At 41.7% G+C, this 72,089-nt stretch overlaps 1 protein-coding gene across 1 annotated transcript; it reads left to right on the top strand.

Moving 5' to 3' along the window:
• Positions 1-40,615: 40,615 nt before the first annotated feature.
• Positions 40,616-65,831, top strand: LOC124007466 (protein CutA homolog). Its single transcript, XM_046318066.1, has 7 exons — positions 40,616-40,775; positions 40,929-41,093; positions 46,426-46,574; positions 56,978-57,037; positions 64,973-65,018; positions 65,127-65,176; positions 65,336-65,831. The coding sequence occupies exons 2-7, from the start codon at positions 41,013-41,015 to the stop codon at positions 65,436-65,438; spliced, it is 489 nt and encodes a 162-aa protein (XP_046174022.1). The 5' UTR covers positions 40,616-40,775; positions 40,929-41,012; the 3' UTR covers positions 65,439-65,831.
• Positions 65,832-72,089: the final 6,258 nt, after the last annotated feature.

The raw sequence follows: 72,089 nt of genomic DNA, 5'->3' as shown, positions 1-72,089 counted from the left end.
CCAAAAATTCTGAAATTTTAATTCCAAACTACAACATTTTCAGACAAGATAGAACTGCCAAAGTGGGCGGTGTTGCAATCTACTGCAAAGATAGCCTGCAGAGTTCTGTCCTACTATCCAGGTCTGTACCCAAACAATTTGAACTTCTACTTTTAAAAATCCACCTCTCTAAAAACAAGTCACTCACCGTTGCCGCCTGCTATAGACCACCCTCTCTGCCCCCAGCTGTGCTCTGGACACCATATGTGAACTGATTGCCCTCCATCTATCTTCAGAGCTCGTGCTGCTAGGCGACCTAAACTGGAACATGCTTAACACCCCAGCTATCCTACAATCAAAACTTGACGCCCTCAATCTCACACAAATGATCAATGAACCTACCAGGTACCTCCCCAAAGCCTTAAACACGGGCACCCTCATAGATATCATCCTAACCAACTTGCGCTCTAAATACACCTCTGCTGTCTTCAACCAAGATCTCAGCGATCACTGCCTCATTGCCTGCATCCGTAATGGGTCAGCGGTCAAACGACCTCCACTCATCACTGTAAAACGCTCCCTGAAACACTTCAGCGAGCAGGCCTTTCTAATCGACCTGGCCGGGGGTATCCTGTAAGGATATTGATTTCATCCCGTCAGTAGAGGATGCCTGGATATTTTTTTTAAATGCCTTCCTAACCATCTTAAATCAACATGCCCCATTCAAGAAATTTAGAACCAGGAACAGATATAGCCCTTGATTCTCCCCAGAACTGACTGCCCTTAACCAACACCATAACATCCTATGGCGTTCTGCATGAGTATCGAATAGCCCCCGTGATATGCAGCTGTTCAGGGAAGCTAGAAACCATTATACACAGGCAGTTAGAAAAGCCAAGGCTAGCTTTTTCAAGCAGAAATGTGCTTCCTGCAACACTAACTCAAAAACGTTCTGGGACACTGTAAAGTCCATGGAGAATAAGAACACCTCCTCCCAGCTGCCCACTGCACTGAAGATAGGAAACACTGTCACCACTGGTAAATCCACCATAATTGAGAATTTCAATAAGCATTTTTCTACGGCTGGCCATGCTTTCCACCTGGCTACTCCTACCCCGGGTCAACAGCACCCCCCCCCCCACAGCAACTCGCCCAAGCCTTCCCCATTTCTCCTTCTCCCAAATCCGTTCAGCTGATGTTCTAAAAGAGCTGCAAAATCTGGACCCCTACAAATCATCCGGGCTAGACAATCTGGACCCTTTCTTTCTAAAATTATCTGCCGAAATTGTTGCCACCCCTATTACTAGCCTGTTCAACCTCTCTTTCGTGTCGTCTGAGATTCCCAAAGATTGGAAAGCAGCTGCGATCATCCCCCTCTTCAAAGGGGGACACACTCTTGACCCAAACTGCTACAGATCTATATCTATCCTACCATGCCTTTCTAAGGTCTTCGAAAGCCAAGTCAACAAACAGATTACCGACCATTTCAAATCTCACCATACCTTCTCTGCTATGCAATCTAGTTTCAGAGCTGGTCATGGGTGCACCTCAGCCACGCTCAACGTCCTAAACGATATCTTAACCGCCATCGATAAGAAACATTACTGTGCAGCCGTATTCATTGATCGGGCCAAGGCTTTTGACTCTGTCAATGACCACATCCTCATCGGCAGACTCGACAGCCTTGGTTTCTCAAATGATTGCCTCACCTGGTTCACCAACTACTTCTCTGATAGAGTTTAGTGTGTCAAATCGGAGGGTCTGCTGTCCGGACCTCTGGCAGTCTCTATGGGGTGCCACAGGGTTCAATTCTTGGACCTACTCTCTAATCTGTATACATCAATGAGGTCGCTCTTGCTGCTGGTGAGTCTCTGATCCACCTCTACGCAGACGACACCATTCTGTATAGTTCTGGCCCTTCTTTGGACACTGTGTTAACAACCCTCCAGGCAAGCTACAATGCCATACAACTCTCCTTCCGTGGCCTCCAATTGCTCTTAAATACAAGTAAAACTAAATGCATGCTCTTCAACCCATCGCTACCTGCACCTACCCGCCTGTCCAACATCACTACTCTGGACGGCTCTGACTTAGAATACGTGGACAACTACAAATACTTAGGTTTCTGGTTAGACTGTAAACTCTCCTTCCAGACCCATATCAAACATCTCCAATCCAAAGTTAAATCTAGAATTGGCTTCCTATTTCGCAACAAAGCATCCTTCACTCATGCTGCCAAACATACCCTTGTAAAACTGACCATCCTACCAATCCTCGACTTTGGCGATGTCATTTACAAAATAGCCTCCAATACCCTACTCAACAAATTGGATGCAGTCTATCATGGTGAAATCCGTTTTGTCACCAAAGCCCCATATGCTACCCACCATTGCGACCTGTACGCTCTCGTTGGCTGGCCCTCGCTTCATACTCATCGCCAAACCCACTGGCTCCATGTCATCTACAAGACCCTGCTAGGTAAAGTCCCCCCTTATCTCAGTTCGCTGGTCACCATAGCATCTCCCACCTGTAGCACACGCTCCAGCAGGTATATCTCTCTAGTCACCCCCAAAACCAATTCTTTCTTTGGCTGCCTCTCCTTCCAGGTCTCTGCTGCCAATGACTGGAACGAACTACAAAAATCTCTGAAACTGGAAACACTTTACTGCACCTGTACATAGCCCACCTATAATTTAGGCCAAACAACTACCTCTTTCCCTACTGTATTTAGTTAATTTTGCTCCTTTGCACCCCATTATTTTTATTTCTACTTTGTACATTCTTCCAATGCAAATCTACCATTCCAGTGTTTTACTTGCTATATTGTATTTACTTTGCCACCATGGCCTTTTTTTGCCTTTACTTCTCTTATCTCCCCTTATTTGCTCACATCATATATAGACTTGTTTATATTGTATTATTGACTGTATGTTTGTTTTACTCCATGTGTAACTCTGTGTCGTTGTATGGGTCGAACTGCTTTGCTTTATCTTGGCCAGGTCACAATTGTAAATGAGAACTTGTTCTCAACTCGCCTACCTGGTTAAATAAAGGTGAAAGAAATCAAAATATTCCTAAAATGCATGTGTTGACTGAATGTAAGCAAATGATGTCTGCTAAATAATCAAGTTGATGACGCGGTCATCAATCTGAGTGACTCACTCATTCATGGCTTTGGATCAAAGTAAATAAGTGCCAACATTCTTTCTGATAGTCTTTAATAAAGAAATATTTTGGTTATCCTGACCTGGACACCCTGTATTATAATAGCCCATTATGGACTATTAGCAGGACAATAGACTCTTGACAACACCTCTAAGTAGTTTGATTCTTTATGCAAGACAATTTATCAGCATTAAAAACGCTGTGGATGGGGCCTCCCGAGTGGCGCAGCAGTCTAAGACACTGCATTGACGAGGAGACCCATGTGGCAATGCACAATTGGCCAGTGTCGTCCGGGTTAGGGGAGGGTTTGGTCGGCTGGGATGTCCTTAGGCACGGTGAGATTTTGGCTTCTCGTCCTCCAAAAACAGAAATATTTTAGCCTTTAGAAATATTATTTGGACCTTTAATTCAGATTACAATCCCTCACTTTCGCATGGTTCCACAGAATACCAACTGGGATGGATCACGAGGCAAATGTGACTTCTTCATCAACATCTTTATGCTTTCGTTAATAAAATAATAATACAAATACTCTCGCCAGCTTTGATCCGTGCCTGACCTGCAGGATGCACATTTCTTTGTTTGTCAGAAGAATCACTGGGTCGAAACTAAAGAACAATACAAAACAAGAGAGCAGACATGGTAATGGTAAACAGAATGGCGCAGTGGTCTTAGGCACTGCATCTCAGTGCAAGTGGCATCACTATAGTCCCCGATTTGAATCCTGGCTGTATCACATCCGGCCGTGATTGGGAGTCCGATAGGGCGGCGCACAATTGGCCCAGCGTCATCTGGGTTTTGCTGGGGTAGGCAGTCATTGTAAATAAGAATTTGTTCTTAACTGATTTGCCTAATTGAATATAGGTTCAGTCATTTTTCGTTGCAAGTTTGTAATGTGTTTTGTTTGTAAATTGTTTTGTAAATATTAATTTACATTTGTGGTGCCACTAAATAAACAATGAAGACATTAACTTAACTTTTTGGTTTCTACTTGATCAGAACAAGCTGGAACTTAACTGTAGCATATTACTTACTAAAACTGTTGTAATAGTAAGGTTTTCTAAGAGAAAGTAAAATGACCTAGATGCCATGCACAGTATTATAGTCTCTAAAAGGAAAACTATTTCCATCGTCTCTTCTGCACGTCCTTCTCCTTTCATAATACATCCTTTCTTAAAGCGATAATTATTATTAGACATTCTCACAGTGCACAATTGTAAATCCCAAACTCTACATGTAATTGGAAAGGTAAATACAAAATTATTTGTGACATTGTGGTTACAATAAAGAATGTCAACAAGATGCTGTTTTTTTTCTGTACAGTAGTGATGTACAGCTGGAGGCATTTTGAAAACAGGTTTTCACTAGTATTGTAGCAGGTGTAGCCCATCATGAAAACATTTTTTCCTATTAGCAGGACAATAGACTCTTCATAGCCCGGCTACTGTATGTGTGAAAATCCTCAAGATCTCATGCTACCAACCGCAAAATGTCGGAGAGCCATATAGATTGCAAAATAGTTGGGAAGAAATTCCATAGCACATGGTTTATGAATTGACACGCAACTGTCCATTGCCCAGCTGGTGTAGGTGTGAAAATCCCCCAGTTTCGTTTGGGAGAAGATTTGTTTTTATTTAGCCTAAAAGCTAACATTAGGTACAATAGTAGAAATATGTAAATAGGCCTAAACATATCAAACTATTGCTATAATACTACCTTGAAAGAAATGATGTGGTCCCATAATCATCTCTCTGGCATAGAGTCCAGCATATCGCTTGATGATTTCCATGATACCTGAATATAAATAAGTGCCAACGTTCTTTCTGATATTCTTTAATAAAGAAATTGTTCGAAAGTGCAGCCATGATACCTGAAAAAAGGAGGCAACAGTGAATTATTGTGGAACACATAGCTGTCCGTGAGATGTAGGCTACAATATTTTATGTGCCTTTTGCTTTGTAAATAGCTAAACTTACCACCAAAAATAAAATATGGGCCTAGTCACTGGCAAAAAAAATTCCCCTCAAACATGGAGATTGAGGGGATGCTTGGGACTCTGCTTACTTGATCTTCTTACTTTTTTCTGTAGCAATTTTGATAGCCTTTGCCGTGCGCATCTTCATCCATTAGTGAGTCAATCGCTTGAATAGTCTTGCTGGAAATGGAATACAATGTCAAATGTGTAGCGTACAGTAAATACCAGCAGTCGATATATTTCAGTATTGTTATTAGCAGTGTTAGGCCTACTTTACAGTATTGTAGCCTACTGTAGCTGTTCATTTTCCAGGGTTTTTGCATTCGACGTAACATAGAATGTCAACTAATAACTTAAAGTGACCTTATTCATCTCTTTCCCTACGTAAGTCAGGTTTGTAGGCCTCTTTGCTCGCACATGCTTTTTGAGTTCTGCCCACACATTTTCATGGGATTGAGGTCAGGGCTTTGTAATAGCCACTCCATTTTGCCACAACTTTGGAAGAATGCTTGGGGTCATTGTCCATTTGGAAGAACCATTTGCGACCAAGCTTTAACTTCCAGACTGATGTCTTAAGATGTTGTTTCAATATATCCACATACTTTTCCTTCCTCCTAACGCCATCTTTTTTGTTAAGTACACCAGTCCATCCTGCAGCAAAGCCCCGACACAACATGATGCTGCCACACCCGTGCTTCATGGTTGGGATGGTGTTCTTCTGTTTGCAGGCCTCCCCTTTGTCCTCCAAACATAACAATGGTCATTATGGACAAACAATTATATTTTTGTTTCATCAGACCAGAGGACATTTCTCCAAAAAGTACGATCTTTGTCCCCATGTGAAGTTGCAAACCATAGTCTGGCTTTTTATGGCAGTTTTTGAGTAGTGGCTGCTGAGCTGCCTTTCAGGTTATGTCGATATAGGACTTCTTTTACTGTGGATATAGACACTTTCATACCTGTTTCCTCCAGCATATTCACAAGGTCCTTTGCTGTTGTTCTGGGATTGATTTGCACTTTTTGCACCAAAGTAGGTTCATCTCTAGGAGACAGAACTCGTCTCCTTCCTGAGCAGTATGACGGCTGCGTGGTTCCATGGTGTTTATACTTGCGTACTATTGTTTGTACAGATGAACGTGGTACCTTCAGGCATTTGTAAATTGCTCCCAAGGATGAACCAGACTTGTGGAGGTCTACAATTGTTTTTTTGAGGTCTTGGCTAATTTCTTTTAGATTTACCCATGATGTCAAGCAAAGAGGCACTGAGTTTGAAGGTAGGCCTTGAAATACATCCACAGGTACACCTTCAATTAACTCGAATAATGTCAATTAGCCTATCAGAAGCTTCTATAGCAATGACATTTTCTGGAATTTTCCAAGCTGTTTAAAGGCACAGTCAACTTAGTGTTGACTAACTGGAATTGTGATGCAGTGCATTATAAGTGAAATAGTCTGTTTGTTAACAATTGTTGGAAAACTTACTTGTGTCCTAACCGACTTGCCAAAACTATAGTTGGTTGACAATACATTTGTGGAGTGGTTGAAAAACAAGTTTTAAATCAAATCAAATTGTATTTGTCACATGGTTAGCAGATGTGCAAGTGTAGCGAAATGCTTGTGCTTCTAGTTCTGACCATGCAGTAATATCTAACAAGTAATCTAACCTAACAATTTCACAACAACTACCTTAACTACCACACACACGTGTAAAGGAATGAATTAGAATCTGTACATAAAAATACATGAATGAGCAATGGCCGAACGGCATAGGCAAGATGCAGTAGATGGTATAGAGTACAGTATGTACGTATGAGATGAGTAATGTAGGGTATGTAAACATTATATAAAGTGGAATTATTTAAAGTGGCTAGTGATACATTTAGTACATCAATTTTGTCATTATTAAAGTGGCTAGAGATGAGTCAGTATGTTGGCAGCAGCCACTCAATATTAGTGATGGCCTTGAGATAGAAGCTGTTTTTTTTAATGACTCCAACATAATTGTATGTAAACTTCCGACTTCAACTGTATATTTAAAGGTGTGACATTTCATACAGACCAGGCAGGGAGGCTCTCTAGGCCCAAATAACCATCACTCAAATCTCTTTTGCTCAAACAAAACATAAGCAAACACATATCACAAACCTGTAGCCTATTCACAGAATATTCCAAAGCCACCACAACAAGGGCGAAAGAGAAATGGGAGATGGATCTTGGGACCCAGATCACATAAAATCAATGGATTCAAATTAATGAGCAATCCCAGCGATGTTACATTAATACGAGATACAAAGTTTGTCAGTTCAAATTAATTTATAGAGCACGTTGGAGCATTTGAATTTCTATCACCTGAAAGAATGAGCGTCTTTAAGAAAAGACTCATCTCCACACTGCCCCCACGGTAAAACAGAGATTGGAACCCTATTACACATGGCATGGGCCTGCCCTAAACTTGTACAATGGTGGCTGGAGATTGAAAGTATTTTAGACAAGGTCCTTCATAGAGAAGTACATTTGCCTCCCATAATGACAATCCTTGGGGATCTGGCCCATCTGCAACTCTTTTCTCAGAGAATTAATCATTTCTTTGGCTTAGCTGTGACTGCATCCAAAGATATCACTTGGGGTCCCTGATTAGAATACGTAGATTTGTTATCGACATTGAATCGTAGATACAGTATGTGTGTAGTATGTGATCTGAGGTAACATCTAGGACATATAGAATTGTGTATATAGGGGTTATTTTATGGTACAGTACAGTGCCGATTTTAGCATGTAAATCTTGGTGGGGTAAACTACATAAAAGCTATCACAACAGCAAAGTTTTATTTTCAGCAGCATTGAGTGAATCCTTAGCACTGCTACACCTGGCTATCAGCGGAGCCTTGTCTGGCAGCAAAACAGTTCATTCAGCCTCTTTTACTGCCTTTTAAAAACAGCTGATATGGCTGACTTGCTTAAACAAATGTGCTTTCTACAGACAATTGAGATATACAAACTATGGCATAAGGGGACGACAAGCAAATAAGAGGCAATCCATAATTTCGATTAAGACATTCATAAGCGAGCGACGATGGACTCTGTCAATATAACTATTTCTTCAGCACTTTTGAAATGTACATCGACAGAATTCAGAAGATGGGATGTTCTTACAGTATTCTCCCTGTCAAACCCATAGGATCAATAAAGGGGCAATATCAGCAGACAATGATAGCTCTTACAATATTTGATGATTGCATTTCTCTAAAACAGGCAATAGCTTACATGTGCACCATGAGGGGGAAAGGGACCAAATTATTAGGGTGAGGCACATTAGGGTGAAACACATTTTCTGCTGTCTGCCCCACCACCACAGAAAGCACTGAACTAGGCTGAAAAAACCTGCATTTTGGAGTTGCCTAACTGTCACGCCTTGGTCTTAGTATTTTGTGTTTTCTTTATTTATTTGGTCAGGCCAGGGTGTGACAGGGGTTATTGTGGTGTGTTTTTGTATTAGGGGTTTTGTGGGGTGTCTACGTAGTCTATGGCTGCCTGAGGCGGTTCTCAATCAGAGTCAGGTGATTATCGTTGTCTCTGATTGGGAACCATATTTAGGCAGCCATATTCTGTGAGTGTTTCGTGGGTGATTGTCCCCATCGTTGTGTTTGCACCAGATAGGGCTGTTTCGGTTTTCGTTATTTCATTTAGTTATTTTTGTAGTTTCTGTATGTTTAGTTTTTCCTTCATTGAAATATCATGAATCACCATCACGCTGCATTTTGGTCCGATCCTTGTTCTACCTCTTCGTCAGAGGAGGAGATAGAAGAGAGCCGTAACAGAATCACCCACCCCACCCGGACCAAGTGGCGTGGTAACAAGCAACAGCGGCAGCAGGAGCAGCGCGACAAGAATTTCTGGACTTGGGAGGAAATCCTCGACAGGAGAGGACCCTGGGCTAAACCAGAGGAGTGTAGCCGCACCAAGGTGCAGCGAGAGAGGGACTGGACATGGGAGGACGAACTGGACGGTGAAGGACCTTGGGGTCCAGCCTGGAGAATATCGCCGCTCCAAGGAAGAACTGGAGGCTGAAAAAGCGGAGAGGCGCTGGTATGAGGAGGCAGTACGGCGACGCGGATGGAAGCCTGAGAGTCAGCCCCAAAAATGTATTGGGTGGGGCTCACAGGGAGTATGGCTATGCCAGGTAGGAGACCTGCGCAAACTCCCTGTGCTTAAGTAATGTTTCCAACAATTGTTTACAGACAGATTATTTCACTTAAAATTCACTGTATCACAATTCCAGTGGGTCAGAAGTTGGTACATTCCAGTGGGTACATACACTAACTTGACTGTGCCTTGAAACGGCTTGGAAAATTCCAGAAAATGATTTCATGGCTTTATAAGGTTCTGGTAGGCTAAATTACATCATTTGAGTCAATTGGAGGTGTACCTGTAGATTTATTTCAAGGCCTACCTTCAAACTCAGTGCCTCTTAGCTTGACATCATGGGAAAATCAAAGGAAGTGTATAGGTGAAATAATTATAAGTGAAATAATTGCTGGAAAAATGACTTGTGTCATACATAAAGTAGATGTCCTAACCGACTTGTCAAAACTATTGTTCATTTACAAGAAATGTTTGGAGTGGTTGAAAAACAAGTTTTAATGACTCCAACCTAAGTGTATGTAAACTTCGGACTTCAACTGTATATTATGCGTGGGAATTATTTGGAACCGAATCCCAAAATTATAATCACTTGGAGCTGATTTGCTGGTGTTTTTATAATCTTTTATTACCAACAATAATTACAAAAATATACAAATTTTGCTCAGAAACTTAAAATCTCCCGTGGGCCGCCAGTTGGGGCACCCTTCTGTATAACCGATTGGACTGGCATTCAATGGTACCAGGCCAGAAAATGAAGGCCAATTAAGTTGAATTGGAGTGTGTGAGTTGCTGACGTCAAAACTGTGTACAGGTCTCTGTGTCTCAGCGTGTGATGCAAGTGACTTGGTGTTGAGGATGGTGTTGTGTCCGCTGTCTTTGTCTCTCTACCAGACCATCTGCTTGGTCTATTCCCCTCTCTGCATTCGGATTACTAATACAACAGGCCGCATACGCCTGGCTGTCAATGAGTGTTGCTACCGATTGCAGGGTTATTCTTGGAGACTGTTAGTATAAGTGTGAGACAGTGAGATAATGAGTCCGTATGATGGGGCTGCATGTATTGAATTGTATAACACACTTAACTAACATATCGACCTGACCCTGACCTGTTGTGGTCTTTTTCAATAAGGTTCAGACCCATTATTTCAATTTCTGCCTAAAATTACATACCCAAATCTAACTGACTCCAACTCAGGACGTGTAGCAAGGATTTGCATATTCTTGATACAATTTGAAAGGAAACACTTTGAAGTTTGTGTAAATGTAGGATATGTGTAGGAGAACATAACACATTGCATCTTGTAAAATAGAATACAAATTAAAAAATGTGTGTATATATGTGTGTGTGTGTGTGTGTGTGTGTGTGTGTGTGTGTGTGTGTGTGTGTGTGTGTGTGTGTGTGTGTGTGTGTGTGTGTGTGTGTGTGTGTGTGTGTGTGTGTGTGTGTGTGTGTGTGTGTGTGTATATATGTGTATGTGTATATATGCATTTGTGTATTTGTATATATGCATATGTGTATGTGTATATATGTATGTGTATGTGTATATATGTATGTGTATGTGTATATATGTATGTGTATGTGTATATATGTATGTGTGTGTGTGTGTGTATATATGTGTGTGTGTGTGTGTGTGTGTGTGTATGTGTGTGTGTGTGTGTATATATGTGTATGTGTGTGTGTGTGTGTATATATGTGTGTGTGTGTGTGTGTATATATATATATATGTGTATATGTGTATATATATATATATATGTGTATATGTGTATATGTGTATATATATATATATGTGTATATGTGTATATATATATATATGTGTATATATATATATATATATATACTACTACTACTACTACTACATATATTTTATATCCAGAATCGGAGGCGTTAAAAATCAAACAAAAACAGGGGCCAGGGAGTGGCAGGTCTTCCACAGCTGACAGTGTTGATAGTGGTATTTGATAGTGTTCAGGCAGTTAATAGCAGAGGGATGGTACAGGGAGTGGGATGTGTCAGTCAGATAGACAGGCCCGGGGGCTATTCATTAGGCACCTCGCCGAAACCTCCTCCGTAGTAGGGATGGATCATCAACTGCCGAAAGTGCAGCACCCACCCGGTGCTAGTAACGCCTCCAAATGTACTGTAGGCTATATGACACTTAACAAACTACCATGTTGCTCTAACCTGTTGTGGTCTTGTGTAACATGTTGTTTCCAAATGCATAAGCACAGTTTCCCGGCAAGGTCCGAGTTGTGATTGTCCTGTATAGCCTACCTGAGCCTGCATGAGCCTCCCAATTTGGAGAGTAAAGTGTAGTGTGTTGCATAAAACCAGTCTGTTAATACCAAATAACACACTCCCCCCACCCTCAAAACACTAGCTTACTAATGACTGTTTCATTATGCAGTGTAGCCTACCATCTATAGATATATATACCGTATTTAGCTGGTATTCATCATCTTTCAAATAACATATTAAATAGCTTAACAATTAAGGAAAAAGTAGTTTATATTAGAGCAGAACTTCATACACATTTTATTTTTGCACTCAGTGGGTTGTCTGGCTAATTGCCTACATAAATGAGCTGTTCACTCTCTGAGGCTATAGAATGCGACTGTGTCACCTTGCATTTTGGTGTGCAAGTGTTTTCATCCTGGCCAGGTTGCAGAACCAACTGTTTTTTTTTGTTTGACCCAGACTGTCCTGAGACATTGTTCTTCTTTAACCTGTCTCCTCCCCTTCATCTACACTGATTTCAGCTGGATTCACCTGGTCAATCTGTCATGGTGTTGTTAATGTTTGGTATACTGTTTTGCTATGGGCAGGGTTCTTAGATTTTTTTTATTGGGCACAGGGGAGGGTAGTGCATTTTTTTTCCCTAGTTTACATTCTACAGTTTGCAGGTTTTACTCTTGAATTTCTTCAATAGAGCAAAATGTCCTCATCTGCTTCTATAAGCATCCCCTTGGTACTTCCCTTATTCAATACACTTTTTGTCGCACTTACTATAGAGTGAACTCTATCCTGCCCTCTAGCCATAGTAATAATAGTGGTAGGTGGATTGAACCCACAGGAACATAGAAGAATAGCTGATAGACAGCAGAGAGGCCAGATGCGTCATTGGGTCGAGACAGTTATGACACGAGACACGCACTCCAATTCATCTTGTTTAGGCCATACCAATGCCCTGCTCCACAAACTTTAGACTTACCTAACGTCACTGTTACGATTTAAAATGACAAGTTATCAAACCAGTTCACAGGGTTGGTTAACTCTGGAGATTCCTTTGGTGTTTATAGAGAACGAGGTAAATCAGCTTTTCATTTCCTTGCACCCGACTTGTGGAATGATCTACAATACACTTTACAATTGGAGGAATTGGTACTTGTAGAGAATTTCAGACAGAAGTGTCTGTTCTTTATGATTGTATTTGATGTTTATTCTGGTGCTATACAAGATTCATCTGAAAAATAGACCCTGGTCTCAGTAGTGACTCTGACAGAATAAAAGTTAACTAAAGTAAATGCTTCTAAATGTAAGATATATTGCCTGTCAGCTCTATAGAAATTACAAAAATACAGTAGAATAGAATGCAGTATATAGATATGAGATGAGTAAAGCAGAATGTAAGCATTAAGCAGTGACTAGTGTTCCATTACTAAAGTGGCCAGTGATTCCATGTCAGCAGTCTCTAATGTGCAAGGTTGAGTAACCGGGTGGTAACTGGCTAGTGATGGCTTTTTAACAGTCTGATGGCCTTGAGATAGAAGCTATTTTTCAATCTCTCTGTCCCAGGTTTGATGCACCTGTACTGATCTCACCTTCTGGATGATAACTGGGTAAACAGGCTGTGGCTCAGGTGGTTGATGTCCTTGATGATCTTTTTGGCCTTCCTATGACATCGGGTGCTGTAGGTGTCCTGGGAGACAGGCAGTGTGCCCCCGGTGATGTGTTGGGAACACCGCAACACCCTCTAGAGAGCCCGGGCGGTGCAGTTGCCATACGAGGGCATTAATACAGCCCGGTAGGATACTCTCAATTGTGCATCTGTAAACGTTTGGGAGGGTCTTAGGGGCCAAGCCGAATTTCATCAGCCTCCTGAGGTTGAAGAGTCGCTGTTGGACCTTCTTCACCACACTGTCTGTGTGGGTGGACCATTGAAAATGATCGGTTATGTGTAAGCCGAGGCATGCTCCCTCTGCTGTTTCCTGAAGTCCACGATCAGCTCCTTCGCTTTGTTAATGTTGAGGGAGAGGATATTTTCCTGGTACCTTTGCTTTCTTAGGTACAGGAACAACGGTGGACATCTTGAAGCAAGTGGGGACAGCAGATAGGGAGAGATTGAATCATGTTTGTAAATACTCCAGCCAGCTGGTCTCTGCATGTTCTGTGCATGCTCTGAGGACGCGGCTAGGGATCCTGTCTGGTCCAGCGTCTTGCGAGGGTTAACACGCTTAAATGTCTTACTCATGTTGGCCACGGAGAAGGAGAGCCCACAGTCGTTGGGAGCAGAACACGTCGGTGGTACTGTGTTATCCTGAAAGCGGGCGAAGAAGGTGTTTAGCTTGTCTGGGAGTTCAACAGCTCAAACACGACATGTATCTGGCAGAGTCTACAGACAATCACAGATTACATAAAACCACACAACCATCCCCGAAGCAAAGATTTTTTTGTCAACCCTCCCCTATTTCAGACCACACGCTCCATCCGAGTCCTACCTGATTCACCTAACCTTTTAAAACTTGATAGTGCAAACGGATCACTTTGCCCGAAACACCCTAACACAGGCAGGACGCGCAAAAGGAACAGACCAGAGGCAGTGATTGGGATTCCTTTACTTGAGATTGTTTACTAAACGGGTCTTCTTTGCCCAACAAAATAACTACAGTATAGGATAACATCCAACTCTGAAAAACCAGCGTAACAAATAAACAAAGAACGTGGCCAAAAATGGAAATCAAAACAACTACTTCTGTCCTTAGACTATTTTTATACAACCTTTATTTAACTAGGCTAGTCAGTTAAGAACAATTTCTTATTTACAATGACAGCCTAGAAACAGTGGGTTAACTGCCTTGTTCAGGGGCATAATGATAGATATTGACCTTGTCCACTCTGGGATTCAATCCAGCAACCGTTTGGTTACTGGCCCAACGCTCTAACCACTAGGCTATCTACACATAATAATTACAGGAGGCAGGCTTCTCTCTACCTAAAGCCTGCCTTGGTTTAACTTCTTAGCGTCCCACCTGGCCAACATCTGGTGAAATTGCAGAGAGCAAAATACAAACTACAGTATTATAAATATTTAACTTTCTTGTTAATCCAGATTTCAAGAATCGTTATTGTCTTTACCGGAGAAAAATATCAAAGAAAGCGCTCTCTTCCAAGCGCTTGGAAACACTACAGCCAAAATGGGAGCCACCTAGAAAAACTACAATTTCTGCCTAATTAAAAAAAAACAGCCTGAAACTCTTTCTAAAGACGGTTGACATCTAGTGGAAGCCCTAGGAAATGCAATCTAGGCCTTATAATTAAAGTGATAGCCATTGAAAAATGAGGTAGGCCGAAAAACATTTTTTTGGGGGGGTGGTTTGTCCTCTGGGTTTCGCCTGCCATATCAACTCTGTTATACTCACAGACATATATGCATATCCTAGCTTCTGGGCCTGAATAACAGGCACGCTTTTCATCTGCACGTCAAAATACTGCCCCCTACCCAAGAGAGGTTAACCCAGAGTGGCGCACACTGGAATTGTCTTGCAGTTCTCCAGTTGTATCCAATGAAAGTGTGCAATGTTCAAGGCACGAGGGCAGGGGGCACGGGATGGGCCACAGAGCTGCACACGGAAGATAGAACTAGCCCATGAGTAAGGGAGAAGGAGGAAGGGGTAGGGATGGGGGTTGGACCCACAGGGTGGATCCCCACCCCGCCACACTGAGTAGCACAGAGCAACACTTTAAAAGTGGTGTAGATCATATTGAAGTTAGAAGCAATAGGATTTGAAGCAACAGGCTTCAACTATTTTAGCACAGTTTTGTGCTGCTCTGAGACAAGCATGGGGAATGGTCTTGATAAATCAATGACATTTTTTATTTTGACTGAATCTCCATTTGGGTATTGGTTAGACGACAATTATACAATTAGGGTGTAGAAAAGTTATGCTCTTAGTGTAACCTTTATTTAACTAGGCAAGTCAGTTGAGAATACATTCTTATTTGCAAGGACAGCCTACTCCTTCCTCCCCTTCCGGGGAATTGAACTCCAGTCGTCTCCCACGTGCCCACACATTCTTTAGCTAAATAGTACAAATACTGTAGCCTACTCCCGACCATCACGTTGCACAGCTCCTTATTTTCCATCACATCCTAACGGAAACCCAGAGGGTTTTCAGTTTGCCTTGGTATAGAAACACCATAATATTAATCAAAAGAATTAAGCAACATTTCTTAAAATCAGTCCCATATACTATGCTCTTAGTATATATATTCTCTAGTACAGCCACTATTGAAGGCTATCAAATGCTTCTCAAAGATGGTGGTCAAACTAGCACTAACTAGCTTTAATGGTACCAGCGGTTGGCACTTATATAACGTACCATAGAAGTCTGTGGCACCATGCAAGCTTTGGCACCATGCAAGCTGTGCAGCAGTATGCTGCGAATTTTAAAGGACAAACCACTGTAGGCGTGAAATGATGGGGCATGGGCCAGCAGAGCTGGTGGGCCTCTCTCTCTGAATCTCTCATTTAAGAGTACTTTGTATCTCACTACATTCTGTCTTCAGTAAGAACAGCAGCAGGTCAATGTTATTTTGATTCAATTTGCTTTGAACTTGTCGTGTTTGTTCTGAAAGTGTTTTAGGTTGACTACTGTCTAGCCTCTGAGATTTTCCCCAATAACAGCTAACAGCTAATAACCCAATAACCCATCTGCTTTCCCATTAAAGCCTGGAAGCATTTAGAGATCTGATCTACCTCTTCAGATCTTAAAGTGGAGCCGAGGAGAGAAGAGGGAGGCAGAGAGACTAATCAGGGGGAGCTCTCTGTGGTAGTGATGCTGGTCGTGAGGGTTTGGGGAGGTGGGTGAGAGGGGTTACCTGAAGGAGAACCCTCTGAGTAGTGAAGGAGAATGAATGGTAGGGTTGAGGGTCCTGAGAAGTACTACCATGGGAAGAGAGTGGTGCTGAAAACAGAAAATCTGAAGTGTGAAGTAGTCTGCTCTGGGGACAGCCTGTCAACTTGTCCACATGTTGACTGATTGTTGCTTTGAAAAAGGTACCGGAAAAATGTTGTCTTAAGTTTGTGTGCGCACGCGAGTGTGTGTGTGAGAAGGCCTAACTGTTTGTGTGTGTGTACATGCACATGTATGTATTCGGGAGGGGTTGATAGCTAGCTACAATGATCACTCTAAATATTTCAAAGGACCACGAGTGAAAACAAAGGAAAGAAGGGATATGGGAATCTAGAGCACTTCTCCTGGAAGAACTAGAGAAAGAGTGGCCCATTCTTCCCAAAACAACAGAAATAAAAAAAACTGTTTGATCACAACCACTCTCCTCTTTCAACCGTTCCCTGTCTTTTCCATCCTTTTGTTTAATCACTCATGCCGGTGCTGGGGAGCGTCGCAGCCAGGCAGCGGCTCGTGCCACATCAAGGACAACAGACAAGAGAAAAACATATGTATTCAGCAAACCCGCAAAATGGTGGATATCTTCCCACAGGAGATCCGTTCACACAGACAACACTTTGTTTGTAGCCATTTTCTCTCACACCTTCCCACCGCAATTAGCGTCATCACAGCAGAAAACAGCCCCTCGTAACGGCTCATTTAAAACTTTTCATGATCATCATTCTAATCGGACCAGACTACATTATGTTGTTACAATAGGGATCTAAAACCAAAGTCGCTCTGGATTAAATCGCCACTAAAATGACTATGACGTAAATTTAAATGTACATTTGGAAAGGGGAGAGTCGATATTTATTTCTCTTAGTATGTGAATGGGCCCCAATAATAGCTGGGTGTGCACCTCAATAGAGTCATTTGGATGCAGGGCATATGAGAGAGCTGAAAGAGCCACCTCTGGATTGAAATCTACATCGATACAACACAAGGCTGTTTCATCACCAAAAAATACATTGGCATGTTAACCAGATTGACTGAGTCTCTGAATAGAATCCATACCCATCTGCCCATAAGGCTATGGCTGCGTAGGTAGAAGTAGTTTAAATAATTGATCTGCACTTGATTAATCTTGCTTTGGCTGGCATAATGGGACCAAAGAAATAGTCCCATAAATGCAAACCTGCCCATCTGGCATTCCATGCGGGCACTTGCAAGTGTTTGAAAAAACAAAATACTACTGTATTAAAACCAGGTCTGCTGCTTAGTGAGTGTGTTGATACCACTTTACCATAAGGAAGTAAGAAGGCCTTTTCACCAGTCTACTGCTGCTTGGAGTCACATCTTCTCCTGCTCCTCCCCTCCGGCATATGACATCACCAGAATACTAACTACCGGTCCTGGGATTCACACCTGGACTTCATTACCTCCATCATTTCCTCCCCTTTATATGTCACTCCCTTGTGTTTGCTCACCAGTTGGTTGTGTTCTTGTTTACCAGCTTGTAGCCTTATGGAATTGTCTCGTTACTACTTTTGTTGTTTTATTAAACGTTTCACCTGCACCTGCTTCCCGACTCACAGCTCGGTTATTACACTTGGTTTATAATCAAAACCTTCCCATCCTAAAAGCCTTTTCTTAAATTGTGACCAAACCTTAAAACCTGTCTAGGACACAGGTTGAAAAGGCAGCGTGAGAAATTCCAAAATATTTTTTTGAAATATTGAACTTTCACACATTAACAAGTCCAATACAGCAAATAGAAGATAAGCATCTTGTTAAGATAAACATCTTGTTAATTAAAACCTCTTAAGGTTACCCCTTACTTTTTTGAACATTCTGTTAAAAATGGCGCAACATTTCAGCGTCCTGCTACTCATGCCAGGAATATAGTATATGCATATGATTAGTATGTGTGGATAGACAACACTCTGACGTTTCTAAAACTGGTTAAATCACGGCTGTGACTATAACAGAGCGTGTGTTTCATCGAAAAGCTCAAGAAAAACTGATCACCGAAAACTGGGAAAAATATCCATGCGCCACTTACATGTATTGTCTATGGGAAAGCAAATTACATGGGGCTGAGATTACAAGTCCTACAGCTTCCACACGATGTCGCCAGTTTTGTCAATTGCCTGGGCTTTGTTTTTTGGTCAAATGAGAGAGCTCATTCCTTCCGGTCTCCGACAGGATGTTTTGGAGGAGAAATTTTCGACCATGATTTCAAAACGTGGAGCTATTGAATACACATCGCCCCGTGATCAATTTGATAGATTATTAACGTTTACTAATACCTACAGTTGGATTACAAAAGTATTTCGAAGTGTTATGTGAAAGTTTATCGTCGACTTTTTTAATTTTAAAAAATGACGTTGCATTTTAAAACTGTTTTTTCATGGATCACACACTTTTCATAGATCGATATTTAGGGTATATATGGACCAATTTAATCTAAAAAAGACCCAATAGTGATGTTTATGGGACATCTAGGAGTGCCAACAAAGAAGCTTGTCAAAGGTAATGAAGGTTTTATATTTTATTTCTGCGTTTTGTGTAGCGCTGGCTATGCTAATTATTTTGTTTACGTCCCCTTCAGGTATTTCGGGGTGTTGCATGCTATCAGATAATAGCTTCTCATGCTTTCGCCGAAAAGCATTTTAAAAATCTGACTTGTTGGCTGGATTCACAACGAGTGTAGCTTTAATTCAGTACCCTGCATGTGTGTTTTAATGAACATTTGAGTTTTAACGAGTGCTATTAGCATTTAGCATAGCGCATTTGCATTTCCAGATGGCTAGATGGGGCGCCTGCGTGTCGGGTGGGCTTAAGAGGTTAATCTACCCATCGTGTCCGATTTTAAAAATGTTTTACAGCGAAAGCACAACATATATTTATGTTAGATCACCACCAAATCCAAAAAACACAGCCATTTTTCCCAGCCAAAGATAGTCACAAAAGCAGAAATAGAGATAAAATGAATCACTAACCTTTGATAATCTTCACCAGATGACACTCATATGACATCATGTTTCACAATACATTTATGTTTTGTTCGATAATATGCATATTTATATCGACAAATCTTGGTTTACCTTGGCGCCATGTTCAGAAATGCCTCCAAATTATCCGGAGTAATTACAGAGAGCTACGTCAGATAACAGAAATACTAATCATTTGACAAAAGATACATGTTTTACATATAATTAAAGATGCACTGGTTCTTAATGCAACCGCTGTGTCAGATTTAAAAAAGACATTACTAAAAAGCATACCATGCGCTCAGACGTAAATATATTTCTCCGCCATGTTGGAATCAACAGAAATACGAAATTACATCAAAAATAGTTGAATGTTGAAAAGCTGCCGCTGGTCCAGGTGAAATCGGACGAAAACTTCAAAAAGTTCTATTCCAGGTCGAATAAACTGATCAAACTAAGTAGAGAATCAATCTTCAGGGGGTTATTAACATATATATCCAATAATGTTCCAACTGGAGCATTCGTTTTTGTCTACAGAGTAATGGAACGCAAGGCATATAATGACTACTGCGCGTAACCAGGAACTGGCATTCTGCCAGACCCGTGACTCAAATAGCTGCCATCCGGTCCCACATCACACTAGAGGCTTCATTCCACGTTCTACTAGCTGTTGCCAGGTTAATGCGCCTAGATAGCAGACACACTGATGTTGCTCTGTCCCAGTGTCACGTTGTCTATTCTCTGTTCTTGCCTTATCAGTAACCATGCTGAAGTCCTTTCTCTCACACACACACACCCAAACTCACACACACACCCAAATTCCCACACATCAGGCCACATGAACAGGCCACATAAACATTCCCACTCATTAGCATTTATTTATCTTTGAATAACCATCCCTCCTCTCTCTCACTGCTCTCTCTCTCTATTTCCACTCTATCTTTTCTCTATATCTCTTTATCTCTTCCTCTGTCTCTGCCTTCTCTTTTGCCTATGTCTCCCCTTTTTTCTCCCTCTCCCTCCCCTCACTTTTCTGAAGTGATTTTTCATTCTGAGTGGTAGGTGTGTTTAATTGTGCACAGCGGTAGAGGTCTGCCTCCCAAATGACACCCTATAATATAGTGCACTACTTTTAACCAGGGCACATAGGGCTCTGGTAAAAAGTAGTGCAATATACAGGGAATAGGGTACCATTTTGAACACAGTAGTAGAGGTTATCAGTTCCCTGACAGAGAGAGGCTACATAAATATCCAACAGCACAGGTGCCACTTAGGGGACAGGGCACTTGTTTGTTTGGGAATAGGGGTGAGGGGTGAGGGAGAGGGGACGAAGGGTGATGGATATAAGAGGTGTTGGTCGCTATGTGTTTAGGTGAATACAATATATGATAGGCAATAGGTAATAGGTTGTTGCTCACGTAGATAGGGTTTGGCCTCAGGTAAGCCTGAGGCCCCTGGTTTTAATGCTACTCATTTACATCACGTCATTCTCTGACACCTCCAGGGGATGCACACATGCTCGTACACACACACACACACACACATAAATGTAACTGTGTTAGTTAGCGTTGCGCGCTAGTAGTGTTTCAACTGGTGACGTCACTTGGCTTTTGTGGAGCAATAAGAACCCTTGTGGCTCAGTTGGTAGAACATGGTGCTTGCAACGCAAGTGTTGTGGGTGCGATTCCCACGGGGACCAGTATGAAGATGTATGCACTAACTACTGTAAGTCCCTCTGGATACGAGCATCTGATAAATGACTAAAATGTAAATGTAATGATACTTTGTTGTTGTGTTCAGAGAGTCCCTGTTTTGAGACGAGGAGAGGGAAGGAATGAAGGAACACTGTGCTACATTGCTGCTGTTGACCCGGATCACTCAGTTGGGCTCTGCCCGGTTGCTGCGGAGAAAGAGGAGGTCAAAGAGGCCCTCCTATGTTGGCCCCTATGTTGAACATAATAAACGGCTCTCTATCCACCGGATGTGTACCAAACTCACTAAAAGTGGCAGTAATAAAGCCTCTCTTGAAAAAGCCAAACATTGACCCAGAAAATATTTTAAAAACTATCAGCCTATATCGAATCTTCCATTCCTCTCAAAAATGTTAGAAAAGGTTGTTGCGCAGCAACTCGCTGCCTTCCTGAAGACAAACAATGTATACGAAATGCTTCAGTCTGGTTTTCGACCCCATCATAGCACTGAGACTGCACTTGTGAAAGTGGTAAATTACCTTTTAATGGCACCAAACCGAGGCCTTGCATCTGTCCTCGTGCTCCTAGACCTTAGTGCTGCTTTTGATACCATCGATCACCACATTTTTTTTGGAGAGATTGGAAACCCAAATTGGTATACACGGACAAGTTCTGGCCTGTTTAGATCTTATCTGTCGGAAAGATATCAGTTTGTCTCTGTGAATGGTTTGTCCTCTGACAAACCAACTGTACATTTCGGTGTTCCTCAAGGTTCCGTTTTAGGACCACTATTATTTTCACTATATATTTTACATTTACATTACATTACATTTAAGTCATTTAGCAGACCCTCTTATCCACAGCGACTTACAAATTGGTGCATTCACCTTATGACATCCAGTGGAACAGCCACTTTACAATAGTGCATCTAAATCTTTTAAGGGGGGGGGGTGAGAAGGATTACTTTATCCTATCCTAGGTATTCCTTAAAGAGGTGGGGTTTCAGGTGTCTCCGGAAGGTGGTGATTGACTCCGCTGTCCTGGCGTTGTGAGGGAGTTTGTTCCACCATTGGGGGGCCAGAGCAGCGAACAGTTTTGACTGGGCTGAGCGGGAACTGTACTTCCTCAGTGGTAGGGAGGCGAGCAGGCCAGAGGTGGATGAACGCAGTGCCCTTGTTTGGGTGCCCTTGTTTGGGTGTACTCAGCCTTGTCTCAGGATGGTAAGTTGGTGGTTTAAGATATCCCTCTAGTGTTGTGGGGGCTATGCTTTGGCAAAATGGGTGGGGTTATATCCTTCCTCTTTGGCCCTGTCCGGGGGTATCATCGGATGGGGCCACATTGTCTCCTGACCCCTCCTGTCTCAGCCTCCAGTATCTATGCTGCAGTAGTTCATGTGTCGGGGCTAGGGTCAGTTTGTTATATCTGGAGTACTTCTACTGTCTTATCCGGTGTCCTGCTCTGCCGTGCTGCCTCCTCATACCACCGCCTCTCGGCTTTCGCTGCCTCCAGCTCTGCCTTGGGGCGACAATACTCTCCCAGCTGTACCCAGGGTCCCTTGCCATCCAGGATCTCCTCACATGTCCAGGAGTCTGGAGATCGCTGCTGCTGCCCGTTACCACGCTGCTTGGTCCTTTGGTGGTGGGTGATTCTGTAACGGTTGTCTTCCTCTGACGAGGAGGAGTAGTAGGAAGGATCGGAGGACCAATGTGCAGCGTAGTAAGTGTCTATAACGATACTTTATTTACATGAACACTAAACTATAAAATAACAACGTGAATAACTGAAACAAACGAAACAGTCCCGTGTGGAACAAACACTGAAGCGGAAAATAATCACCCACAAATCAAGGGTGAAAACAGGCTGCCTAAGTATGGTTCTCAATCAGGGACAACGATTGACAGCTGCCTCTGATTGAGAACCATACCAGGCCAAACACAGAAATCCCAAATCATAGAAAAAGGAGCATAGACAACCCACCCAACTCATTCCCTGACCATACTAAAACAAAGACATGACGAAATAACTAAGGTCAGAACGTGACAGTAAATTCACGTATGCTCTCTCTAATTCTCTCTTTCTCTCTTTCTTTCTCTCTCTCGGAGGACCTGAGCCCTAGGACCATGCCTCAGGACTACCTGGCATGATGACTCCTTGCTGTCCTCAGTCCACCTGGCCATGCTGCTGCTCCAGTTTTAACTGTTCTGCCTGTGATTATTATTATTTGACCATGCTAGTCATTTATGAACATTTGAACATCTTGGCCATGTTCTGTTATAATCTCCTCTTCTGGCTGTGCCGGGTGGACTGGTCACCCCTCATAGCATGATTCCTCTCTAGGTTTCTTCTTAGGTTTTGGCCTTTCTAGGGAGTTTTTCCTAGCCACCGTGCTTCACCTCCTCCATTGCTTGCTGTTTGGTGTTTTAGGCTGGGTTTCTGTACAGCACTTTGAGACATCAGCTGATGTACGAAGGACTATATAAATACATTTTATTTGAAAGGGGGTGAGCGTAACCGGTGAAAGGGGGTGAGCGTAACCGGTGTGAAATGGCCAGCTAGTTAGCAGTGTGTGCTAGTAGTGTATAAATTGGTGACAAGCCTTGCTCTGAGTCCTTGAAGCAAGTGCCATGTCGAATGATGCTTTGTGGGAGGCAGTTGTTGATGTGTTCAGCGGGTCCCTGACTTCAAGTCAAGGTTGGGGTGAGGAGAGGGATGGAAGCTAATACTGTTACACAAATACACACATAGATAGACACAGTAAAGCCCAAGTTTTAAAAAATTACCTTGCTAATAGGTGTTTTTGCACTCTGTGAAGGCCTTGGACAATGTTTTCACATGTTGAGCTTAAATTTCACATGTGAAATCATATTTTCACGTTTATTAAATTTAGAGTTCACGTGTTAATTTTAACACCACCTTTTCCCATGTGATGAGAATAGCATGTTTTCACCTCAAGTTCACATGCGAATAACAATAACGTGCAAATCACATTTGCAGTTTCACATATAAGAAAACTCCATTTGAAAATCTAACTCTCACGTGTGGAATTGCAATTTTCACTTTTCAATTGCAAATTATGTCGTGCAATTCTGTATAAAAGTTACTTGGACTGCCTGAGTATAAAGTATTTCTTATTTCTTAGCCACCCACTCCATTATGTAGTCATCCATGGTGTTGCATTGATATGCATGTATACTTAGTGCTACCACTCGGGAGATTGTTACTGCTGCAGACGCTCAACCTTCTCTTTTTCATGTGTTGGTCAGCGAACCGTTGGAAAAAGCTCAGTGAGAAGAGCAGAGAAGTTATATGTCTGTGTCTCCAAATATTATATCCTGTTTATTTCTCTTCCATTAACCCTTGTTTGGTCTTAACATTCTGCATACACCCTTGTCCTAAGGGTAAAAAATGACCCGCCTTCACTAAACCTCTAAAATAAAGCATCTTAATTTACTTTTAAACCCCAAATCTATTTTGCATGAAGAAACAACCTGTCGTTCATCACAAACTTTGTGAATATCTGTCTTTTTCCTCTTTACAATGCAGAAAGACTGCATTTAATCAGTGGACACCACTCATTTTTATTACAACACACCTGTCATCATTGTTTTATTTACTGAAGTAGAGGTTTCTAATTATTATTATTATTGCTAAAGGTACTGCATTAGTGTAAACAAATATTTTTTTGCAAGAGATAGCACTTGTATTGCCTAAGAAAGTAGCAGAAATGTGCAGAAAGTAGTTTTGAACATTTTTATTGAAGAGAAACAATAACAGTCTTGATTTTTTTTTGGCAACATAGTGATATGTTCTTATATACTGTACAATGAGGAATTCAACTACAAAATATTCATTTGTCAAGTTCTGACCTTAGTTCTTTTATTATGTCATTGTTTTAGTATGGTCAGGGCGTGAGTCGGCTGGGTTGTCTATGTTCCCTTTTCTATGTTGTATTTTGCTTTTGGCCTGGTATGGTTCTCAATCAGAGAGCAGGTGTCGTTAGTTGTCTCTGATTGAGAATCATACTTATGTAGCCTTTTCCCACTTGTGTTTCGTGGGTGATTATTTTCTGTTATGTGTATGTCACCTTTCAGAACTGTTTCGTTTCTCCTTTGATATTTTGTTTAGTGTTCTCGGTTTAATAAATATATGATGAACACTTACCACACTGCGCTTTGGTCCTCACCTCATTCCACCGACGACCGTCACGCCAACCAACCAAGGACCAAGCAGCTTGGTAACGGGCAGCAACGAAATCGCAAGACTCCTGGACATGGGAGGAGATTTTGGATGGCAAGGGACCCTGGGCACAGGCTGGGGAATATCGCCGCCCCAAGGCAGAGCTGGAGGCAGCTAAAGCTGAGCCAGGTGCCATGAAACCGGCTCAGTGAATCTGGTCTCCAGTGTGTCTCCTTGGGCCAGGGTACATGGCACCAGCCCTGCGCATGGTGTCCCCGGTTCACCAGCATAGCCCAGTGCAGTCTATTCCACCTCGCCACACTGGCCTGGCTACGGAGAGCATCCAGCCACATAGGGTTGTACAGGCTCGGTGCTCGTGACCTCCAGTGCGCCTCCACTGCCAGAGTCTCCCTCCTGTCCAGCACTGCCAGAGTCTCCCTCCTGTCTAGAGCTGCCAGAGCCGCCCGTCTGTCCTGACCTGCTGAGCTGCCGGAGTCTCCCGCCTGTCCGGTGCTGCTGGAATCTCCTGTACTTTCGGGACCCGTGGCTAGGTTCCCTAGTCCGAGGTCGGCGGCGAGAGTCGTCGCTCAAAAGAGGCCACGGAGGCAGGTAAGGAGGTGGACAAAGACTATGGTGGTGTGGGGTCCACGTCCCGCGCCAGAGACACCTACCCAGGTTTAGTATGGTCAGAGCGTGAGTTGGGTGGGTTGTCTATGTTGTCTATTTTGCGTTTGCCCTGGTATGGTTCTCAATCAGAGGCAGGTGTTGTTAGTTGTCTCTGATTGAGAATCATACTTAGGTAGCCTTTTCCCACTTGTGTTTCGTGGATTATTTATTTTCTGTTATGTGTATGTCACCTTTCAGAACTGTTGCATTTCGTTTCTCCTTTGTTATTTTGTTTAGTGTTCTCGGTTCAATAAATATATGATGAACACTTACCACACTGTGCTTTGGTACTCACCTCATTCCAATGATGACCATCACACCATTACCTCCACTCACAAGGTGTATAAACAATAAATAACAATAAAATAAAATAATAGATTTGTTTTAAACGTGAAGTACATAAATCAACTCTAATTAGCACATGTTGGACAGTATGCGTGTTCATGGACTTTGCAGATGTATTTTTCACATGTGCAGCACATAGTATTTGTTTTACTGTCCTCCTGTCCTTCAGGCAGCCTAAGTGTGGTTCTCAATCAGAGACAATGACAGATAGCTGTCCCTGATTTAGAACCATACCTGGCCAAAAACATAGAACACCCACCCTAGTCACACTCTGGCCTAACTAAAATAGAGAATAAAAAGCCTCTATGGCCATGGTGTGACAGTGACGCCCTCCCCCACCCCCCAAAGGTGCGGACTCCAGCCGCAAAACCTGACTCTAAAGGGGAGGGTCCGGGTGGGCCTTCTTACGGTGGCGGCTCGGGTGCGGGAAGTAGACCCTCAGTGGACCGCTCCACCTCAGTCTTGGACCACTTAGGTGGCGCCTCTGTAGCGGGGACCCTAGCAACGGGCCCCGGACTGAAGACCCTCGTAGAGGGCGCCACTGGACTGAGGGGCTACGATTCTAGCAGCTCCAGAGTGAAGGGCGACTCTGGCAGCTCCGGAGTGACAGGCGGCTCTGTCAGCGTCTGACTGATGGGCGGCTCAGGCTGCTCCGGACAGGAGGGAGAACCTGGAGGAAGGAGACGGAGAGAAAGCCTGGTCCTTGGAGGAGGCACAGTATTCACCGGGCTGTGGAGCCGCACTGGAGGTCTCGAACTAAGGGCCTGCACAACCCGTCCTGGCTGGATGGGGATTTTAGCCCGGCACGTGTGGGCGCAGGCTCAGGATGCACTGGGCTGTGCAGACACATGGGAGACCCAGTGCGCAGAGCCGACGCAGGATATCCTGGCCCGAGGAGACTCACTGACTGTCTGGAGAGCAGGGCTGGCACCATCCGCCCTGGCTGGATCCTCACCTTAGCCCGGCAGATGCGGGGAGCTGGGATGTATCGCACCGCGCTAAGAACGCGTACTGGAGACACCGTGCGCTTCACCGCATAACACGGTGCCTGACCAGTACGACGCCCACCACGGTAAGCACGGGGAGTTGGCTCAGGTCTCCAACCTGTCTCTGCCACACTCCCCGTGTGACCCCCAAAACATTTTCTGGGGCTGCCTCGCCAGCCGTGTTTGTGTCGCCAACTCCATTCTCCGGTACCCCTCCTCGCACTGTTCTATAGAATCCCGGGCTCCGGCCCTCTCCCTGGGTCGACTGACCACCTCTCTATCTCCTCCCAGGTTATCTCATACTCCAGATAGTGCTGCTCACCTGTCCAGGAGTCCCTTTCACCACGCTGTTTGGTCCTTTGGTGGTGAGTAGTTCTGTAACGGTTTTCCTCCTCTTTTTGAGGAGGAGTAGGAAGGATCGGACCAATATGCAGCCTGGTATGTGTCCATGTTAATATTTATTTAAACTGAACACAAAAACAAAATAACAAGAAAACGAATGAAAATGAAACAGTTCTGTCTGGTGCAGACACATAGACAGAAAACAACTACCCACAACCCATAGAGGGAAAACAGGCTGCCTAAGTATGGTACTCAATCAGACACAACGACAGACAGCTGTCCCTGATTGAGAACCATACCCGGCCAAAATCAAAGAATTACAAAAACATCGAAAAAAGAACATAGAACGCCCACCCTAGTCACACCCTGGCCTAACCAAAATAGAGAATAAAAAGCCTCTCTATGGCCAGGGCGTGACAACCGCACGTAACGCGCCAATGTAAACTGAGATTTTTGGATATAAATTTGCACATTATCGAACAAAACATAGATGTATTGTGTAACATGATGCCCTATGAGTGTCATCTGATGAAGATCATAAAAGGTTAGTGATGAATTTGATCGATATTTCTGCTTTTTGTGACTCCTATCTTTGGCTGGAAAAATGGCTGTGTGTTTTTGACTTGACTCTGACCTTATTCTCTACATATGTTGTGCTTTCGCTGTAAAGCCTTTTTGAAATCGGAGACAATGGGTAGATTAAAGCTTGATTATGAACATGGTTTGTCAAGTTTAGTCGACATAAAATATGTAATTTCGACGTTTTGGTGCGCATCCACTTGACTTTTGGCTACATTTCAACCGAAATGTGTCGTGTTTGAGAACCGAAAGACAGACTGCAAAACTAAACGCTGTTTTTGGTAAGTATAATTCCTTCCAGGTCTTCTGATGGAAGAACAGCAAAGGTAAGGGAATATTTATGTGGTAAATTTGGGTTTCTGTGGACTCCAAGATAGAGGAGCCATAATGCTACTTTTTGAGCGCCGACTCATAGTATAGCCTAGTGAACGAAACCTGTAACGTTAAAAATAAATGTAACACAGCGATTGCATTCAGAAGTGTATCTAACTATATATATGTAGAACATGCATATTTAGTCAAAGTTTATGATGTGTATTCCTTGTTAGCTGACGTTATCTGCCGGAGCTATCGTCATTTCTCAGGACATTTGAGTAGCATTTTTTGAACGATGCATCATTGTAAACAGAGATTTATGGATATATATATAGCATATTATTGAAAAAAAACAAATGTACTGTGTAACATGTTATATTACTGTCATCTGATGAAGATTTCAAAAGGTTAGTGCATTATTTTTCTTTTAATCCTGTGTTTGTTGATTGCATATTTTTTCAACTTGGCTATGCAAATTAGCTGTGTCTTCGGTGGTGGTTTGACATAAATATGTGCTATGTTTTTGCCGTAAAACATTTTAGAAATCTGACTTGCTGGGTAGATAAACAAGGTGTTTATCTTTCATTTGAGCCATTGGACTTGTTAATGTGTGGAGGTTAAATATTTTTAGGAATATTTTTGCGTTCCATGCGCCACCTTCCAGCTGAACGTGGGGGGGGTTCCAAAATTGGAACCCTAGTCCCCTTCTGGTTTATTTAAAAAAAAAATGAATTTCGCTCGCTGCCTTTTCAGCGGAATGTTGTCGAAGGGTTCCGCTAGCGGAACGCCTGCGATAGAAAGGTTAATTAATAGGGTTTACAGTAATTTTTTAATGGGTGAATGCTTGTTAGTAACTGGAATAAGCAATTTCATAAATGTGTCAAGTGCAGCATCATTACACACCACAGACCAACAAATATTCTTTATATCAACAACATAGGAATAGCTACAAAATGTATTGTATGACCTATTATACACTGCATTAGGCCCAGCCTTTGGAACTTTGGTTTTTCTAGATATGGCTACTTTATTGTGATCACTACATCCGATGGATTTGGATAGTGCTTTCAATCAAATTTCTGCAGCATTAGTTAACTTCTTGACGCTACCCATCCCTTAACCTCTAGTGACACCCCAGTCCGTGAACGGGACCGTTGTCATCATCTGACACTAATTAGCATAACGTAACGGACATAAATATTCCTAGGAAATATTCCTATTCATGAAAATCACAAATGAAATATATTGAGACACAGCTTAGCCTTTTTAATCACCCTGTCATCTCAGATTTTCAAAATATGCTTTACAGCCAAAGCTAGACAAGCTTTTGTGTAAGTTTATCGATAGCCTAGCATAGCATTTTGTCCAGCTAGCAGCAGGGAACTTAGTCACGTAAATTAGAAAAGCAATCAAATTAAATCGTTTACCTTTGATGAGCTTTGAATGTTTTCACTCACGAGACTCCCAGTTAGATAGCAAATGTTCCTTTTTTTAATATTATTTTTGTAGGCGAAATAGCTCCGTTTATACTTCACGTTTGGCTGAGAAATCGCCCAGGAAATTGCAGTCACGAAAACGGCAAAAAATATTCCAAATTAGCTCCATAATATCGAAAGAAACATGGCAAACATTGTTTATAATCAAGCCTCAAGGTGTTTTTTAAATATCTATTCGATAATATATCAACCGGGAATGGTGGCTTCTTAGTAGGAGAGAGAGAAACAATGGCAGCATTTGTTCTTCATGCACCAAACACTCAGAGACTTCAGCTGACCACTGACGCAATGTTGACATTCAGGCTAATTTTTCAAAATAAAAGCCTGAAACTATGTATTGTGACACTAGACACATTAGGGAAGCCATAGAAAAGGTAATCTGGTTGATAGCCCATTCACTGCTCAATAGGGACGCATAGGAACGCAGAGCCTTCTAAATAAGAGTCCCTTCCTGTTTGGATTTTTCTCAGGCTTTCGCCTGCAACATCAGTTCTGTTATAATCACAGACAATATTTCTACAGTTTTGGAAACTTTAGTGTGTGTTCTATCCTAAGCTGTCAATTATATGCATATTCTAGCATCTTGTCCTGACAAAATATCCCGTTTACTACAGGAACGTTATTTTTCCAAAAATGAAAATACTGCCCCCTAGTCACAAATGGATAAGTGAGATAATTGTCATCAGCAACAGTTAAATAGCATAGAGCCACAGTAATATTACTAAAAAATATTCATATTCATGAAATCACAAGTGCAATTTTGCAAAACACAGCTTAGCCAACTTGTCGTCTCAGATTTTGAAATGATGCTTTACAGCGAAAGCAATCCAAGTGTTTGTGTAAATTTATCAATAGCATAACAAAACATTATGTACCATAAGCAGGTAGCTAGGTCACGAAAATCAGAAAAGCAATCAAATTAATCGTTTACATTTGATCTTCGAATGTTTTCACTCACGAGACTCCCAGTTACACAACAAATGTTCCTTTTGTTCCATAAAGATTATTTTTATATCCAAATACCTCAGTTTGTTTGTCGCGTTATGTTCAGAAATCCACAGGAAAGAGTGGTCACGACGCAGACGAAAATTCCAAATAATATCCATAATGTCCACAGAAACATGTCAAATGTTTTTTATAATCAATCCTCAGGTTGTTTTGAAAATATATAATCGATAATATATCAACCGCATGTCTTTCACAGTAGGAGAGGGAAAAACAATAGCTTTCCAAATTCTGTTGCGCGAGCAAAACTCATGTGACCACTTGACGCGATGTTATCGTTCTGGCTCATTTTCAAAATAAAAGCCTGAAACTATGTCTGAAGACTGTTGACACCTTGAGGAAGTGATAGGAAAAGGAATCTGATTGATATCCCTTTAAATGGAGCAATGGGAGGCTATGGAACATGGAGTTTTCAAAATAGAAGCCACTTCCTGGTTTGATTTTTCTCAGGGTTTCGCCTGCAATATCAGTTATGTTATACTCACAGACAATATTTTTGAGAGTTTTGGAAACTTTAGACTGTTTTCTATCCTAATCTGTCAATTATATGCATATTCTAGCATCTGGTCCTGAGGAATAGGCCGTTTACTTTGGGAACGTTATTTTTCCAAACATAAAAATAGTGCCCCCTAGCTTCAAGAGGTTATCCTCTCTGGGATATGTGGGACGCTAGCGAAAATGGAAAATGCAGAGGGCCAAATTCAAATGAATTACTATACAATTCAAAAGGCACTCGCACATCTGAGCAATCTAATTTGCAGGTGCATGGCAACAATTGAACAAGGTGAAGGAAAAAGGAAACCGCACACTGCTCTTGACAGTATCACTGATATTTAATAAGCTTACGTATCGGCCTCACGGCCTCGTCAGAGCTTTTTGAATTTTGGGAAATTTGCACCATTATGTAGACCTAGCCCCTCCCACATCCATTCTACACATCGAATGGGGTTGAAGGCAAGTTCGTACAGTTCATACTGTAAAGGCTCAGGAGAAGACCCAGATGCAGACAGTTTCGAAGTAACAAAATGTTACTGCAAAAACTGGGGGGAAGGCAAATGACAGTTCAAGGGCAGGCAGAGGTCAGTAATCCAGAGCAGATTCCGAAAGGTACAGAATGGCAGGTAGGCTCAGGGTCAGGGGGGGTAGTGGTCAGTAATCTAGGGTGGAGTGACAAGGCACAGAACGGCAGGCAGGCTCAGGGTCAGGGCAGGCAGAATGGTCAAAACAAGGAAAAATAGAAACGAGGAACTAGAGAAAGAAGGGAGCACGGGAAAAACTCAAGTAGGCTTGACAAAACAAAAGGCACTGGCAACAGACAAACAGAGAACACAGGTATAAATACACTGGGGATAATGGGGAAGATGGGAGACACCTGGAGGGAGGTGAAGACAAGCACAAAGACCGGTGAAAGTGATCAGGGTGTGACACAGAATGTGAATGCCATCTGTTACTAGCAAATTATACATGCATATAACAGCTGTAGGATCAGCAAAGGCATTAAGGGCAGTAAGAGGGACATACATTAAGTTACTTACATTGTGTCTTCCAATTCCCCTGGGATAATGTACATTTGCTGAAGCATTATGAGAACTCAGTGAAACAATGGTAGGGATTAAATGAGCTGGGCATGGGTCATTGATAAGTAATTGTCTCAACGCAGCCTTATATTTCTGTCAAAGAATCTAGGAACCCAAATTAATTGGGTGGATCCCATCCTCCTTATAATACCAGGTTTGTTTTCGAGCTTTGTATCAAAATTGTCAATAAATGTTACACCCACAGTGCTGCAATAGTCTCGTAGCCATTTGTGGAGGGCTAAAAGTTTGCTGAATGTTCAATGCCACGATTTAGGAAGGGCAGAGGGCCAGATATTATGGGGCGTTGTCAAGACACTGGTGTGCATGCAGATGAGCTTCCCGGAGATTTCCCTGAGAAATTCTTAGGTTGTGCATACCCAGTTTCATCAACTGTCCGGGTGGCTGTTCTCAGATGCTCCTGCAGGTGAAGAGGCTTGATGTGAAGGTCCTGGGCTGGCGTGGTTACATGAGGTCTGCTGTATTGAGACCGGTTAGACGTTCTGTCAAATGATCTAAAACGACATTGGAGGCAGCTTATGGTAGAGAAATCAACATTCAATTCTCTGGCAACAGCTCTGGTGGAGTAATCACTGTTCTGATGTCCAGAAGCTCTTTTCGGCCATAAGAGACGGTAGCATCAACATTATGTACAAAATAAGTTACAAACAATGCGAAAAAACAAACAAAATAGCATAGTTGGTTAAGTAGCCCATAAAACAGCAGCCATCCCCTCTGGCGCCATTATCAAGCAATCACAACAAATCATGTGATTAACTAGATTACATATTTTTACTCTTGACAGCCCTATTTTGAATTGAACAGTCAATTGTTTGAGATTAAGATGAATTGATAATAAATACACATTGGAAGAGAAACCCAGTGTTGGCCCTAATGGTCAAGTAATTGGCTTCTCCTTTTGTGAGACCTGGGTACTAATCCTGCTGATTACAAAAGCACACCTGAAACTACTTGTCATGTGTGCACCAGCCTGTGCATGTTGGTATTGTCCAGATGTGACAATGGCACGCGTGTTACAATATCAAAACCAACTGTGAAACACACATGAAACATCCATGGATATTTACTTGCATCTGTAGCGTCCAAACAGTTTGGGCTAGTACCACTTGGTGAAAATGTGAGACACTCACAAACACAAACAGCAGAAGTCGGAAGTTTTACAAACACTTAGGTTGGAGTCATTATTATCATTCAACAACTCCACAAATTTCTTGTTAACAAACTATAGTTTTGGCAAGTCAGGTAGGACATCTACTTTGTGCTTGACACAAGTCATTTTTCCAACAATTGTTTCCGGACAGATTATTTCAATTATAATTCACTGTATCACAATTCCAGTGGGTTAGAAGTTTACATACACTAAGTTGACTGTGCCTTTAAACAGCTTGAGAAATACCAGAAAATTATGGCATGGCTTTAGAAGCTTCTGCAAATTGGCATCATTTGAGTCAATTGGAGGTGTACCTGTGGATGTATTCTCAAGGCCGACCTTCAAACTAAGTGACTTGAAATCATGGGAAAATCAAAAGAAATCAGCCAAGACCTCAGAAAAACAATTGTAGACCTCCACAAGTCTGGTTCATCTTTGGGAGCAATTTCCAAACGTCTGAAGGTACCACGTTCATTTGTACAAACAATAGTAGAGTATAAACACCATGACCGTTATACCGCTCAGGAAGGAGACGCGTTCTATCTCCTCGAGATGAATGTATTTTGTTGCGAAAAGTGCAAATCAATCCCAGAACAACAGCAAAGGACCTTGTGAAGGTGCTGCATGAAACAGGTACAAAAGTATCTACAGTATATCCACAGTAAAAGGAGTCATATATCGACATAACCTGAAAGGTCACTCAGCAAGGAAGAACAACAGCCTCAAATAGGCTATTTCATGTGGGGGTGGGGTGGGGTGGGGTGGGGTGGGGTGGGGTGGGGGGGTGGAGCGGCAGACACACACATCTCAGCCATGCTCCCTCTAATCCACAATATGTATATATATACACACAAACATAGGCTATGGGTCATACACATACAGTACATACAAACACCCCCACCCACAATGTATAGCCAACGTGTACTTTACACATTTCATTACATTTGTATATATTGCTACTAAAATTGTAAAAAATCACAAATAATATTTTATATTAATGATTTCAAACAACGGCATTAGCATGAGAAGAACTTACCAGTCCAAAACTATGTCCTCTCTGTTCAAAAAATATTCCTCCATTTGGGAATCACTAAATGAATCGTCCTCCAACAATCTCTGTCTCACTTTCCAGATCAATTTCTTCGAAAATTGTTTGTACATCTGTATATCTAGACTTAGATTTAGCTTTCCCTGACTTAGTCGCCATACTGATTGATATATAAACAGCTGAAGATGCGCTTTACCAAAATAATGCTGTGCGTAACATGGTGGCTCCTTCCGGTATGAATCTTCAATGGTGAATGACCCTCTTTACACCGGAGTTTACTACATGGGTTGGTCTTCCAACACATAAACATTAAATATTGCCGTTTACCTCAGCTCATTGGCTATCTACCCAGCTGGATTTCAAGACGATCAGTGGTCATTGGGTTAAAATACAGTTAATCAACGAAACAGCGGTCATATCATTGGTGCACAATGATGTCTTTACTTGTTGTCTTCAAATCGGGTTCTTTCAGTCAATACATCCCGTGAAATGACCCATCACATTTGGTTGTGTTACAAACAAACCAGTTGATTGCAATGAAACCAAACATGACTGGATGTCACGACTTCGGTAGAAGTCGTTGCCTCTCCTTGTTCGGGCAGTGCTCGGCATTCGACGTCACCGGTCTTCTAGCCATCATTGATCCTTTTTTCATTTTCCATTGGTTTTGTCTTGTCTTCCCACACACCTGTTTTCAATCCCATTCATTACCTGTTGTGTATTTAACCCTCTGTTTCCCCTCATGTCTTTGTCAGAGATGGATTTGTTGTCAGTGTAGTGTGATTGTTTGTATAGGTGCGCGTCGGGTCTTCGTACCCATGTTTTATTTGTACATTTATTGTTATGGAGCATTATTTAAACTCCATTTGACTCTCCTGCGCCTGACTTCCCTGCCACCTATTACACCTATGCGTGACACTGGACAAAGTCACGTTTAGTGTGTGTATTTACATCGAACGTGTCGTCAAAAATGGAATGAGACGGAATGTTTCGTGTTAGGCTATAAAAATAGATGTTATCAAACAAAAGACCATTCATTGTGTAACAATGAGCATTGGGATTGCAAACAGAGGAAGATCGTCAAATGTAAACTATATAATTTAATGAAATTTCTGATGTTACGCCTGTGCTGGTTGAAATAGTTTTTTTTATGGGGCTTTGTTCTCTGATAATCGCAATTGTATTCTTTCGCAGTAAATCCTTTTTTAAATCTGACAACGCAGTTGGATTAGCAAGATTCTAGACACTTGTATTTTCATGAATGTTTAATATGACTATTTATGTAGCGATCACCGTATATTGTCTAATTTAATCCCGCTAACTAACGGGTTCAGTGTGCAGAGAGGTTAAATATACATGTTAAAACGTGAATATCTGTGTGAATGTGTCTGTGATATTATTTAGATGTCATTTATTCAAACGTGTGTTCATAAATGTGTCTGAAAACCACATTTATTGTTTCCACGTGATTTTTTTAATGTGTGTGCATACGCGTGTTTTTTTGTGTTTGCGTTTAAGATTGTGTTTATAAGTGATTTTGAGGTGTCAATCATTATGTGCTGGAAAAGTCCCACGGGTCCAAAGCATTTGAGCAGTTACAGGGAATGAAGATGCTTATTGTGATTCTCACTCTCTTTCTGTCTCTCCTCTCTCTTCCTTTCTCTCTCTTTCTGCCTCTCTCTCCCTCCCTCTCGCTCTCTCCCTCCATCTCTCGCTCTCTTTCTCTCTGCTTTCCCTTTATTCTGTCGCCTGAAGGCACAGTACACGCCACTGCAAACGATCAATAAGCCAGCACACTAAAACTTTCAATCCAAGGTAAATATCATCCCCCTCCCACCCCTCCTGTGTGATTTTGGCGCAGGCTGCGTATATTATGAGTGGAGCTGTAATGAGATCGTTCCACAGCCATCAGAGGGGGCAATGAGTGAGGCGGTGACATGGTATGGAAGTGTAAAGAGAGGGTATGGATTTTTCCTCGATGACGGTATGAAGGGGCTGGCTCTAAGCCCTGGTTCCTCTCCTAGTCTGTTGCTGATCATGTGTGACACGATTTAAGCCCTACGCCCACGGCAGCAGGCAGACTCCACAAGTAGAACCAAAAATTGAACCTTTTTTGTGCCTCTGCTGAGCTGTCTGTCTTAACTCAAAACCACTCAACCAAAACGTTCCTGTATCTCTTTTTCTCTCTTTTCCTTTCACCTTCATTCTCTGTCACTCATCTGCACTTCTGTCCACGGAAAAAAAGTCATTATTTCTCTTTGGCAAGGATACCTGGAAGGGTGGTTTTTTAAAACGATGGTGGTGATTCTCTCAAGCTGTGGCTATGATCATCAAATCACAGCTAGAATCTGTGGTCATAAAACATGAAAATGGCACAAATGTAGTTCACAACAACATGAAGAAATGGTCTACCAAATGTACGCAGGGTTGGGGAGGAATATCATTGAATATCCTGGTGGTCATTGTCCCAGCCAGACAAGCAGGCAGACAGGCAGCACAGAGAGAGCAGTGGCATTATTGTAACAGTTATTGTCACAGCCAGTCAGTTAGTGGTTGTGGATGTGGTTGAGTCATCATTCAGGGACTTTAGCTGTACAGGAAGCAACGCAGCAACCAACTCCAGGAATCACAGGATGGATGGCTTACTCACTCTGTCCATGAAGAGTGTGTGTGTGGAGGGGTCTCCTCTTCCTTTAGCTCCAATCACTACCGGGGAAAACCCCTCATTAGGCCTCACCTGACCCTCCTACATACCACTCTGCCCTTACACCCTCCCTTCTTCAACCTACACACAGATAGTGAGGAGGGAGACCGATTTGAAGGTCACCCACGATCTTGCTATTCACCCTGTCTCCTCTGACTGTTCTGCTGCTCTTTTCATGATTCCTTTACTTTCTTCTCTCTCTTCATTATTTATTACTCTCTTTTCTCAGCCCTCATTTGCCGCCCTCTGCCTCTTGACTCCCCACACTCGTTCTTTAGATGTATCTTTCTTCACCTTCTCTATTATTGTCTCGTCTCCTTTGTCACTCCTCACCATTTTCCTTATCATCCCGCTTTCCCTATTCTCTCTTTAACTTCTTCCACTGTAAAAAAAACAATAATAATAATAAATTAAAAAATGGGGACCTGTGGCCTCATTATTTATCTCTCCACATTCCACTTTAAGCCTGCTGATATAAAAAAAAAGATGAAAAACACAAAAACAGAATAAAAAAATTCCAAGGGACCACAAATGCTGTCTACTGAACTCCTAGGGAACATCCCCCCCACTGAGCGATGCCCCAGAACGAGCAGATCAAACGCCTCTCTCCCTAACTTTCTTTTTTCCCTTTCTCTATTTTTTTCTCCACCCATCCCTCTATTTTGGTGTTCCTCTTTCATGTTAGGGAATAGTGGCTTAAGTGGCTATATTGGTTTCTGACGGGCCTCTCAAATGAAGCCTGTGTGAGTTGGCTGAGAGGGGTAACCCTGGTGGCGACCAATGCTGTGAACTCTTTGATCTGCACCGTTGCAGGATGAGACAGCTAGACAGCCACACACACGCATGCAGGTACACATGCACGCACACACACACATACCCATACCAACACACACACACACATAAAGTGGAGGGGTCATGGGTGGGGAGGGAGATTGAATTGGACGGATGAGTCACACTATTTTCATTCTTGCAACAAGCCTGTTTCGTTACAGTATATTCTGGTTATTGCCTATCATGACATGGGGATTGAGCAAGTGCCCTGAATTATTGATTTTCACATTGAAAGCAAGATTATGAAGGAGAAGATATGTGAAGCTACACCCCCATCTTGTGGCGGCCATGCAATATGGCACCACAGGTTTGACAGGCTTTTATTGAGAGATGTGTCCTTAAACTGAAGCAGAAGTCAGTTGACTGTCTACTACCAACAGCAGCTCAACCATGTCACAATCATGGAGCTGTTTATCCTTTTATTTATCATCTTCTCAGATCTTCGGGGGCTATAATCAGCCTTGTCTCAGGGTAGTAAGTTGGTGGTCTGTTGATATTCTCTCAGTGGTGTGGGGGAGGTGTTTTGGCAAAGTGGGTGGGGTTATATCCTGCCTGGTTGGCCCTGTCCGGGGGTACAGTGTCTGAGGCCTACCTGGCCTGATGATTCCTGGCTGTCCCCGGTCGACCTGGTTGTGCTGCTGCTCCAGTTTCAACTGTTCTGCCTGCGGCTATGGAACCCTGACCTGTTCACTGGACCTGCTGTTTGTCTCTCTCTCTCTCTCTCTCTTTCTCTCTCTCTCTCCTGTTCCTACTGTCTCGACCTCTGAATGCTCGGCTATGAAAAGCCAACTGACATTTACTCCTGAGGTGCTGACCTGTTGCACACTCTACAACCACTGTGATTAAAATTTTACCCTGCTGGTCATTTATGAACATTTGAACATCTTGAAGAGCGATCGAGCCTTAACGGCCATGTACTCTTATCTCCACCCGGAACAGCCAGAAGAGGACTGGCCACCCCTCAGAGCCTGGTTCCACTTCCTGGGTTTCTGCCTTTCTACTCACTGTGCTTCTACATCTGCATTGCTTGCTGTTTTGTGGTTTAAACCTCTTAAGGATTAGCACTTTTTTTTCAATTGTCGCCTAAAATGACATACCCAAATCTAACTGCCTGTAGGTCAGGCCCTGAAGCAGGGATATGCATATTCTTGGTATCATTTGATAGGAAACAGTTTGAGGTTTATGAAAATATGAAAGGAATGTAGTAGAATATGACACAATAGATCTGGTAAAATATTAAACAAAGAAGAATACAACCATTCTTTTATATTTTTTTTTGTACCATCATCTTTGAAATGCAAGAGAAAGGCCATAATGTGTTATTCCAGCCCAGGTGCAATATATATTTTGGCCACTAGATGGCATCAGTGTATGTGCAAAGTTTTAGACTGATCCAATGAACCATTTCATTTATGTTCAAAATGTTGTATCAAGACTACCCAAATGCCTAATTTGAATACCTAATACCTACCTTAAATACCTAATACCTACCTAATTTGTTTATTAACTTTTCATGTTCAAAATTGTGCACTCAAACAATAGCATGGTATTCTTTCACTGTAACAGTTACTGTAAATTGGACAGTGCAGTTAGATGAACAACAATTTAAGCTCTCTGCCAATATCAGATATGTCTATGTCTTGGGAAATTTTCTTGTTATTTACAACCTCATGCTAATCGCATTAGCCTACGTTAGCTCAACCGTCCGTGAAAGGGACTCCGATCCCGAATACGTTTTTAAGACTGGGTTTCTGTTTAGCACTTTGTGACATCTACTGATGTAAAAAGTGCTTCATAAATACAGTTTATTTTATTTTGTCAAAGTCCACCACTATGTCCTCTGTGGGTGTGCCCTTATAGGAGGAAGTATGTGGCTATATTCCAATTATCTACCCTTGCCCCAAACTGGGTGAAGCCAGGGTAGAGAATCTGAAAGAAGCCAGTGTCTTGATTAATGTAGGAAGATGTCTGATGCCTATGATAAAGAAAACCAAGTTCCTCAAATGATCTATATATTCACAGTGTGGGATTAGGTTGTGGCAATATTTTTAGGACATGTCATTATGTCTTTGTTTATCATAACATATTTATATATTTTATAATTATGAATTGCGTGTTCAATAAACTCAACCATTATTGTGTTGTTGATGCCATGACCCTGATGTTGGTTTTGCAGGTAAATGGAGCTGTTTCCTTGTGCATATATTTGGCAGATTTACTCAATTGTACCTGTCAAACAAACTATTCCTAATCTGCGCACAACATACTTCCCACTCTCTATTCACTGTCTCGCATCCAGTGAAAAGCGCTTGTTTATGACAGTGCAAAAACTGTTTATGACAGGGTTTCGGGTAGCGACCTTGGGCGAAACCGGTGTTTGGTTGGACGCTGTTGTATCAGGAAGTGTCAAACATCCAACGACAAGCGAATTCTTGTTTCCACTGCGCTGATCCACCGATATATGGTTTATCCAGCAAAAAAGTGAGTAAGGTTAACTTTGCAGAGTTTAAACATTCAAAATAGACTATTATTCACCAGAAATTACACACGGACTATGAAGTGAGAACTTTATTGGTAGGTGAGGGTAAGCACATAGCTGCCTAGAAGTTAGTAGCCTACTCTCCCCTTCTCCAGGACAAATTGAGCGCACAAGGTGCCTCTGTTCTCGAACGCACTCTCTCCCGGACCTGACAGTTTGAAGAACTCGGTCAGAGTAAAATGGACTGGCTGTACCCACGATTTCACAAGGAGTCCCCAGCTCAAATTCTCTGTCGTTTGGGATTGTTCGTGATCTGTATGGTAAGTTCATTATTTTGTTGAATAAAATTATTTGTATCCAGCAGGTGGCAAATTATTTTCGCGCTGGATGCAGTTTCTGTAGTAATAAGTAACACATTAGCTATATAAAATCAGTTAAATTATATGGGGCAACCCTCACCAAATAGGCCTAGTCACATATTTATTGAATTAGCCTAGGTGAAATGCGTATGTTTAATTATAAAACATTTTGGCGGATGTTTTGGACGGGGAGGGGGGGCACTTTAATATTGTTTGAAATGCCAATCATTCCATCTCATACCATGCCGCTTGCAATGAAGCAGGGACGAGAGAGAGAGAGAGAGAGAGGATTATAAATTGGCCGCTATCTGTTCCAACTAACCATTCGGCTGTGGCAGTGCAATGATTAGAGGACAGAGAGAGTCACCAAGCTGTATCCCGGACACAGCATTCCAGCATTCTGAGAGGACAGTTATATGGATAATACCTGGCTTTGTTCGCTACCAATGAATGACCGTCAGGGTCAGGACCGTGTCCTAACTCCTTTCACCACTTGTCCTGATGTGACCTCAACTCAGAGATGTGATATGTGATATATGTCCCTATAAACACTGATGCAGGGTTAGGTTTTGTTCAGCTCACTAATGGTTAAGATTAGGAGTTGCGGTAGGGTACTGTATCTAATACTAGATATGTGACAAAGGGCAACATGGTTCTCCCTTTGGGAAAAAGGTATTCTGAGTAAATAAATGTTAAATAAAAAATTGTTATGTCATCATTACTACCACCTCAAGGTGCACTGTAAAACATTTCCTGTAATTTTTCAAGGAAATTACAAGCAGTACAGTAGCCAGAAGGTTGCTGTAAATGTACAGTAAATTACTGTACAGTAAATTACCATAGATTTACAGGACTTTTACTGTAACACAAATTTGCAGCATAGTACTGGAACACCTGACTACAGTAACATGCTGTATTTCTAGAATTTACAGTACATTACTGGAAGCACAGTGGGTTAGTAAAATGTTGCAGATTTACAGTGCAGGTAGCTCATGCCAACGATAGGCAGTATTTGTGTTACATGTATTTGAAATAGGTATTTCAATACTTCCAATACTTATTTTGTCATTTTGTATGTCACTGGCCTAAAATACATTTTGGTCATTTAGCAGACACTCTTGTCCAGGGCAACTTCCAGTCAGTGCTGTCATCTAAGGGTGCTAAAGAAAACGCATGTCACAGTCATCGCAACTAAAACAAATCTGTATCCGTTACTGGGAATGTTGTTTTAGTTAAGGATACATTGTTCTTCAAAATATCCTGCATTTGTAATAACATACCTTTTGGATGTATCTTTGCCCATCTCTGGCTAGTGCAAAGTACGTTACTGTAATATTCACACAAACTTACCACCAGCTTCCTGTAGGTAACTGTAAAATGCAGAGCAATGACTGACATAGTACAAAACTGTGAAATGAGCCTACTATGATGTAAGAAAATAAATGCTACTGTAATCATGTTGGTATTTTACAGTAATCACATGGGATGAGTGCAAGCAGGTTGGCTGCTAGGTATTTGTATATTACAGCATATTTACGAATATCTGGTGTTTAATAACTTTAAGTTAATAACTAAACAAAGGCTTCCAAACTGGCAGTGATTACAAGGCAAAACAAATCAAAAGGACACTGCTTAACCTTCCTGCCGTGTTCCGGTCGAATTGGACCAATTTACAAGTTTTCTCTCTGAAAAATGTAGTTAATTTAATCTGATTGTCATAAGGTTCCATGACTTTGTCCACACAGGGCATCTGAACACACAAAATACATTTTGATGCTTTTCATAAGATTTTGGGTGTTTTATGTAACTTTTGTACACTTGTGATGTACAAAAATGACGGTATTTGAAATGAACAGGTGAGACTACAATTAGTGTGTAAAATTGAGTTCAGGCACATGCCCATTCATCAGATGGGCACACTTCGTCTCCCAGACCCCCACATGCATGTGTGTTTGAGCGCACACACACACACACACACCTCACTCCCCTTCTTGGCTTCCATGGCAACCCCAACAGGAACCTTTCCCCAATATAATCTTTCCCCTACGGGAACCACACCTGTTGGTATTCTCACAAACAATTGCAACATCGTTTCAATAATATATATAACTTTTCTCGCAACTCTGATATGTACAGTTTTTTTGAGGCCTTGCTCACAATTCATTCTGTGGCAGCACATGATCAAACGATATACTGAATGTGGGGTTCTTGATCATATCTTTGATCATGACACTGGTAAGGAGGAGAGAGTCCTTGTTATATTTTGACACAAAGTAGTCTGTGATAAATAGCACAATATGTTTCATTTGTTCAAGTCAAAATAATCCATACATTATGCTTTTTTTAAACTCAAAAACTAGTTGTATGAGCTCAGGTCAATGAGGCCTACAGGCCATAAACTGCAAATAGAAATTCAGAACTTGTAATGTTCACAAGAACATAAGTTGATGAAAAGATCTAACACAACATTAGGTGATAATATATGTATTATTATGGATTTATAATCTGCTATAAGGGGGTGGTCATTTTTGACCGGGAACACAGAATTAATGAACATGAAACGAACACAACAGGAGGGTTAATATTAAACCATTATAGGTGTAAGACCCACTGTCACTGTAACGGCGTTCCTCTGTTGAATGTCAGACCGAAATGCAGCGTGTAGGTTACTCATGACTTTAATGAAAGTATCGCGGTACATGAAATAACTGAACTAAATACAAAAACAACAGAACGGAACGTGAAACTAATTACAGCCTATCTGGTGACTACAACACAGAGACAGGAACAAACACCCACAAAATACAAAGCGAAACTCAGGCTGCCTAAATACGGTTCCCAATCAGAGACAATGATAAGTACCTGACTCCAATTGAGAATCGCCTCAGGCAGCCAAGCCTATACAACACCCCTAATTAGCCGCGATCCCAAATACTACAAACCCCAATACGAAAAACAACATATAAACCGATGTCACACCCTGGCCTACCCAAACATATAACAAAAACACAAAATACAATGACCAAGGCGTGACAGTCACTGTGATCTTTACCCAATATACTGTACTTTAAATCAGTTCAATTGGTACAGAATTCTCACTAACGGGTGCAACAAACATAGCCACTTAAAATATGTTAATGAGCCAGCTATTCTTTCCTCTCCCACAACATTTTTCCACAATGCTCCATCCTTTACGAAACACTGCAGTAAATACAGTGCCTTGCGAAAGTATTCGGCCCCCTTAAACTTTGCGACCTTTTGCCACATTTCAGGCTTCAAACATAAAGATATAAAACTGTATTTTTTGATGAAGAATCAACAACAAGTGGGACACAATCATGAAGTGGAACAAGATTTATTGGATATTTCAAACTTTTTTAACAAATCAAAAACTGAAAAATTGGGCGTGCAAAATTATTCAGCCCCCTTAAGTTAATAATTTGTAGCGCCACCTTTTGCTGCGATTACAGCTGTACGTCGCTTGGGGTATGTCTATCAGTTTTGCACATCGAGAGACTGACATTTTTTCCCATTCCTCCTTGCAAAACCGCTCGAGCTCAGTGAGGTTGGATGGAGAGCATTTGTGAACAGCAGTTTTCAGTTTTTTCCACAGATTCTCGATTGGATTCAGGTCTGGACTTTGACTTGGCCATTCTAACACCTGGATATGTTTATTTTTGAACCATTCCATTGTAGATTTTGCTTTATGTTTTGGATCATTGTCTTGTTGGAAGACAAATCTCCGTCCCAGTCTCAGGTCATTCTTCCAGAATGTTCCTGTATTTGGCTCCATCCATCTTCCCATCAATTTTAACCATCTTCCCTGTCCCTGCTGAAGAAAATCAGGCCCAAACCATGATGCTGCCACCACCATGTTTGACAGTGGGGATAGGGTGTTCAGGGTGATGAGCTGTGTTGCTTTTACGCCAAACATAACGTTTTGCATTGTTGCCAAAAAGTTCAATTTCGGTTTCATCTGACCAGAGCACCTTCTTCCACATGTTTGGTGTGTCTCCCAGGTGGCTTGTGGCAAACTTTAAACAACACTTTTTATGGATTTCTTTAAGAAATGGCTTTCTTCTTGCCACTCTTCCATAAAGGCCAGATTTGTGCAATATACGACTGATTGTTGTCCTATGGACAGAGTCTCCCACCTCAGCTGTAGATCTCTGCAGTTCATCCAGAGTGATCATGGGCCTTTTGGCTGTATCTCTGATCAGTCTTCTCCTTGTATGAGCTGAAAGTTTAGAGGGACGGCCAGGTCTTGGTAGATTTGCAGTGGTCTGATACTCCTTCCATTTCAATATTATCGCTTGCACAGTGCTCCTTGGGATGTTTAAAGCTTGGGAAACCTTTTTGTATCCAAATCCGGCTTTAAACTTCTTCACAACAGTATCTCGGACCTGCCTGGTGTGTTCCTTGTTCTTCATGATGCTCTCTGCGCTTTTAACGGACCTCTGAGACTATCACAGTACAGGTGCATTTATACGGAGACTTGATTACACACAGGTGGATTGTATTTATCATCATTAGTCATTTAGGTCAACATTGGATCATTCAGAGATCCTCACTGAACTTCTGGAGAGAGTTTGCTGCACTGAAAGTAAAGGGGATGAATAATTTTGCACGCCCAATTTTTCAGTTTTTGATTTGTTAAAAAAGTTTGAAATATCCAATAAATGTCGTTCCACTTCATGATTGTGTCCCACTTGTTGTTGATTCTTCACAATAAAATACCGTTTTATATCTTTGTTTGAATCCTGAAATGTGGCAAAAGGTCACAAAGTTCAAGGGGGCCGAATACTTTCGCAAGGCACTGTATATAGCAAAACAGTTTTACAGTACTTTATTGTTAAATTGTATTGTAATACAATTACAGCAATTGCTAACAGTGAATATGTAATTGTATATTACAGTATACCCATTAATATTTACTGTTATATATCGCTTGCACTTGTAGAGGCCTTAACAAAAGTTTCTAAACTAGCACTGACTACAGGGTGAAATAGATCATTCTCACTAATGGGTGCAACAAATATAGCCCCTTTCAAGGCAATCCTCAAAATATGATAATGAGCCTGAGATTATTTCGCCCCACAACATTTTCCCACAATGCACCATAATTCACAGTATGCTGCTGTAATTCTAAATCGGTGTAGCGGAACAGCACGGGTACTGTAATTTAGAATTACAGTACCCCACAGTGAAATTTTGTAAATTTACAGGAATTTGTTACTGTGTGGGTGACATATTGCGATTGTATTGCTGTTCTCCCTTCCATCCTCTTCTCCAGGGAATGGTGTTGACCATGTCCATGTATCCCATGCTGAGGGCCCTGTGTGTCCAGCTCCATTCTGCTTTCACGGGGAGCTACGTACCTGGACACCACTCGGTCCTCCTCATCAACTGCCCCAATGAACAGGCAGCCAAGGACATAGGCAGGTAGGCTACCGGACAGCCAGCCTGGTCTCATAGACGAGACATAATATAGTAAATGTAAAAGCAGGGTACTCAAATTAGTATGATACGTTACGTTTGGTATGGTTACATAAGACAGATGGTTACTTAAACTCTTTAACCCATCTCTGAAACTTAACCCTAACCACTAGCCTATCTAACGTTAGCAAGCTAGCTAACATTAGCACCCACATAGCAATCGTAACATATCCTACGTTTTGCATATTCTTTACATATTGTAAATTTCCAAATTTGTAACATATAATACAAATTGTAATTTGTAGCACATCTACAAAAAATGGGTGATGGACATCCACATATTAATACATACCATACCAATCGTAACACATCATACTAAACTGAGTTTCTCTGACTTAGATACAGAATTATACAAAATGCTCTGAGACCAGGTTGGGACAGCATACCATTACCACAACAGAATACTACTCTCCAGTGTTGTTGTACTCAAGACCAGTCTCGGTATAGAGCCCAGAGTTTTTCCTGGTGAGGACACTTGGCCAGGAAAAACTCCTGGCCCTATTAATATCACCCATGTGATATATCTGACCACTAACTAGAATATATGCTCGGTAATTAGTATTTCCACAATGCGTCAGTTCTCTCCTATTTGTAGATGACTCATACATTTGTTTTAAAGAATAAATTAATAAATAAATACTTATTTGGAGCATTCCGGAATACCGAAATATACCACTTCAGACCTAAGCTCTTATTATTGCTTTCTCTTTCTGCATTTATAGGAAATAAGTGAGTAAGCTGTGAAAGCCATAAGCCAATGGAGTACTACTGTGAGTGCAGCTTCCTCTCTCCCTGCATCTGTGGTGCATGTAGATGAGCTATTCTCTGTTTACCGTGTGCCTGCCTGGAGAGAACACTGAGTAGCTTTCAAACAGGCCACGATCTTCTGCCAAAATGTAAATGGCCATCCTCCCTCCTGTCTTCACAGGTTAGAGCAGTAAAATCAAGTTTTTTTGTCATATGCTTCGTCAAACAACTGGTGTAGACTAACAGCGAAAAGCCTATTTATACAAGCCCTTTTAACAATGCAGAGAGAACAAAATTATAACACAAGGAATAAATATACAATAAGTAACAATAACTTGGCTATATACATGGTGTAACAGCCAAGTCGATTTACAGGGGTATGAGGTAATTGAGGTAGATATGTACATATACAGTGCCTTGTAAAAGTATTTTTCCTATTTTGTTGTATGGATGGACATACACTAAATAGTCCAAATTGGTGAAGTGAAAAAAATGACTTGCTTCAGAAAATCTTTTTTTTTTTAAAGAATGGAAAAGTGGTGCATGCAGATGTGTTCACTCCCTTTGCTATGAAGACCCTAAATACGATCTGGTGCAGCCAATTACCTTCAGAAGTCACGTAATTAATTTAACCTGTTGCGACGAGCAATCCCGTATCCGGGAGCGTAATTATAGCCACAAGCTCATTACCATAACGCAACGTTAACTATTCATGAAAATCTCAAATGAAATGAAATAAATATATTGGATCACAAGCTTAGCCTTTTGTTAACAACACTGTCATCACAGATTTTCAAAAAATGCTTTTCAACCATAGCTGCATAAGCATTTGTGTAAGAGTATTGAGAGCTAGCATAGCATTAAGCCTAGCATTCAGCAGGCAACATTTTCACAAAAACAAGAAAAGCATTCAAATAAAATAATTTACCTTTTAAGAACTTTGGATGTTTTCAATGAGGAGACTCTCAGTTAGATAGCAAATGTTCAGTTTTTCCAAAAAGATTATTTGTGTAGGAGAAATCGCTCCGTTTTGTTCATCACGTTTGGCTAAGAAAAAACCCCGAAAATTCAGTCATTACAACGCAAACTTTTGTCCAAATTAACTCCATAATATCGTCAGAAACATGGCAAACGTTGTTTAGAATCAATCCCTAAGGTGTTTTTCACATATCTATTCGATGATAAATCACACGTTGCAGTTTGGTTTCTCCTCTGTTCAAAATGGAAAAATGCATGCACCTGGAGATTACGCAATAGTTTCGACGGAGGACACCGAGCGGACACCTGGTAAATGTTGTCTCTTATGTTCAATTGTCCAATGATATGCCTACAAATACATCACAATGCTGCAAACACCTTGGGGAAACGACAGAAAGTGTAGGCTCATTCCTTGCGCATTCACAGCCATATAAGGAGACATTGGAACACAGCGCCTCCAAAATCTGGCTCACTTCCTGTATGATATTTAATCTTGGTTTCGCCTGTAGCATTCGTTCAGTGGCACTCACAGACGATATCTTTGCAGTTTTGGAAACATCAGAGTGTTTTTTTTTTCCAAAGCTGTCAATTATATGCATAGTCGAGCATCTTTGTGACAAAATATCTTGTTTAAAACGGGAACGTTTTTCATCCAAAAAATGAAATACTGCCCCCAGAGCTTCAAGAGGTTAAAAAAGTCCACCTGTGTGCAATCTAAGTGGCACATGATCTGTCACAGGATCTCAGTTTATAACACCTGTCCTGAAAGGCCCAAGTGACTGCACCACCTCTAAACAAGGGGCACCACCAAGCAAGCGCCACCATGAATACCAGGGAGCTCTCCAAACAGGTCAGGGACAGAGTTGTGGAGAAGTACAGATCAGGGTTGGGTTATAAAAAAATATCAGAAACTTTGAACATCCCACGGAGCACCATTAAATCCATTATTAAAAACCTGAAAGAATATGGCACTACAACAAACCTGCTAAGAAAGGGCCGCCCACCAAAACTCACAGACCAGGCGAGGAGTGCATCAATCAGAGAGGCAACAAAGAGCAAAGATAACCCTGAAGGAGCTGAAAAGCTCCACAGCGGAGATTGGAGTATCTGTCCATAGGACCACTTTAAGCCATACATTCTACAGAGCTGAGCTTTACGGAAATGTGGCCAGACAAAAATAAGCAAACATGTTTGGTGTTTGCCAAAAGACATGTGGGAGACTCCCCAAGCATATGGAAGAAAGTACTCTGTCAGATGAGACTCAAATTGAGTTTCAGTATGTCTGGCGCAAACCCAACACCCTTCATCACCCTGAGAACACCATCCCAGGGGCTGGGAAACTGGACAGAATTTAAGGAATGATGGATGGCACTAAATACAGGGATATCCTTGAGGGAAACCTGTTTCAGTCTTCCAGAGATTTGAGACTGGGACGGAGGTTCACCTTCCAGACAATGACCCTAAGCATACAGATAAAGGCAACACTCGAGTGGTTTACGTCTTGGAATGGCCTTGTCTTGGAATGGCCTAGTCAAAGCCTGGACCTCAATCCAATTCAGAATCTTTGGTATGACTTAAAGATTGCTGTACACCAGTGGAACCCATCCAACTTCAAGGAGCTGGAGAAGTTTTGCCTTGAAGAATGGGCAAAAATCCCAGTGGCTAGATGTGCCAAACTTATAGAGACATACCCCAAGAGACTTGCAGCTGTAATTGCTGCAAAAAGGTGGCTCTACAAAGTATTGACTTTGGGGGGGGGGGGGGTCAAGATGCCCTCAATTTACTTTTTCAGCCAGTGAATGTGCCCTCAATGGTGCAGCTGTATAACCTTTTGAGAATCTGAGAGCCCATGCTGAATCTTTTTAGGATCCTGAGGGGGAAGAGGCGTTGTCATTCCTTCTTCACGACTGTGTTGGTGTGTGTGGTCCATGATAATTCCTTAGTAGACACCGAGGAACTTGAATCTCTCGATCTGCTCCACTGCTGCCCTGTCGAAGTGGATGGAGGCATGCCCTGCCCTCCATTTACTGTAGTCCACGATCAGCTACTTTGTCATACTGACATTGAGGGAGAGGTTGTTCTCCTGGCACCACACTGCCAGTTCACTGACCTCCTTCCTATAGGGTATCTCAATGTCGTCGGTGATCAGGCCAACCACTGTCGTGTTGTTTGCAAACTTAATGGTGTTGGAGTTGTGCGTAGCCACGCAGACATGGGTGAACAGGGAGTACAGGGTGGGACTAAACACGCACCCCTGAGGGACCACCGTGTTGATGGTCAGTGTGACGGATGTGTTGTTGCTTACCCTTACCACCTGGGGGTGGCCCATCAGGAAGTTCAGGATTCAGCTGCAGATGGAAGTGTTCAGTCCCAGGGTCCTGAGCTTAATGATGAGCTTGGAGGGCACTATGGAGTTGTCCAGTTGGGAGAGGGCAGTGTGGAGCAGACCTGGGATAACTATAGTTTTAAATATGCTTTGTGGAAAGTAACAATTTTTTGGCAGAACAAATAGTTACATTGGAGGTGACAACTATTTAAATACAGATCTGAAAAAAATGTATATGTTTAACTATTTAAATACAGATCTCAGAAAGTGACTACTTTTCAGATTTGCTGCCTTCAACTAATGTTAGGGCTGCAACTGGGGCTGCATGTTCCAGATAGAAATATAATGACTAGAGCACACACAATGTCCTATAATATTTCAATCTATCGGACAGCAGATCATATTTCATCTAAATCAAATCAAGCTTTATTTATAAATCACATTTCAGACATGGATTGCAATGCAATGTGCTTTACAGGGAAAAAAACAACAAATAAAAAACAATGAAAATAATGCTGAAATATTTACTACACAACATACAATATATATACCACGGTAAGTGGACACCCCTTCAAATGAGTGGATTCAGCTATTTCAGCCACACCCGTTGCTGTTAGTTGTTTAAAATTGAGCACACAGCCATGCAATATCCATAGAGAAACATTGGCTGTAGAATGGCCTTACTGAAGAGCTTTAAATGTGGCACTGAAGTGACTTTAAACGTGGCACCGTCATAGGATGCCACCTTTCCAACAATTTGTCAAATGTGCCATAAAAATGGTGTGGCAGTCAGATGGACTAATCTGGGTTTGGCGGATGCAAAGAAAATGTTACCTGCACCAATGCATTGTGCCAAATGTATAGTTTGGTGGAGGAGGTTTCTGGCTAACCCCTTAATTCCATTGAAGGGACACCTTAATGCTACAGCATACAATGACATTCTATATGCTTCTGTGCTTCCAACATTGGATCTATAGTTTGGGGAAGGACCTTTCTTGTTTCATTGTGACAATGCCCCCGTGCACAAAGCGAGGTCCATACAGAAATGGTTTGTTGAGATCGGTGTTTAATAACTTGACCTGCCTGCACAGATCCCTAACCTCAACCCAATCGACACCTTTGGGATGAATTGGAACGCCGACTGCGAGCCAGGCCTCATCGCCCGACTTCAGTGCCCGACTTCACTGATGCTCTTGTGCCTGAATGGAAGCAAGTCCCTGCAGCAATGTTCCAACATCTAGTGGAAAGCCTTCTCAGAAGAGTGGAGGCTGTTATAGCAGCAAAGGGAGGACCAACTCCATTTTAATGCCAATGATTTTGGAATTACATGTTCGAAGAGCAGGTGTCCACGTACTTTTGGTCATGAGTGTACGTAATGTGCATTCAGAAAGTATTCAGAACCCTTCACTTTTTCCACATTGTGTTATGTTGCAGCCTTATTCTAAAATGGAATAGATTGTTATATTTCCTCATCAATCTACAGACTATAACCCATAATGCCGAAGAAAACATTTTTTTTTTTTTATGTTTGCAAAAATATCACATTTACGTTTAAGTATTCAGACCCTTTGCTCAGTACTTTGTTGAAGCACATTTGGCAACAATTACAGACTTGAGTCTTCTTGGGTATGACGCTAGAAGCTTGGCACACCTGTATTCTTCTCTGCAGATCCTCTCAAGCTCTGTCAGGTTGGATGGGGAGCATTGCTGCACAGCTATTTTCACGTCTCTCCAGAGATGTTGCATTCGTTTCAAGTCCGTGCTTAGGCTGGGCCACTCAACGACATTCAGAGACCTGTCCCGGAACCACTCCTGCATTGTCTTGGCTGTGTGCTTAGGGTCGTTGTCCTGTTGGAAGGTGAACCTTCACCCCAGTCTGAGGTCCTGAGCGTCTGGAGCAGGTTCATCTTTCCATCGATCCTGACTTGTCTCCCAGTCACTGCTGCTGAAAAACATTCCAACAGCATGATGCTGCCACCAACATGCTTCACCGTAGGCATTCAAGCCAAGGAGTACAATCTTGCTTTCATCAGACCAGAAAATCTTGCTTCTCATGGTCTTAGAGTTCTTTAGGTGCCTTTTGGCAAACTCCAAGTGGGCTGTCATGTGCCTTTTACTGAGGAGTGGCTTCCATCTTGCTTCTCTACCATAAAGGTCTTATTGGTGGAGTACTGCAGAGATGGTTGTCCTTCTGAAAGGTTCTCCCATCTCCACAGACGAACTCTGGAGCTCTGTCAGGTTGAGCATTGGGTTCTTCGTCACCTCCGTGACCAAGGCCCTTCTCCCCCGATTGCTCTGTTTGCCAGGCAGCCAGCTCTAGGAAGAGTCTTAGTGGTTCCAAACTTCTTCCATTTAAGAATGACCTTCAATGCTGCAGACATTTTTTTGTACCCTTCCCCAGATCTGTTCCTCGACACAATCCTGTCTCGAAGATCTACAGACCATTCCTTCGACCTCATGGCTTGGTTTTTGCTCTGACATGCACTGTCAACTGTGGTACCTTATATAGACAGGTGTGTGCCTTTCTAAATCATGTCCAATATATTTAATTTACCACAAGTGGACTCCAACCAAGCTGGAGAAACAGACGCCTTACATGTCCTCAACTGGCAGCTTCATTAAATAGTGCCCGCAAAACACCAGTCTCAAAGTCAACAGTGAAGAGGCGACTCCGGGATGCTCTTGGCAGAGTTGCAAAGAAAAAGTACATATCTCAGACTGGCAATAAAAATAAAAATATTAAGATGGGCAAAATAACACAGACACTGGACAGAGGAACTCTGCCTAGAAGGCCAGCATCCCAGTCGCCTCTTCACTGTTGACTTTGAGACTGGTGTTTTGCAGGTACTATTTAATGAAGCTGCCAGTTGAGGACTTGTGAGGCATCTGTTTCTCAAACTAGACACTCCAATGTACCTGTCCTCTTGCTCAGTTGTGCACCGGGGCCTACCACTCCTCGTTCTATTCTGGTTAGAGTCAGTTTGCGCTGTTCTGTGAAGGGAGTAGTACACAGTACACAAGATCTTCAGTTTCTTGGCAATTTCTCGCATGGAATAGCCTTCATTTCTCATAACAAGAACAGACTGACGAGTTTCAGAAGAAAGTTTTTTGTTTACGGACATTTTGAGCCTGTAATCAAATGCTGATGCTCCAGATACTCAACTAGTCTAAAGAAGGCCAGTTTTATTGCTTCTTTAATGAGCACAACAGTTTTCAGCTGTGCTAACATAATTGCAAAATGGTTTTCTAATGATCAATTAGTCTTTTAAAATCATACATTTGGATTAGCTAACACATCGTGCCATTGGAACACAGGAGTGATGGTTGCTGATAATGGGCCTCTGTATGCCTATGTAGATATTCCATTTAAAAATCTTCCGTTTCCATCTACAATTGTCATTTACGAAATTAACAATATCTTCACTATATTTCTGGTCAATTTGATGTTATTTTAATGGACAAAAACAAGGACAATTCTAAGTGACCCCAAAGTTTTGACGGGTAGTGTACATGTACATGAATCAATACATTCTAGTATGGTAACATGAATAAGTATATTTCAAGCTAGAATCCAACAGCTGGAAATAATCCTGGAACCCCTGCGGTTAGGGTGAATCCTGTCTCTGTTAAAAAGTGCTGGTTTCTTCCACAGCAAATCAAAGTTGTCACACAAAGTTGCAAAGTTTCATCAGGTACTTGTTGATGAGTCGGCTGAAACGTTCCAAACCCCTTCGGTATCATGGGAGGGGAACAGAGATTGTTATTATATTCCCTGTGCTAGCGAGCATGTTTAAAACATGTTTGTAGTCCTCCCTCAGATCACCTAAAACCAAGGTCGTTAAACCTATGTGAGTGATGATGGTCTCAATGTTAGAGTAGTTGGCCAGAACCGTGGGCGGGAGGGAGTTGATGTCATGGACACAGGCTCCTTGGTGACAGTGGACCTTGGTCGGTCCACAGATCATAGGCAGGCCAAAATATCTCACCATCAAGCTGCCCACCATGATGTTGGTCATGATGGAATCCGATGGGGAAGCAACCTGTTGAACTGTGGTTGCCATGGCCGTGAGGGAGGTGCCACAGGGCGGCCGCCGGCTGTTGGGAAACATCCAGGATCCGTGCTGACTCCCGGGGCTGGTAGGTCCGGCACCAAGGGGGGCAAACCAGTTTGATAACTGGATTGTATCTTCTTGGATATATGAAGGGTGCCCAGACTGCCTCCCCAATGTCTTACGCCTTGTGAGTGTCCAGTCTCCCATGGGCCACGGAGTTGAGTTTAACGTCTGTCGGTTGGATTGGGACAGATGACGTCTGTTTCTATATGAATATTATTTTCATTTCCATTCTCCTGAACATACCCCAGGTGTAGATAATCAAGTATACCCAAGCAACCAACCAATGATATTGTGTACAGATAAGTATAAATAAGCTTTGACACTATGCAGCACAGCAAATTCTCCACTGTTGAAATAAAACAAATTAACACTGACATATAGACACCGGAACAGTGTTAAATTAATACACTGCTTAGTCTAAAGCCGTATTCAAATATTTCCCACCGTGCCTTGCCTTTCGTGTTAAATTGTGGAGTTACCACCCATGACTGTATTTGTTATGGGTTCCGCCATTTTCTGTCCGATGGATTTCACGGATCTGTGAGATCCAAAGTGAATAAAATACAAAATACATATATTTCCCAAGGCCTTATTTTAAGGACCTAGTTTTACCCTAATACAGGGACCTGAAACTCATGCACATTTTCTGCCCAGTTCTGGTGTGGAGTGCAATAGGGATTGCATCACCTGTGGATCTGTTAGTGAGATATGCGAATTGGAATGGGGTCACGGGTGTCTGGGATGATGGTGTTGATGTGGAGCCATGACCAGGCTTTCAAAGCATTTCATGGCTACAGACGTGAGTGCTATGAAGTAGTCATTTTAGAGTGGTTACTTTGGCATTTTTGGGATGTTGGGATGTCCATGGCTTCGGTTTGAGATATGTACCTACTGTCATTGTGGGGACGACATTGTTGATGCACTTATTAAGGAAGCCGGTGACTGATGTGGTCAACGCCTCTGTTTTTGGATGTATCCCGGAACATATTGCAGACTGTGCTATGAAACAGTCCTGTAGCTTTGCATCCACTTCATAGAGCCACATCCGTATTGAGCGCATTTACATTTACATTACATTTAAGTCATTTAGCAGACGCTCTTATCCAGAGCGATTTACAAATTGGTGCGTTCACCTTATGACATCCAGTGGAACAGCCACTTTACAATAGTGCATCTAAATCTATGAAGGGGGGGTGAGAAGGATTACTTTATCCTATCCTAGGTATTCCTTAAAGAGGTGGGGTTTCAGGTGTCTCCGGAAGGTGGTGATTGACTCCGCTGTCCTGGCGTCGTGAGGGAGTTTGTTCCACCATTGGGGAGCCAGAGCAGCGAACAGTTTTGACTGAGCTGAGCGGGAACTGTACTTCCTCAGTGGTAGGGAGGCGAGCAGGCCAGAGGTGGATGAACGCAGTGCCCTTGTTTGGGTGTAGGGCCTGATCAGAGCCTGGAGGTACTGAGGTGCCGTTCCCCTCACAGCTCCGTAGGCAAGCACCATGGTCTTGTAGCGGATGCGAGCTTCAACTGGAAGCCAGTGGAGAGAGCGGAGGAGCGGGGTGACGTGAGAGAACTTGGGAAGGTTGAACACCAGACGGGCTGCGGCGTTCTGGATGAGTTGTAGGGGTTTAATGGCACAGGCAGGGAGCCCAGCCAACAGCGAGTTGCAGTAATCCAGACGGGAGATGACAAGTGCCTGGATTAGGACCTGCGCCGCTTCCTGTGTGAGGCAGGGTCGTACTCTGCGGATGTTGTAGAGCATGAACCTACAGGAACGGGCCACCGCCTTGATGTTAGTTGAGAACGACAGGGTGTTGTCCAGGATCACGCCAAGGTTCTTAGCGCTCTGGGAGGAGGACACAATGGAGTTGTCAACCGTGATGGCGAGATCATGGAACGGGCAGTCCTTCCCCGGGAGGAAGAGCAACTCCGTCTTGCTCATCACTGGTACTTCTTGTTAGAGGACGAGGGAGTAAAGGTGATCTAGAGTTTTATCTCCTCTAGTTGCGCAGCTGGCATGTTGGTAAAAAAATAATAATGAGGTGAGACAGATTTCAGTTTGCAGGAGCATTGAGGAAATGTTCTCAATTGTTTTCAAAATTAGAAACAACATATCCTGAAAATAACCAGATCATATCCATAAGTGTTTTAATTGATGTCTCTCTCCTCCTTCCCACTCTTGTCCACAGAGCCCTTATGGAGAGGAGGATGGCAGCATGCATCAATATTCTGCCCAGGACTTCTACGATGTAAGTTCTGTCTGGCTAGCTGGCACACATGCACTTCTTGAGTATGGGTACCCGTTGCTAAGGAAATCACTATTGTGGTTACTTGACTGAATGTAAATGACTCACATTACCACAAGAGAGTGAGAAAGTTTCAATCTAAAGTGTGTAAGCCTGTAAATGCATTGGCCATGAATAAGAAAGTGTGTTCTGTTCTCATAGAGGCCTGTCAATGTTTTACCAGCTACTCAACAAGGTGCTACTGGATTTACACCTTCAGGAAACAGAACAGCAGTGACCTGCTACTAAAATAGTTACTTATCTACAAGTTGAATGCACAATGTCATTGAGCCACCAAAAGAAGGTCAGAGTGCAATGACTGGCATTTTATTTTACCAGGCAAGTAAGAACAAATTCATTTTTTCAATGATGGCCTAGGAACAGTGGTTTAACTACCTTGTTCAGGGGCAGAGTGACAGATTTTTACCTTGTCAGCTCAGGGATTCGATCTTGCAACATTTTGGTTACAAGTCCAGTGCTCTAACCACTAGGCTACATGCTGGGTATCGCCATAAACTCTGCTTTAATTTGATAGCTAGCATAGCATTAAGCCTAGCATTCAGCATGCAACATTTTCACAAAAACAAGAAAAGCATTCAAATAAAATAATTTACCTTTGAAGAACTTCAGATGTTTTCAATGAGGAGACTCTCAGTTAGATAGCAAATGTTCAGTTTTTCCAAAAATATTATTTGTGTAGGACAAATCGCTCCGTTTTGTTCATCACGTTTGGCTATGAAAAAAACCTGTATCCAGGAGTGTAATTATCGCCGCAAGGTCATTAGCATAACGCAACGTAAACTATTAATGAAAATTGCAAATGAAATGAAATAAATCTATTTGCTCTCAAGCTTAGCCTTTTGTTAACAACACTGTCATCTCAGATTTTCAAAATATGCTTTTGAACCATAGCTAAACAAGCATTTGTGTAAGAGTATTGATAGCCTAGCATAGCATTAAGCCTAGCATTCAGCATGCAACATTTTCACAAAAACAAGAAAAGCATTCAAATAAAATCATTTACCTTTGAAGAACTTCAGATGTTTTCAATGAGGAGACTCTCAGTTAGATAGCAAATGTTCAGTTTTTCCAAAAATATTATCTGTGTAGGACAAATCACTCCATTTTGTTCATCACGTTTGGGTAAGAAAAAGCCTGAAAATTAAGTTATTACAACGCAAACTTTTTTCCTAATTAACTCCATAATATCGACAGAAACATGGCAAACGTTGTTTAGAATCAATCCTCAAGGTGTTTTTCACATATCTATAGATGATAAATCATTTGTGGCAGTTGACGTTCTCCTCTGAAGAAAATGGAACGCGCATGGAGCTGGAGATTACGCAATAATTTTGACGGAGGACACCGGGCGGACACCTGGTAAATGTAGTCTCTTATGGTCAATCTTCCAATGATATGCCTACAAATACGTCACAATGCTGCAGACACCTTGGGGAAACGACAGAAAGTGCAGGCTCATTCCTGGCGCATTCACAGCCATATAAGGAGACATTGGAACACAAGGCATTCAAAATCTGGACCATTTCCTGTATTAAATTTCCTATAGCATTAGTTCTGGGGCACTCACAGATGATATCTTTGCAGTTTTGGAAACGTCAGAGTTTTTTCATTCCAAAGCTGTCAATTACATGCATAGTCGAGCATCTTTTCGTGACAAAATATCTTGTTTAAAACGGGAACGTTTTTTATCCAAACATTAAAAGAGCGCCCCCTATCTCGAAGAAGTTAACTCAGTATTCAACTGATTGATGCATAACTATTTTAGTAGCAGGTCAGGCTGTTCTATTTCCTGAAAGTGTAACTTCAGTAACACCTCGTTAAGTAGCTGTTTAAACATTGACAAGGCTCTATGAGAACAGAACATACATTCTTATCCATGGCCTAAGATAAGAGAAAGCTAGATGGAGTAAGATATAGCAACAGCCACCAGGCCAGAAACAAGTGCCAAACCCTCAACTTAGCAGGCCAATGTGTGACTTGTGTCACTGTAGAGAAACTGTGGATATTGGCCAGCTGTCAGTCAAAGTGGCTGTGTCTGTTACTGAATGTCCTGCTTGACTCGAGATTAACTTTTTGTGCAACCATGAGTGAGAGTGTTTTATTCCAGTTTATCTCATGTGTTGTGTTATGAAATGACATTATCTATGACTATGGGCAAAGATGTTCTCTTGTGAAAGAGTCACGTGTGGCCTTGTGTCAGTCAGTGGTTCTCAATTCTCTCCTCAGGGACCCCCAGCTGTTCCAGATGTAATTCACTTCATTCAACGTGTCAATTAACACAATAATAACATGTGTGGAATTTTAATAATATAATATGGCTGACCAGATGTTTCTTCAAAAGGATCTAAAAATAACCTTTCAAATTATCCATAAAGGTTCTATAAAGAACTATCGTGTCTTTACTATAATTTCCCAATATAACCTTTCAGATATTTTCATATCTGATCAATAATCTTCTGATTAATGATTTATTTATTTTCCCTCACCTTAGTCTCATTCCAAACGTTGTAAATTGTTGGTTATCTGCACGAATCCAGTCTTCACTATGAGTCATCTATACATCAATTGTATTAAATCATTTATTTATTGCTAACTAAGTCATTTACATAAATGCATAAACAAACAGTAAATATGGTTACATGAGATGATAGAATGTGACCTAGTGGGCTGAACCGGCATGGAGGTGTGTTAGACAAAGGGGCAATGGGGTTGTCGACTAAGAAGTCCCTACAGAGTTAATTATAACAATTAAAATGCTAATCCCTTCGTTCTTCGTGTTCAATGATACCGAATTCCTAGCTGCAGACTAGTAATCAATATCAAAGACTTGTTCTTATTCTGTCAGTATCGATAGTATAAGAGTAACCACGTGGTAAGATTCAGCAATGATCTACAACCTTTGTCCTCCCCTAATGGAGAAAAACATGGTCTGCTGATAATTTCTGAAAGTTGGGTTTTATTCGGAATGGCAGACAAGGGCTGTCCCAGGATGTCTGACCCTAACTGGGCTCAGGGGCGGTCCTCTAATTTAGTTCAAATCCAATTGGGAATTGTAATTTTCTTCATTAAACAGTCCACAATGATATTACACCATCATACAAACAGTAGCATACTCACTCATTCATCTTATAAAACAATTAGATGTAAACCTCATATCTGAGGCTATTATATAAACAGTGTTATAGTAATGTGGCCACACCGTCTCTCTTGAGCTTCCCAAGTTGTGACAAACGCACCAGTTCGTAGCTGGATTCGTCACCGGTCTTTTACACTTTCTCTGGAACATGAAATTTGTTCGTACCTCAAGTTCTGTGAGGTGGAAGGATTTCCTTTGTCCTCTGTGAAAGTTTACCCTCTAATACTGTGTGGCCATGAGGCAGGGTCTTTTGAGGAATTTACGACCTCTGACCACAGCAGCCTAGTTGAAGGAGGAAAGGGGGGCGGAAGGGAGCGGGGGATGGGGTTGCTATACTCAGAGACCAACGTCATGACAGAACCATAAAAAAAGGGTTCTATATAGCCCCACAAAAGGTAATCATAGTGGAACCCATTTTTGGTCCTTTTTAGAATTTTTTTTATAGTTCTTGATAGCACCAAAAAGGGTTACTCTGTGGTTACAAGCATGGCATAACATAGACTTTTTAGTCCAGGAAGATGGCAGCCACTCAGATTTTTTTACAACCCAAAATATTTTTTCTCCCGCTAATATTACACCAACAAAACACCCCAAAATTTATGAGCACACTTTGTAATGTTTCTAAAACAATAAATGTATTACTAGTAAGAAGTAATGTGCAATATTGTTTAATTTATTTACATTTTTTGTGACCTAATTATTTCAACCAAAATATCACAGATGAGACAAATGGTAATCTGCCAGTGTAAGGGCGGAAGGATACCGTGGTTGCATGACCAGAGACATATTTGTGTCTGTGAGATTGAGTTTGACAAGTAGAAACATTGTCTTTTCTTCCCGAGCAGTTGAAACTCAAACATGAGTGATGAGAAACGTTTAAATAGCCAAGAAACACAAGGACAAAGTCTCACTTCAGTAGACTTTCACTTCAAGTAAATTAGACCAACTTTTATGCCTGTGCTCAGCGCTTCTAAAAATGAATCTTTTACTCAGCTCTTCATGTGTGCACAGCCAGCCCCCAGCAAGGCAGTGTTGCAGTGCGAGGTGGAATAGGCTAAATCGGATTCGTAGTTCTTTGATTTTGTGCGATTATTTAACCAGCTATGGAACAAAACGTCAGAAATACTTTGAAAACAGCTCCTGCAGCATTTATTTTACTATTTATGATAATACTTGACTATTGTTATTAACAAATATGAGTGAAATGCTCACGCTGGGGGGCCCTGACCACCCGCTAATGTGGCTGGTGAAATTAACATCTGAAAGGCACTGCATGGTCATTCCGATCGCTGGATTTGCCGTGCAGCATTTACAGTGATATGATTGACCGGCTCCAATCAGTCTTATGTAGCAAAATTTGAAAGATGATAAACTCACTTTTGAGAAAAGGGCCTTTGAATGTTTCGGTACCTCCTGGAGAGCTCTCCTTTGTCTACACCCATTCAGCATTGTTCACACTCTCTTAAGCCGGCCCCATCTATCTCTTTAAGGATTCACATGTGAGGTCATGTGCTAAACAAGAATAAGACTAAAAGTGGTATTAGCCTACAGTAAGGAAAAATTTGAGGTAAACAGAAAGTGTCCAGATGAAAATATTTCAGAAATATTAGGTGACGCTAGCCCAGACACCGTTGTCTAAATTGATGGGTCATGTGAAAGAAATGCTATAACCGCCAGCCACATCCAGTGGTGGAAAATGTACTAAATTGTCATACTTGAGTAAATGTAATGATAGAAACCTTCAAAGTAAAATGGTGGTCCTTCTGTAGCTCAGTTGGTAGAGCATGGCGCTTGTAACGCCAGGGTAGTGGGTTCGATCCCCGGGACCACCCATACGTAGAATGTATGCACACATGACTGTAAGTCGCTTTGGATAAAAGCGTCTGCTAAATGGCATATATTATTATTATATTATTATTATATTATTATTATAAAATACTTGATTAAAAGTATTTGGTATAAAAAGTATAAATCATTTAAAATTCCTTATATTAAACCAGACAGACCATTTTTTTATTTATACAGATAGCCAGGGGCACACTCCAACATAATTTACAAACGAAGCATTTGTGTTTAGTGTGTCTGCCAGATCAAATGCAGTAGGGATGACCAGGGATGTTCCCTTGATAAGTAGTGAAGTAAAATATTCCAAAAATATAAATAGCAAAGTAATGCACAGATAACCCCCCCAAAATACTTATAGTACTTTAAAGTATTTTCTGAGGCAACCTTTGTCAGCCTCAGAAAGCCTGGCCTCTCAACAATTTGAAATGGCATCATGTCCTTTGCAATGTAATATGAAAAGGACTGCAGTGAGGTCTTGAGCATTGTTTTGACGTGGGTGCATAAGCAGCCTGCCTTTTTAAATGCTTGCTCGAGTGTCTGTGTCACAACTGTAGATGAGGGACCAGTAGCATCACTGGGTTTGCCTGCTGCACGCCCACTCTGTAAACAAGGGAATAGCAAATGTATTATTATTACTAGTATTGTTACTTTATGATTATTATTCACTTACACACAGTCTATCTTCGGTGTTGCATTTGAGTATATGCAATGACCCAATGGACAATTTACATAAATACAAATGAGTCTTAAGACCGTGATAGTAATTGTAATGAGCCCAACACTTGACATAAATACAGGAGTCTTGTATAGTGTTTCTCCTGTTGGAACACTATTACAACCATGTCGACGTCTGCCGGATTTTAAATTAACAAAATATGTTGGCGGGTGACTAAACTACCTAACGTGTTATCGTGTGCAATGGGCAAATAGAGTCTGCAGACACACGATGCATACAACAGCAGAACAACATGTATTGTTTTTACAAGAGTAAATAACACTGAAAGATTCAGTTTACATTATTGGCCTTCTATTAGCAAGTTAGACTAACCTTAACATTTTTCCCCATTCCGAAGTCCCCACATCATGCATTGAGCTAAAAGTTAACTTACCTTGCATTCGCTATCAAAGTAGTGGGTGGTGGTCACCAAGATGACTCAAAAGATTTTAAATGTTGCCCCCTTTCGCATCAATTTTTTGTTGTTGCATGTTCTGCAGACAGGGTGACCATCTTCGATTAAGTTTCCCCCAGCACTCTTATGAACCCCAAAATACGAACACACTTCAGATTTGGTCCTCTTAGAAGGCTTAAAAATCTCCGGTGCCCTGTCACTGCCTTCTGCCATGTTTTCACACAAAACAACAAAACCCACGTTGCATGCTGCACCTGCGTCAGACTGTTGCTAACTTTGGTTGATGCTGGACAGTATTTACAGTGAGTTTTTCAAACCGTGGTAATCAAACATGGTTTTAATGATAATTAATATTTGAAACGGTAATACTAATCTTCGGGAATTTTATCGTGAAACCGGTAACCGTTTCATCCATACGTTACACACACTTCATACACGTAAGTTAATGTTAGCTAGCAAGCCAGCCACCGCTAATGTTAAGCTAATTTAGACATGTTAACTTTAGCTAGCTAGCTAATTTTTTTAACTTGAATCCGAGTCCATAAAGTAACGTTACTAGCGATACAAACAGATTGTCATAGCTAGCTAAAGTTAACCAAATAGGTTCAATGTTAGCTAGTTAGCTAGCTATAAAGTACACGTAAATTAATCTACAATGTCTTCTTCAATGAAATTGTTCGTACCTAAATCAGGGAATGCTTTTAACCTAAATTTCTCATCTGATTCATTTTCATAATCAAAGAGTCAGCATGCCACAACCAGAAATTAGTCCACAACTTTTTCCCGTTGACCTTTGTCAATAGCGCCCGATAAATTCAGGGCAGCAAATTTATTGAGAGCAGTAGCAACATATTTGCAGTTCTCCATGGCTAACATTATATATTTTTTTTTAAACTGCAGTAAAAAGCCATTTCTACACATAATGACCAGCTAATTTAATAGACACAAGATGCTACACCGCAGACCAATCTGAAACTAATTTCTCTGAATGTCCAGCCGACTCTGTTTCTCAGCCAATCATGGCTAGTGGGAAGTTTCCTGACTTTTTATTTGGCTAATTCCACAGGGCTTGTAATTGAACAACTTTATTCATATTTACAGATGACATAAAAGTTTGTTATCGAGAAGACAATTCTGCCAAAAAACGCATATTGATAAAAAAATATTTTTTACGTTCAAACGTCTCTCCTGTCATGACTTGCTCATTTTGGCCTTTTGATTTGATTGCCTTGATGCTCTTCATTTGCATCACATTTTATTTTATTTTTAAATAATTAGTACCTTGTGTGCTTGGGGGTTTGAACTTGCAACCTTCTGGTTCATAGGCCAACGCTCTAACCACTAGGCTACCCTGCCGCCCTAGCACCTCCAACCACATTTTCGGATCAAGCATGAATTGGCTCTTACCTGCCAATGTCAAAATCTACCTGCATTTGGCAGGTGGTGGATGTTAATTTCTAGGTCCTGGTTGCAAGCCAAAGAACCTCTATCTGGTACTATTTAGAACCATTATATTTGTGTGCATTTTTTTACATCTATTTTTTTATTTAACCTTTATTTAATTAGGCAAGTCAGTTAAGAACAAATTATTCTTTACAACGAAGGCCTACCCCGGCCAAACACGGACTACGCTGGGCCTATTGTGTGCTCTGCCCTATGGGACTCTTAATCATGGCCGGATGTGATGCACTACACATAAGTATACTTTTCACTGTGTGTGTACAATTTCCTACTGCATGTCCCAAAGTTGTTGTTTTTTGTCCATAGGTATTACTGGAAAGGAGAGGTTCAAGAAGCGACAGAAATTCTGATGGTGAGGTTATTTGGCAGTGCTTTTAAGTCTCTGGCCAGTCATTCAGAATTACGCTGTGAGTTGAAACCAACTTTCCAGAGTGATAACAGGGACTTTTCTGCATTGTAGTTTGTGAAGACAAGGACCTCTAAGATTCAGAGGGTCACAGACTTTGTCAAGTAAGTTACATTTGGTTCCTTTAGAAATCATCCCAAGCAGTTACATGTCAGGTAAATCCAAAGCATTTCTGGGTCCAGGGCAACAGTACTTCCGGTCTCAGGAAGGCAGTAGGGATGCTAATTTGCCTAATGTCTATGTTGTTCCTTCCCTCAACCCAGATCTGTCCATCCCTATGAGACTCCAGAGGTGCTGAGTTTTCCAGTTGAGGACGGGAGCCTGCCATATATGAAATGGATGGACGAGGCCGTTCCTGACGACTGACGAATGAGGGAGCATAATATCCCCAATGGACTGTGATCTTATTGGATGTGAATCTCCAATCGGTTGATTAACAGGAATGTTAGGCCACAGGGATTGGCTAGGAACCAGGAAGCTTTGGATTAGATCGAGGGGTCCAAAGTTTAACTCATGCTTTTGAACTCTCAATCCACAGATGATAACGGATTAGCTCCCACCAGAGGGGCATACAGTGCCTTGCAAAAGTATTCAGCCCCTTGGCGTTTTTCCTATTTTGTTGCATTACAACATGTAATTTAAACTGATTTTTATTTGGAGTTCATGTAATGGACATACACAAAATAGTTCAAATTGGTGAAGTGAAATGAAAAAAAATACTTATTTTAAAAAATAAAAATAAAATGGAAAAGTGGTGCATGCATATTGTCACGTCCTGACCTTAATTCCTTTTTTTAATGTCTCTATTTTAGGTTGGTCAGGGTGTGAGTTGGGTTGGGCATTCCATGTTTTGTTCTATGTTTAGTATTTCTATGTGTTTGGCCTGGTATGGTTCCCAATCAGAGGCAGCGGTCAATCGTTGTCTCTGATTGAGAACCATACTTAGGCAGCCTGTTTTCACCCTCGAGTTGTGGATAGTTGTTTTCCGTCTCTGTACCAGACAGGACTGTTTTGTTTGTTCCGTTTTGTTGTTTTTGTTCTAGTGTTCAGTGTAATTAAAAGATAATGAACACGTACGACGCTGCACCTTGGTCCTCTCCTTCTTCCACCAACGACAATCATTACACATGTGTTCACCCCCTTTGCTATGAAGCCCCTAAATAAGATCTGGTGCAGCCAATTACCTTCAGAATTAACATAATTAGTTAAATAAAGTCCAGCTGTGTCCAATCTAAGTGGAACATGATCTCAGTATATGAACACCTGTTCTGAAAGACCCCAGAGCCTGCAATAACACCAAGCAAGTGGCACCATGAAGACCAAGGATCTCTCCAAACAGGTCAGGGACAAAGTTGTGGAGAAGTACAGATCAGGGTTGGGTTATAAAAAATATCCAGAACTTTGGACCTCCCACGGAGCACCATTAAATCCATTGCAAAAAAAATGGAAAGAATATGGGACCACAACAAACCTGCCAAGAGGGCCACCCGCCAAAAAGCACGGACCAGGCAAAGAGGGCAATAATCAGAGAGACAACAAAGAGACCAAAGACGAGGCTGAAGGACTTGCAAAGCTCCAGAGCAGAGATTGGAGTATCTGTCCATAGGACCACTTTAAGCCATACACTCCACAAAGCTGGGCTTTATGGAAGATTGACCAGAAAAAAAATAAGCAAACATGTTTGGTGTTTGCAAAAAGGCATGTGGGAGATTCCCCAAGTATATGGAAGATGGTACTCTGGTTAGATTAGACTAAAATGTAGCTTTTTGGCCACCAGGGAAAAATGGCTGGCGCAAAACCAACACCTCTCATCAACCCAAGAACACAATCCCCACAGTGAAGCATGGTCGCCATCTCATGCTGTGGGATGTTTTTCCTCGGCAGGGACTGGGAAACTGGTCAGAATTGAAGTAATGATGGATGGTGCTAAATACAGTGAAATTCTTGAGGGAAATCTGTTTGTCTTCCAGAGATTTGAGACAGGGACAGAGGTTAAACTTCCAGCACAACAATGACCCTAAGCATACTGACAAAGCAACACTCAAGTGGTTTAAGGGGAAACATTTAAATGTCTTGAATTGGCCTAGACCTCAATCCAGCGGAACCCATCCAACTTGAAGGAGCGAGAGCAGTTTTGCCTTGAAGAATGGGCAAAAATCCCAGTGGCTAGATGTTCCAAGTTTATAGAGACATACCCCAAGAGACTTGCAGCTGTAATTGCTGCAAAAGGTGGCTCTACAAAGTATTGACTTTGGGGGGGTGAATAGTTATGCACGCTCAAGTTTTCAGTTTTTTATTTCTTGATTCTTTCACAATAAAAAAATATATATTTTGCACCTTCAAAGTGGTAGGCATGTTGTATAAATCAAATGACACAAACCCCCCAAAATAATCTATTTTAATTCCAGGTTGTAAGGCAACAAAATAGGAAAAATGTCAAGTGGGGTGAATACTTTCACAGGCCTCTGTACTACAAAGCATGATCAATGAGTTAGCCAGCTAACATTGGTGAACAACCAGACATAGCCTTATGTTTGTGTAATTAATTTAAGAAAGCTACATGTAAACATGTTTTACGTTGTTGAGTCAACTGGATATGTCCATTTCAAGGTTATCGTAAAAAAAAAAAAAGTTGTGTCAGAATATTTAGGCAAGTTAGCTTGCTAACTCATTGATCCTCCTTTGTACCCCTCTGGACATTGAGATTAAGTCAGACTCAGAGTTGTTAGACTCTTGTTGTTAGCGCTCTGTGTTATACAGGTCTGTGTTTTGTCATGTGTTTGATATGACCTCTGTAATGTTTGTTGTCAGTTTGTTAGACCTGAAAGAATGTGTAACTCCAAATCTGAAAAGAATTGCCTGGAAACAGCTTTAGGCTTGAAACAGTAATGTTATGTGTTTATTCGAGGTATTATAGTTTACTACATAACATTATAAACTCAGCAAAAAACAAAATGTCCTCACTGTCAACTGCATTTATTTTCAGCAAACTTAACGTGTAAATATTTGTATGAACATGACAAGATTCAACAACTGAGACATAAACTGAATGGAATAATGTGTCCCTGAACAAAGGGGGGGGGGCAAAATTAAAAGTAACAGTCAGTATCTGGTGTGGCCACCAGCTGCATTAAGTAAGGCAGTACATCTCCTCCTCATGGACTTCACCAGATTTTCCAGTTCTTGCTGTGAGATGTTACCCCACTCTTCCACCAAGGAACCTGCAAGTTCCAAGACATTTCTGGGGGATTATGGCCATAGCCCTCACCCTCCGATCCAACAGGTCCCAGACATGCTCAATGGGGTTGAGATCCAGGCTCTTCGCTGGCTATGGCAGAACACTGACATTCCTGTCTCGCAAGAAATCAAACACAGAACGAGCAGTATGGCTGGTGGCATTGTCAGGCTAGAGGGTTATGTCAGGATGAGCCTGCAGGAAGGGTACCACATGAGGGAGGAGGATGTCTTCCCTGTAACTTACAGCATAGAGATTGCCTGCGATGACAACAAGCTCAGTCCGATGATGTTGTGTCACACCGCCCCAGACCATGATGGACCCTCCACCTCTAAATTGATCCTGCTCCAGAGTACAGACCGCGGTGTAACGCTCATTCCTTCCACAATAAATGCGAATCCGACCATCACCCCTGGTGAGACAAAACCGCAACTCGTCAGTGAAGAGCACTTTTTGCCAGGCCTGTCTGGTCCAGGGACGGTGGGTTCGTGCCCATAGGCGAGGTTGTTGCCGATGATGTCTGGTGAAGACCTACCTTACAACAGGACTACAAGCCCTCAGTCCAGCCTCTCTCAGCCTATTGCGGACAGTCTGAGCACTGATGAGGGATTGTGCATTCCTGGTGTAACTCGGTCAGTTGTTGTTGCCATCCTGTACCTGTCCCACAGGTGTGATTTTCGGATTGTACCGATCCTGTGCAGGTGTTGTTACACGTGGTCTACCACTGCGAGGACGATCACCTGTCCGCCCTGTCTCCGTGTAGCGCTGTCTTAGGCTTCTCACAGTATGGACATTTCAATTTATTGCCCTGCCCAAATCTGCAGTCCTCAAGCCGCCTTAAAGCATGCCTAAGGCACGTTCATGCAGATGAGCAGGGACCCTGGGCATTTTCTTTTGGTGTTTTTCAGAGTCAGTAGAAAGGCCTCTTTAGTGTCCTACGTTTTCATAACTGTGACCTTAATGCACGAACCGCTTACAGACGGTAGGCAATTAACGACCATTCCACAGGTGCGTTTTCATTAATTGTATGGTTTATGGTTCCTTGAACAAGCATGGGAAACAGTGTTTAAACCCTTTACAATGAAGTTATTTGGATTTTTAGGAATTATCTTTGAAAGACAGGGTCCTAAAAAGTGATTTTGTATTTGTTAGAAGTTATTTCCATTGAATTGTATTCCTAAAACATCAGATTAATGATTAACACGTTCGTTTTTCTTATCTGGTTTCCGTAAAGCTGGCACAGCACCCCTGTTTATCGTTTCAATGTGAAGTGAAATTTTGATAGTACTGCATTTTGAGTAGGGATTATTGAGCTGAGTGTTAAATTATTGCTCTAAGGATAGCGTTTTGTAATATATAATGGGTCAAAAATACTTTCCTTCTTCTTTGAGGTGATACATGATGCTTTGTACCAGTTAGGGTTCTATTCAATCTGTATCCCTGAATATACAATTTAAGGTAAATTCCAATTGAGCCAACATATACAGTGTTTCTGTGAATGCAGTCTTCGCTAAACACTGGAATATTGCCTTTCAATTTCAATCATGCTGTAATGCTGAACTTCCGTGGTACGGATTGAATAGAGCCCTTACATGTTTGAATTTTAGGGTGGGGTGAAGGCTTTTACACATATTTCCGGGTTTTGCCTTACATGGAAAGAGGAGATTTGGTGCATGCACTAGCACTCTGTATACTGTAGCGTGTTGTGTTCACCAATCTTTAGCCCGTGATCCCTGACAGTTAGATCCAGAGAGGAAGCTGTGTGTCCACATTAAACCTGTTCCCCTGGGTACATGGAGCACAGAGAAGAAAGGTCCACCTGTTCAGGGCCCAGATGGATCCGGGCCTGGTGAAAGCAGGGCCTGTTGTGTATACACATTAAGACAGCCACACGGTTAGGTCACTGTTTACATTGCATGCTGTAGATTACTGAGCTCTAGTTTATGTACACATACACACACACAGTTACATTCACACCTCGGCACCCTGTATCCTCTGAGGGTCATCTCTCTTGCTCATACATACACAGTGAACATAGTATACCTGAGGGACTAACTGAACAATGTTCTGTAATAAATGATAGACAAGATGTCAAACAGCTACAGTTTGAGTGGAGTGATTTATCATGGTACCGTTTTCAGAGCCAGTTTAGTTTGCTTCCTCATAGTCTTGAATAGACGAATGCTGGTAAAAACCATTGATGCAGCATAGTTTCGCTCAACGCGCTGAAGTTAGAATGGGGGTTAGTCCCCCATCGGAAAACTGTTTCCAGCATCAGAACCTCACAAAGGAAATGCAGACATGGTTAAGCAAGGTTTTGTTCCCGTGGATTTACCCATAATCCACTTTACCCCCAAAGACAGAGGAAAGGGCAGTAGCGAGTAGCCTATTCCCTATATAGTGCACTACTTTTGACCTGGGCCCATAGGTCTCTGGTCAAAAGTAGTGTACTAATACTATATAGGAAATAGGTTGCCATTTGGGACTCACATTTTCCTTTTCACCATTGGAATAAAGAACAACCTGAAAAAATGTACAGCTATGATGTCATCACTATTTATTTGATGTTACTATCAGGGTCATGAAGAGTGGATTGATTTCCTATGAGACTAAATCACATAATGTTATGTCAGCGTAATATGTTGCTGACTGATCATGCCCACTGGAGGTTATCACTGAGTGGACTGCATACTGATGACCATTTACATTGAGGGGGGGGTCAAAGATTGTGTTCACCACTATTGTATTGTGATGGATAGGCCTACTTTCTATTTTGGCAAACTACATTCAATAAAGGATCTCAACATTCAGTTACTAGCAAACAGGGCTGGGGAGTAATGGATCACAACAAAAATGTAACTAATCCGTTACCATCAAAAAATATTGTAATCAGATTACAGATACTTTTGAAAAACTAGGTGAAAACTATCTTTCACACTAATCTGTTTACTCAATAACAATCAAAAGAGCATTGAAAATGTTTGTTCCACCTGAACGAGTCTGACCACAAGTTACAGACCACTATGACACACCAAATGTATTTGATGGATCGCGGGAAAAGAGTAGGAATGGAATTTTTTAGGCTACAGTCCAAGCTATTTCTTCACATAGTGCGACTGCTGTCGGCATCCAAAGATTATCCAACTTGAATAAACGCTTGGAGGTAAGGATGACAGCAGTGATGTAGTCATTTGGCCATACGGCTATCACTTATTATTGATTGTTACATAGCGCATTGATGAGAATCACACTGCTGCTCTCTCATTTAGCTATTTGCGTCTTACGGATTGAGGTTGTTGTGGACGGCTGTTCACAAATCTAAATGTGTATTTGAACTCAATAATGGTGGAATTGAAAAAGTTGAAGCTGCCTTTCAATCATTGTTTTTTAAACCAGTGGGCAGCCATTGAAAAATCCACTCTCGCAATAGATTGATAATGCAGATCCAAACCTATGGAATAAATGCATGTAATTCATGCTGATAAAAAAAAATCCATAGACCTAGAGGACACATGCTCTCACTTTTAATATATTTAAAGGGGCAATCTGTAGTTGCTACATCAATTTTTGGACATATATATATAAATTATATATACTCTACCGGTCAAAAGTTTTAGAACACCTACCCATTCAAGGTTTTTCTTTATCTTTACTATTTTCTCCATTGTAGAATAATAGTAAAGACATGAAAACTATGAAATAACACATGGAATCATGTAGTAACCCCCCCCAAAAAGTCTTAAACAAATCAAAATATATTTTATATTTGAGAATATTCGAAA

The sequence above is a fragment of the Oncorhynchus gorbuscha genome, linkage group LG20, assembly GCF_021184085.1.
Source record: "Oncorhynchus gorbuscha isolate QuinsamMale2020 ecotype Even-year linkage group LG20, OgorEven_v1.0, whole genome shotgun sequence".
NCBI lineage: Eukaryota > Metazoa > Chordata > Actinopteri > Salmoniformes > Salmonidae > Oncorhynchus > Oncorhynchus gorbuscha.
The sequence above is the reverse complement of the archived record's forward strand: the minus strand, read 5'-3'. Positions and strand labels throughout refer to the sequence as shown.

Bases quoted from the DNA above. Each gene is read 5' to 3' on its own strand.
- LOC124007466 (XM_046318066.1), top strand. From the start codon at position 41,013: ATGGACTGGCTGTACCCACGATTTCACAAGGAGTCCCCAGCTCAAATT. The intron at 41,094-46,425 runs GTAAGTTCATTA...CCTCTTCTCCAG, and splicing joins GATTGTTCGTGATCTGTATG to GGAATGGTGTTGACCATGTC. The intron at 65,177-65,335 runs GTAAGTTACATT...CCCTCAACCCAG, and splicing joins AGGGTCACAGACTTTGTCAA to ATCTGTCCATCCCTATGAGA.